The 72,089-nt window shown below is 41.6% G+C and overlaps 1 protein-coding gene across 3 annotated transcripts; it reads right to left on the bottom strand.

Annotated features, from left to right (window-relative positions):
• Positions 1 to 2,731: 2,731 nt before the first annotated feature.
• SLC38A4 (solute carrier family 38 member 4) lies at positions 2,732 to 51,921 on the bottom strand. 3 transcript variants are annotated; one of them, XM_044280386.1, is made up of 17 exons: positions 51,865 to 51,921; positions 50,105 to 50,212; positions 47,620 to 47,840; positions 44,693 to 44,783; positions 41,975 to 42,090; positions 40,889 to 40,962; positions 40,319 to 40,411; positions 33,584 to 33,665; positions 32,999 to 33,081; positions 32,329 to 32,387; positions 28,778 to 29,041; positions 25,970 to 26,049; positions 24,940 to 25,040; positions 22,603 to 22,727; positions 9,652 to 9,796; positions 6,921 to 7,018; positions 2,732 to 3,941 (listed from the first exon to the last, which is right to left on the bottom strand). In XM_044280386.1, the coding sequence occupies exons 3-17, from the start codon at positions 47,736 to 47,738 to the stop codon at positions 3,840 to 3,842; spliced, it is 1,632 nt and encodes a 543-aa protein (XP_044136321.1). In that variant the 5' UTR covers positions 47,739 to 47,840; positions 50,105 to 50,212; positions 51,865 to 51,921; the 3' UTR covers positions 2,732 to 3,839. The 3 variants fall into 3 exon arrangements, with proteins under 3 accessions (XP_044136321.1, XP_044136320.1, XP_044136322.1); XM_044280385.1 differs by lacking the exons at positions 50,105 to 50,212; positions 51,865 to 51,921 and adding an exon at positions 49,942 to 50,019; XM_044280387.1 differs by lacking the exons at positions 50,105 to 50,212; positions 51,865 to 51,921 and having other exon boundaries at positions 44,693 to 44,859; positions 47,620 to 47,750.
• Positions 51,922 to 72,089: the final 20,168 nt, after the last annotated feature.

Consider the following 72,089-nt stretch of genomic DNA (forward strand, 5'->3'; position numbering starts at 1 on the left):
TCAAAGCAAAAGGTGGCTACTTTGAAGAACCTAGAATATGACATATTTTCAGTTGTTTCACACTTTTTTGTTATGTATATAATTCCACATGTGTTAATTCATAGTTTTGATGCCTTCAGTGTGAATCTACAATTTTCATAGTCATGAAAATAAAGAAAACTATTTGAATCAGAAGGTGTGTCCGAACTTTTGGTCTGTACTGTATATCATACATCAACGCTGCAGTCAGTAAGCAAGCAGTGGTAGGAGAACGGGCAGAGCGGAGAATGGCACCAGAGAAAGAGGTAAGTTTACCATGATTTTATATTTTACAGCTTTTGGGGGCATGTTTAAGATTTTTTATTGTCAACAAATTTAAGCTAAGCTGACATCTACAGGAGGCCATGCCACACTACTCTACAGCAGTCGTTAGAAAAGTACTTAATTTGGAGTTGGGAGACAAAGCATGCTACTTCTGGTACCAAGATTGGCTCTATGGAGAATAGGTGGACATTTAATGGCTGCAACCATATATACTATTTCGGCTTGCATATAGCAACCAACCAGTACCCTAATGTAAAGAAGGAAAATATTAATTTAAATAAAGCTAAAAGCACGTACCTCCCAAAACGTGGTCAACTTGAAAGGAAATGTCCACCCTTGAACACAATCTAGGTTTTTTGTTATCTAAATAGTTGCACAATTATGTACTGATTCATTTCTTTTTTTTTTGTTATAGCAGTGGGTGCTACATCTTTCTGGTACAAAGCTTAAAGGAAATGTGCCACCAAAATTTTTATCTGCTAGTTTAAATCAGATAGTAGCACATCTTTTTTTTATCTGTTTTTATTTCCTGATGATTATGGGGGCGGCTATCTTGCCTGAGCTGTTCTTAATGGCATTTACAAAACATTACAAAAATTGCTTTAAGGCAGTCCAATGGGCTATAGACACATTGTACAGGTGGGGACCCTATTGACTTACATGGGAAAGTTTTCTAGGCATGCTCTGTGACCTGTGCAAAGGTCATTGTACAGGGAAAGAATAGATAACTTTTGACAATCACCTATTGTGAATTGTGGATCCTGTCTTATCTAAACAATTACAGGCAGGATTACAATGAGTTAACTTCAGTAAAGTGATCTGTACAAACCAAGAAGTGGCACCAATATTAAACATAGTGGCCAGTGCAAAAACTGCAGGATTTTTGGTTTTAATTTAAATATAAAAAGTGACATGGAAAACATAAAAAAGTGATTTAAATAGCAGGTCACTTTCTGATGACGCATTCCCTTTAAGAATGAATTCTGTCTGCCTGCAGCCCCCACTAGGGAAAGCAAGCTTCCTTAAGGCTATTTTCATATCTACATTTTCCTTTCTGGTTTTGGCAGAGGATCTCAAAACTGCAGGGAAACGCATCCGTTTGAATAATACAACCAGTTGCATCAGTTCAGAATGGATCCAGTTATAATATATGTAAAATGAACATGCTGGATCTGGTTCAGTTTTTTTTTGTGTCTGAAAAAAATGGATCCGGCACAACTTACATGGTTTTTTATGCCGGTATGTTCAGTTTCCCATGCTGCAGACAAAAACGTGGCTTGCAGCGGTTTTGTGTCCAGCATGGGAATTAAAAAAAATGGAGCATTCTGGTGCACTCCATTATGGTTTGTTCAGTTTAATCCCCATTGACAAAACTGAAGCGTTTTCCTTTCGTTTTGAGATCCTCTGCTGGATCTCTAAACCAGAAAGGAAAACGCAGTGTGAAAGTAGCCTAATTCATTATCTGACCCCATGATACACAGTTTGCAACCTGCTTCTAGTTACTGACTTTCCTCATGTGGATGTGTCTCTCTCATTAATGCAAGCTGATTCTGTGCGTATAGGATACTGCTGTCTTCACTAGCTGTCATGTATCAGCATAGCTTCATTCTTGATCTACTTTTCTCTTCAGCAGAACATGAGGGATCTGATCTCACTTGTGTTGACAATCACTGTTGCAACGTTTGCTGTGGTTGTTCTGCTTTTACTCTACATTTGTACACATTTGTACTACATTTTTACACAGCCTATGTGTTTGTATCCTGCAAACCCCTTGTGTGTACTTTCCTTCCCCTTTCCACACTCTGAATTGCCTCATACAACATACATCCATTCCTTGCCTCTATCTCTAAGGCCTCTTTCACACGGGCGAGATTTCCGCGCAGGTGCAATGTGTGAGCTGAACGCATTGCACCCGCACTGAATCCGGACCCATTCACTCCAATGGGGCTGTGCACATGAGCGGTGATTTTCACGCATCACTTGTGAGTTACGTGAAAATTGCAGCATGCTCTATTTTGTGCGTTTTTCACACAACGCAGGCCTCATAGAAGTGAATGGGGCTGATTGAAAATCGCAAGCAATTGATTTTCACGCATCGTTGTTAGGAGATGATCGGGATGGGGACCCGATCATTATTATTTTCCCCTATAGCATGGTTATAAGGGAAAAAAATTGCATTCTTAATACAGAATGCTTAGTAAAATAGGGCTGAAGGGGTTAAATCATCTGATGGACCATGTGATGAGCGCAGTGATGTCATCAAAGGTCCTTTACCCAGGTCCTGAAGAAAGAAGAAAGAAGAGAAGCCGGGCTGCACGAACAAGTGGATTAAGGTGAGTTAAATTATTATTATTTTTTTTTCAACCCCTCCAGCGCTATTTTACTAAGCATTCTGTATTAAGAAGGCTATTATTTTCCCTTCTCACACGCGTGCAAAATGCATTAAAATGTTTTGCACTCGCGCTGAAAAATTGCGCATTTTCCCGCGACGCACCCGCATCTTATCCGGCCCAAATCCATGACGCCCGTGGGAAAGAGGCCTAACACTGAGAGAAGGGAGGGAAAGAGCAGAGAGAGAAGTCAGAAACAGGAACAGTTACAGATTTATGCCAGATTCTGCAGGACAGTCAGCTTGGTGAAGGAAAACAGTGGAGATGTTTAATTAAGTTATTTCCAAAGCAAATTAATAAAAAAAAAATCAGTGCAAAAGTGTTTATAGCATTTAACGCTGTCTATGCAGGGCATTTAAAGTTCTGTACCCCCCGCCCCCCCTCCCTTTCATAGAAAAAAAAAAAAAAAAAAAGAGCTTTGACTGCTATAAAAATATATTATAAAATGTATCAGTGGGACCAAAAATAACATGGTGTTAAAAGGTGGGCATTCGTTTTTCAGAACCTAATGTATCAGTCAAAATACGTTGAATCATGACTAACTACCATGCTTATGGAGTATTTTCTGTTATGTCGGTATACTAGAAAAAAGATAGTTTGACATAGAAATCAGATAAAACAGGAAAGGAGTGCCTCTTAGGAATGGGGCCCGTCAAGGCTTAATACTCGTCCTGTAGTAATGTCTGTTGAAAGGTATTAGCAGTAGTATTAGAAGAATATACATTTGCAAAGTCATCTACTGTAGTAGAAATACACCATTACAGTTATTGAAAACTAAAGGTTCCATGGTTGCCACAAACCCATCACATTAGTTTCAGTAATTTTCCAGTCTCCTCTAAAAACAGTGTTAATGCAGTCATGGCACAGTCCACAGTGTCCTCCAGACATAACAGCATCTATAATACAGCAGCATTTCTGCTTTGATTTGCATAAAACCTGTGCAGAGAACAGCTACTAAGGTTTTAAGATGTCTAATAATACAAACACTTATATGTGTTAATGCATAAATAACAAGCCCTAGTATAAAAAGAGTTTTCTATTCCACATGTTGGTACCAGCAACAGTCTTTGGATTGATCTAGCATCTTGTCTTCCGGTCATCCACACTGGCTTCCAGCCAAAGGCACATGTAGGGCGATCACAAGGGTTAATGATGTTTGGAGGAGGATGAGTTGTGGATCCAGTCGAATATAATAAGTGACATACTCCCGATCATAAATATGAAACCAACCACGAGGAAAACAAAAGCCTGTGAGATCAAACACATAGATGTCACAATGAATATCTAATCACCGTTTACCACAGACATACCATTTCAGTCTATCTCTCCAATGCTTGCCCTGACTATGGAATGTACCGGCACAATATTAATAATGTAGGTAGTGCTACACTAAAACTAATAATACATAGAAGCCATTTCACCATTATGTACAAAAGAAGATATTTAATAAAATGATTGAAACAGCGCCCTCTGTTGTTGCAAATTCACTTGTAAGTTCACATGGACTCAGTCCACCTTTTCCAGTATTCCCGGTGTAATGACTAATTCCGGAAAGACTGTCTGTACATTCCTTGGGTGTGTAGCACAATATTAACAAGTTAGAACATTGTACGTTAGCTTGGCATTTGCATAGAAGTTCTGAAATCGGAAATTGTATATTTGGATAGAAAAGAGATTAATTGTAATTGCCATATCAGGAGTCAGGAAGAAATTCCCCTAATAAAGGGTGATTTGTGACAGCCTCATTGGAAGTTTTGCCTTCTTCTGCATTAAGCTTTTAATCCTCAGGATAGGTCATCAGTATCAGATCGGTAGAGGTCAGACACCCGGAACCCCCGCCGATCAGCTGTACGAGTAGATGACACACGCAGTGTGCACGTGCCGTCACCCATCTCTCTTCTCTCCTCATAGCTTTGCTGCTATGTCTATGGCAAAGCAGCAGCGAGCAGTAAGAGAGATGGTAAACAGCACAGCTGATCGGTGGGGATGCTGGGTATCGGACCCCTGCCGATCAGCTGTACGAGTAGATGACACACGCAGTGTGCACGTGCCATCGCCCGTCCCTCTTCTCTCCTCATAGCTTTGCTGCTATGTCTATGGCAAAGCAGCAGCGAGCAGTAAGAGAGATGGTAAACAGCACAGCTGATCGGTGGGGATGCTGGGTGTCGGACCCCTGCCGATCAGCTGTACGAGTAGATGACACACGCAGTGTGCACGTGCCATCGCCCGTCCCTCTTCTCTCCTCATAGCTTTGCTGCTATGTCTATGGCAAAGCAGCAGCGAGCAGTAAGAGAGATGGTAAACAGCACAGCTGATCGGTGGGGATGCTGGGTGTCGGACCCCTGCCGATCAGCTGTACGAGTAGATGACACACGCAGTGTGCACGTGCCATCGCCCGTCTCTCTTCTCTCCTCATAGCTTTGCTGCTATGTCTATGGCAAAGCAGCAGCGCAGCAGCGAGCAGTAAGAGAGATGGTAAACAGCACAGCTGATCGGTGGGGATGCTGGGTGTCGGACCCCTGCCGATCAGCTGTACGAGTAGATGACACACGCAGTGTGCACGTGCCATCGCCCGTCTCTCTTCTCTCCTCATAGCTTTGCTGCTATGTCTATGGCAAAGCAGCAGCGCAGCAGCGAGCAGTAAGAGAGATGGTAAACAGCACAGCTGATCGGTGGGGATGCTGGGTGTCGGACCCCTGCCGATTTGATATTGATGACCTATCCTGAGGACAGGTCATCAATATTAAAAGCCTGGAGAACCCCTTTAACACAGTAGGATTATACATTATACATGATTGATCTGATTCTTCTTCCTTCAGCTATGTAACTGTGTAGTTATATAGTAGCAGTCTAAAGGGCCTATTAGGCGGAGGGATTATTGTCTGAATTTTCATATAATCGATCAAATTTCAGTGACTGAGCGACAAGTAATGCATTTTTTTTTCATAGATTGAAAAAATCTACTTAACTGAAAGATTATTGTTAGGCTACTTTCGCACTGGCGTTTTGAATTCCGTTTGTGAGATCCGTTTCAGGGATCTTGCAAATGGTTCAAAATGGATCAGTTCAGCCCCAATGCATTCTGAATGGATAAGGATCTGTTCAGAATCCATCAGTTTGGCTCCGTTCCGCCTCCATTCCGCTCTGGATGTGGACAACAAAACGCTGCTTGCAGCGTTCTGGTGTCCGCCTGGCGATGCGGAGCCAAACTGATCCATCCTGACTTACAATGTAAGGCTACTTTCACACCTGCGTTAGGTATGGATCTGTCTGGTATCTGCACAGACGCATCCGCACCTATAATGCAAACGATTGTATCCGTTCAGAATGGATCCCTTTGCATTATGAAGAACAAAGTCAAAACGGATCCGTCCTGACTTACATTGAAAGTCAATGGGGGATGGATCCGTTTTGAGTTGCACCATATTGTGTCAGTAAAAACGGATCCACTCCTATTGACTTACATTGTAAGTCAGGATGGAACCGTTTGGCTCCTGCAAGCAGCGTTTTGGTGTCCGCATCCAGAGCGGAATGGAGGCGGAACAGAGCCAAACTGATGCATTCTAAATGGATCCTTATCCATTCAGAATGCATTGGGGCTGAACTGATCCGTTTTGAACCGTTTGTGAGATCCCTGAAACGGATCTCACAAACGGAATTCAAAACGCCAGTGTGAAAGTAGCCCGAGTCAATGGGAGCACGGATCTGTCCCCTATTGTCTTTTAATGTAAGTCAGGACGGATCAGTTTTGACTTTGTTCTTCATAATGCATAGGGATCTGTTCTGAACGGATACAATCGTTTGTATTATAGGTGCGGATCCGTCTGTGCAGATACCAGACAGATCCGCACCTAAAGAAGGTGTGAAAGTAGCCTTAGTCGCTGCCACATCCCCTCATCTGATGAGAAATCTGCCAGTGTAAATGCTCTAGGGGTGAACAAGCAATGATACAGTAACAACAGCTTTAAGTCATGCTTCTGGACACATCTGTATTTTATTATTTATAAAAATCCCAAAATCTGATTGTAATTCACACTAACAAAGGTATGCTCGAAAATATGGTTACTTTATTCTTCAGAAATAAATTCTCACCATTTAAGGAACAATGCTCCCTCTGCTGGTCACAAGTTTGTGTTTCAACTTGTGGTCTATGTGCATTGTAGTGACTGGGTGACATTAGTATAACAACTTTAAACTATTAAGGAATGATACATTGATTAGCCTTACCCCAATTTTCTGTGGTGAACGAAAAGGTTCTTTTTTGACTATTCGTAAATAAAAAGCAGCAGGAAGAATGAAGATCAACATGGTTGCCGCTGAAGCACCTATTGAAGAGAAGAGGTAGTTCTGCATTTAACATGGGGAGGTTTTGTTGCAATATTTATTAAACCTAAATGCAATGTTTTAATGTTTAATGTTAAATATATTACATTGCAAACACATGACTTAGTTTTAGATAATTTCTAAACACTTAAAAAACAAGATATTTCCTTATATAAAAATTATTATTGCTTATATAAAAATTATAGCTGAGTGTTACTTTGCAGGTACCCTTACCGATGGATATAAATATATAGGCTACAAAGGTAGCAGTTACACACAGGCCCTGGTGCCTGAGGGAGGCCAAAGGCCCTTCTACCACATAAACAGAAATAGTATAAATGAGACCTGATAGGTGGGGAACTTCTTATACATTTTACATTGGGGCCCAGGAGATTCAAGATATGCTTCTGACCTTACCATTTGTCTAAATGAAATGGGCTCCATTAATCTCTTTAACTACAAACAGGAAGAAAGTGTTTCTTCCTGACAATTTGCTGCTCGTTAAGTGGAGGCGAAGAGCTGCATTTGCCAATGGGACGGCAAAATGCCTTGTTTGTTTAGTGATAGTTACACAATATGCGAAAAAAAAATTGTCCGATCCAATCCGGATCCGATGGTATATTCGTTCCCATGGTGATGGGGACACTTGCCTGGGGGTTAGAATATACCATCTGGATTTTTCACGATCTTAGTGAGATCGTAAAACTCAAATCCGATGGTATATTCTAACCTCCAGGCATTCCCATGGTGACGGGGACGCTTGCCTGGGGGTTAGAATATACAGGGCCAGGCCGCTCACAGGAGTACATTTATAAACTGTAATCAGTAACTTTAACTTTAATCATCGCTGATCTCTTTACTTGAAACCTTACTCCTAGCTCTGGTTACAGCAGGCAGTGCGGGTGGGGGGATCTGTGGATTCCACTGTTTAGGGGGGAATCTGTGGATGGCACTGTTTAGGGGAGGGGGATCTGTGGATGGCACTGTTTAGGGGGGGATATGTGGAAGGCACTGTTTAGGGGAGGGGGATCTGTGGATGGCACTGTTTAGGAGGGATCTGTGGATGGTACTGTTATGGGGAGGGGGATCTCTGGATGGCACTGCTTAGGGGAGGGGGGTCTGTGGATGGCACTGTTTAGGGAGGGGGTCTGTGGATGGCACTGTTTAGGGGGGGATCTGTGGATGGCACTGTTATGGGGAGGGGGATCTCTGGATGGCACTATTTAGGGGGGGATCTGTGGATGGCACTGTTTAGGGGAGGGGGATCTCTGGATGGCACTGTTATGGGGAGGGGGATCTGTGGATGACACTGTCATGGGGTGGATCTGTGGGTGACACATATAGCATAAGATGCTATATAGTGTCATCCATAGATCCCCCCATAGCAGTGTCATTCACTGATCCCCCTCCCCATAGCAGTGTCATCCACAGATCCCCCTCCCCATAACAATGCCATCCACAGATCCCCCTCCCCATAACAATGCCATCCATAGATCACCCTCCTCATAACAGTGCTATCCACAGATCCCAGTCAGTTCCCTGGACTGGAGAAGATCGTCTTGAAGACTGGGGGGGGCGGGGGGTAGTCTTATATGGCGAGTATAGCCCAATTTTACTTTATTTTAAATGAAAAGTTGGGGGTCATCTTATACGCCCAGTCGTCTTATACGCCGGGCATCTACTCCCGAACTCCCCTGCCTTTTGCGTCCGCTTGTTGCCGTCATGATGTCACATGGAGGTGGAGTCACGGGCCGGCAACACTAGGGTGAGCCTTATCTCAGTTTGGAACGGATCGTGAGGCCAGGCCCCGGCCACCAATGCATTGATCCCTGAGCCTGCTGTCTTCAAAAACTGTAAGAATTACAGTAATTCACAAAAAATCAATTACTTAGTTGTTTTATGGGGTAAGGGGGTTGGGACCCATTGGGTGGTTAGAAGGGGGGGGAATTAGGGAGGGGTTAATAGTGTACTATATCTAGCTGCACATTGTTTTTAATTTTTTTTAAAGTAATCTGTAAAATAAATTTGTGTTAGAAGTTGTGCTTTTTTTTTATAATGATGCAGCCATTTTATTTAATGTATTTGTGCTAATTTTTGTGCTGTTGGAGTGGGCAGTATTACACAGTCTTTATATATATTTTTATACATATACAGATTGTGTAATACTGCCCCTCACCCCCCCAACCAACACAGAAATTAGCACAAATGTATTAAATAAAATGGCTGCCTGTATCATTATTCTAAAAAATGTAATAGCGCAACTTCTGACACACATTTTGTATTTTACAGATTTTTATATATTTTGTATACATCTGCAAAATACAAAATATTTGTGTCAAACTAGGAATGTGCATAGTTTATTTTTTTTAAAATAACTTTTAGATGATAGACATTTTATTTTATCTCATACATACATTTGTGATGATTCTTTTACAGAAAGGAAGATGTGAAGCTTTAACAGGAAAGGGTGGGGCCTAAAGAGGAAGGGGTGGGGTTTACAGAGGAAGGGTTTTTTCTTTGACAGGAAGGGGTGTGTCAAATTTATATTAGGGGGGTGCCCGAGTTAAGTCTCGCCTAGGGCAGCACAAAACCAAGATACACCACTGTTGTAAATAACATGCAAAGCGTAACCAACCTATGAATCCAAAGATATCCTTAATAGTGGGCACAAATATAACCAGAATGTTGTTGAAGATCAGCAGAATAAAGGCTATCATGAAATGCCGTAGAAAACTGAATGGTCTTCCAGGAAATAGCAGTGTAGTGACTGAGGTACGTATCTGGAAAACAAAATTGGAATTTATTATGTGGAAATCTCACATATAAAACATAAACTGAGCTCTAAAAAATTGGCTTGTCATGGCTCACACCATACTTGCACAAAAATGTGTGACTTTTCTTATTACTAACAAATATTGTTATCCCAGAGTAGATGTGGTATACAAGTTTAAAACTGATTTATCAAGAGGCAAGCCGGAAAATTGCTAATATTTTGGCGCATATCTACACTTGCTCATGGCAGGTGTTGATTGCATTTTCTGACTTTTTGGCTGGTGCTCACAGCCACGTGTGTTACACAACGGCGAGATTCAGAAAAGTCTTGCAGCCTAAAACATTTGTGCAACTTATCTGCAACTTGCTGTCACGCAACTATTTTAAAGCAGTGATTTGGTTGTAGAAAAGCACATTACAGAAAAGTTACAGACAAGTTGCCGACTCATTTTGGTCTATGAAAGCAAAGTTGCATGCGGCCAAACATCCAACAGTATCTCATGTCACATTGAGACTCTATTCACATAATCAGATGCGATTGCAATTCAAAACTGTAATCTTCATATTCTGTGACACATGTTGTACTGTAGCCGCAGCCTTGGACAGACTGAAATGTGTCAAATTTAGAATGGCATATGAAACACACTTAGTAAATATAGGCCTACTGTATGCCTTTTGCCACGCAGTCACATTTCGGCACATATGCTGCCTGCCAGTACAAGCTGCCGTAGAATTCAGCTGACCTTCATATACTGAGAAGTCCTGCAAGTTACTAGGATCCCTCTGACTCTATGGAAAATATTTCCTGTAGTATCATAGGGACCTTCCAATATTAGTAGGATCTCTCAATATGAGCTCATACACAATACACATCACTAAGGTTGCAGTCCTCTGTACAGCGGTTTCCTGTAGCGCAGATGCCCCCCCTGTTTTAGGGATCAGTGATGGCTAATGTTGTGGCATATCTGTTTGATGTCATTATATCAAGATATCTCTTTATATGGCTTCTCAGCACAACATAAATATAGATAAAATAACTATACACACATCTAGATGTAATGTGCATCATCAGTACAAAATAGTATATGAGCAATGGAATTAAACAATAAATTGAGAGGTCAAAGACACTTTGCAGGAGTTTATCATGAGAGTAACTTTTGAAGTCATTTTTGCTTGAGTCTTCCTTGGAGCAAATTTATCAAATGCGGCAAATAGTTTGATAAATCTTACACTTTTGTCTAGAAATGTGACTCCTGTTTTTTGCGTCGCCCCCTCAAGTTTGAGGCTTTTTTTTTCAACTTTATAAAATATTGCTGTGATAAATCTGGAGTGAAACCATGGGCACTTTTCCACCCACTTTCAAAAGTGTAGTCTAGCGACAACAAAGTCAAAAATATTTGCACTAATTTACTAATCTCTGACTTTTTACTCCCATTTTCAGCATACACTAATAATACATTCCCATTTTTGTATTTACCGCTCTGTGTAAAACATTAACAGCATTAGCTTATGCATCCGAAGCACACACAACATTCTTTTCCACATTTACCATACCAAGGGACTGAATGACTTAAAGGGAACCTGTCACCAGTTTTATGGTGTCCTAACTAAGGGCAACATAAATAAGTGACTGATTCTCTTAGCAAAATGCTGGGTCACTTTCTTTAATTGACCCAGTCAATCTGCCAACATCTTGTGTTGAAAAGGTCCAGCTGATAATGATGAGTCATAAATATTCATGAGCTCCTGACTCTCCCCGCCCACCTGCTGCTGATTAACAGTTATTTTCCATATGAACCAGCAGCAGGTGGGCAAGGGAGTGGCTATAGCTCTGAATTAAATAAACGCTGGACTCACTGACATCACGCTGGACTCAAATTAGCATGCGGCATCTTTGTGTGTATATTATGAGGTAACCATCTGTCACACCAGTAAGTGAATACATCTAAGGCACTTTTTAGTAGTTAATGATTGTATATAATTAGTTAGATTATAATCAAATATCCACATGACAGGTTCCCTTTAAGCAAGTCGTACGGCTTTCACTGCAGTTGCTGACGAGGAAGTAGGTAAAAGTTCACAAGTGGCTTGTGGTATTACTATGAACATATGTTGTGGGTGTGGAGCAGAAGATGCAGTTACCTGCACATTCTAATTCATTGCCTCTGGTGTATTTCATAAAACTACTGTATGTGTAATATGTTATATATTCATGGGACTGAAGGAACTTATTAAGGCTACTTTCACACTTGCGTTCGGGGCTCCGTACTGCCCTAATGCATTCTGAGTGGATGCGGATCCGCTCAGAATGCATCAGTCTGGCACCGTTTGTCCTCCGCTCCGCTCAGCAGGCGGACACCTGAACGCTGCTTGCAGCGTTCGGGTGTCCGCCTGGCCGTGCGGAGGCAAACGGATCCGTCCAGACTTACAATGTAAGTCAATGGGGACGGATTCGTTTGAAGTTGACACAGTATGGCTCAATTTTCAAACGGATCCGTCCCCCATTGACTTTCAATGTAAAGTCAAAACGGATCCGTTTGCACTATCATGAACAAAAATAGTTTTTTTATTCATGGTAATGCAAACGGATCCGTTCTGAACGGATCTAAGCGTTTGCATTATAGGTGCGGATCCGTCTGTGCAGATACCAGACGGATCCGCACCTAAACGCAGGTGTGAAAGTAGCCTAAGACTGTATGCCCTGTCTCCTAGGAATTGTCAGACGTGTGTCTATAGCTAGAGGGCCTCAGGTTGGGCATCCCTGAATTAAGCAATCCAATAATAAGGGTATATCAATGCATACTGGCTAAAGCCTCATGCACTCTACTGTATTTTTTTGTCTGCATCTTTTCAGCATTTTTTGTGGATCGGATGCAGACGCATTAATTTCAATAGGATCGCAAAAGTTCCGGACAGCACACTGTGTGCTGACCACATCCATATGCCCATCTCGTGGCCCCGCATAAAAATAAAATAAATGGAACATGTCATATTCTTGTCCATTTTGCAGACAAGAATAGGCATTTATAACATAGTGCAGGACTTGCAGAAGGGGAAAATGAAGGTTGCACAAGGCAGTTATCCGTGTTTTGTGGACATGCAATTTACAGACCACAAAAACTGATACGGTTGTGTACATGAGGCCTAAATGTATGAGGAAAAACAAAGGACACCCCTTTGGCATACATATAGTTAAAAGAAATACTGTATATGGGCATGCTAAATTTAGATGACAGCGGGGATGTGCGTTTTTTATATGATTTACAGTCAGGTCCATAAATATTGGGACATCAACACAATTGTAAAATTTTTGGCTCTATACACCACCGCAATGGATTTGAAATGAAACAAACAAGATGTGCTTTAACTGCAGACTGTCAGCTTTAATTTGAGGGTATTTACATCCAAATCAGGGGAACGGTGTAGGAATTACAACAGTTTGCATATGTGCCTCCCACTTGTTAAGGGACAATTGGCTTCTCAGCTGTTCCATGGCCAGGTGTGTGTTATTCCCTCATTATCACAATTACAATGAGCAGATAAAAGGTCCAGAGTTCATTTCAAGTGTGCTATTTGCATTTGGAATCTGTTGCTGTCAACTCTCAAGATGAGATCCAAAGAGCTGTCACTATCAGTGAAGCAAGCCATCATTAGGCTGAAAAAACAAAACAAACCCATCAGAGAGATAGCAAAAACATTAGGCCTGGCCAAAACAACTGTTTGGAACATTCTTAAAAAGAAGGAACACATCGGGGAGCTCAGCAACACCAAAAGACCCGGAAGACCACGGAAAACAACTGTGGTGGATGACCGAAGAATTCTTTCCCTGGTGAAGAAAACACCCTTCACAACAGTTGGCCACATCAAGAACACTCTCCAGGAGGTAGGTGTATGTGTGTCAAAGTCAACAATCAAGAGAAGACTTCACCAGAGTGAATACAGAGGGTTCACCACAAGATGTAAACCATTGGTGAGCCTCAAAAACAGGAAGGCCAGATTAGAGTTTGCCAAATGACATCTAAAAAATCCTTCACAGTTCTGGAACAACATCCTATGGACAGATGAGACCAAGATCAACTTGTACCAGAGTGATGGGAAGAGAAGAGTATGGAGAAGGAAAGGAACTGCTCATGATCCTAAGCATACCACCTCATCAGTGAAACATAGTGGTGGTAGTGCCATGGCGTGGGCATGTATGGCTGCCAATGGAACTGGTTCCCTTGTATTTATTGATGATGTGACTGATGACAAAAGCAGCAGGATGAATTCGGAAGCACATCTTGTTCGTTTCATTTCAAATCCATTGTGGTGGTGTATAGAGCAAAAAATGTTAGAATTGTGTCGATATCCCTATATTTATGGACCTGACAGTATTACAATAAAGGATTGATTTTTTTTACAACACACTGGATTCCTTCCCTACCCTCAAATCGCTTATTGCTAAGAACATGAACAAGCCTTGAATCCGTGAAGTGACCTGTTTGATGATTCCAAAATCTGGTGCTGGATTGCATTTTCTCTATACATGCTTAATTTATACCTTTGGATTTCCTGGAGTATACAAAAGTACACTGTCATATGCTGTGCATACAAGCAAAGGTTGAAAAGGACCTTTAATCTCTCCTGCCATGTATGCTTTAGTAAATACTTGTATTTCCCGTAATATAAAAATTCTGGAGCGTCTTTTTTACTGTTCCTGTGTTTTTCCTGCTAGAAATTTATAAATAAAATAAACTGAGTATCACTATTTGGGGATTTGTCCCATGCCAAAATGTGCAAAGACACTTTTACAAGGAGCCTTGCAATACCATAGACAAACATTTAATATGATATCGCGATGTGTCATTGCAATTTTCAGTTCGCACGACTCTTGTAGCCCCAGCCTAAAATAATTTTGAAGTAGGAATAATAGAGGAACTGCACAATGCAGAGTTAGGCCTCATGCACACGACCGTTGTGTGCATCCGTGTCTGTTGTTCCGTTCTCCGTGATTTTCTGCGGACCCATTGACTTTCAATGGGTCCGTTGAAAACTCAGAAAATGCACCGTTTGTCATCCATGTCCGTGATCCATGTTTCCTGTCCGTCAAAAAAAAAAGACCTGTCCTATTTTTTGGACGGACAACGGTTCGCGGACCCATTCAAGTCAATGGGTCCGTGAAAAAACACGGAGGCACACAAGATTGTCATCCGCGTCCGTGATCCGTGTCCGTTTTTTCCTCTCATTTTCAAGGCAAACTTGACTTAGATTTTTTTTTTCACTTTTCTGGCCTGGTGATCCTCCAAAAATCAAGGAAAACACACGGAAGAAAAAACTGACACGGATCACGGAACAATGGAACCCCGTTTTGCGGACCGTGAAAGAATACTGTCGTGTACATGAGGCCTTATTAGGAAAGATTCTTCAGAGTTGTTTTATAAGCCTGAGTGATGCCCGGGAAATATAAAAAAAATGTCAAGCAACCTCTTTAAATACTAAGTTTCCTCTTAAAAGACAAGTACACCTTAAAAAAAAGTTAATATGTAAAAATATGACATTTTGTGGTTGTAAATTAATTTAAAATGAAGGATTGCTACTAGAATCACTGCATATGTATAGAATGAACCTATAGAAAGTCTTGCTCTTTTTTTTTTTCTTTAGAGAGGCTCACAGCAGGTAATTCTCAGTGCCCCACACATAGAATCTTCTCTTCTTCAGCAATGCCACCACACTGCACATGGAATACTTTAAAGGTCCAGATGGGTGTTACCAGTAGGGGTTGTGTCCCTGTGCAGTCTGACACTTGCAGCACTGATTGAATATGTCAGCAGGGACACCCCCCAACTGGTCACATCCAGCTGAACCTTGATTACAAACTACTAATGGTTCGTACATAACTTCTAGAAGAAATAATCAAGGAATGTCACAACCTAGAGCCATAAGAATAGCTGTTCCAGAATTGTTATTACATGGGGAATGCAAGTAGCTGCTAAAACAGGCATGTCAGGAGATGTGACAGGTCCTCTTTAAACAAGGGGCAGAAAAGACTGTGTTGTGCTGTGATCAGCCCTGGCTCCTGCTCATATCAAGTATAACTGTTCCGGAAGTGCAGACACTGATAGATATCTGTGAGGAGGTATTGGATTCTGGGGGTTATTGGAAGTGGGTCAGACAGTACAGAAAACAATGTGGGAGCTTTATCCAAACGGATGCAATCTAATTGCTTGCTATGGGCAACTAAGCCAGTTTTCCTTTTCATCAGTTTTGATAAATCTCCCCCAGCATCCTGCGTCTCCTCCTAAACAATGAACAGGATTAAAGGGGCTGTCCGTCAGGATTGCATTTTTTGTACATTCACCAAACAACCACTGCTGCTGTTCTGATGGTCAGCCAATCACTTTAACACCATTCTCCCCCTATTTAACAAATGTAATTCTGCTGGACAGTCCCTTTTATAACATCACTAGGAGTATTTATTTACATACTTTAATTATGCTCCATTAAAAACTATAATTTGCCATTAGCTGTAGTGCTATTAACAGTAATGTGACCACTCATGTGTTGTGCTATACTGTGTTCCGGTAATAGTGCATTCAAATGTACCTGATCATAAATTGCCTTCACAAGTGATTGCTATTTCACTGTTAGAAATATGAGGCCACCTGTTTCCTGTTTGGCTGGCAGATCCTTTTCTGTTCTGAAATCGTAGTATAGTCTGATCAGTGACTATACCATAAAAGGCACAAGGAATCATCGGCTGTAGAGAACGGTTTCACTAGTATTATATCAAATAACTTTGTTCAGTATTTAGTCTATTCCCTCTTCAGTAAGCAGTGATTATATAGCAGGGGTGTAACAAGTGATCATGGGATAGATGAAAGGGGCCTTTTGATCTTGGTAGAGGGGGGGGGGGGGGATTTATAAAATCTGCTATGCTAGTTTTGTGGCATAGAAATGTTGCAGCGATCTAACATGCAATATATTGTGCAAGATTTTGTAACATTTCGTGAAATTTTGCGACATTTTGTGAGCTTTGCCTCTTTCAGAAGTGGAATAAAAGACAGATCAAGACTACAAATTAAAACACTTTTATGCCACATTTAGGCCCCTTTCACACGGGCGAGTTTTCCGTGCGGGTGCGATGCGTGCGGTGAACGTATTGCACCCGCACTAAATCCTGACCCATTCATTTCTATGGGGCTGTGCACACGAGCGGTGATTTTCACGCATCACTTGTGCGTTGAGTGAAAATCGCAGCATGCTCTATATTGTCCGATTTTCACGCGACGCAGGCCCCATAGAAGTGAATGGGAAGCGTGAAAATCGCATAGCATCCGCAAGCAAGTACGGATGCGGTGCGATTTTCACGCACGGTTGCTAGGAGACGATCGGGATGGAGACCCGATCATTATTATTTTCCCTTATAACATGGTTATAAGGGAAAATAATAGCATTCTGAATACAGAATGCATAGTAAAACCGCGCTAGAAGGGTTAAAAAAATAATAAAAAATAATTTAACTCACCTTAGTCCACTTGATTGCGAAGCCGGCATCTCCTTGTGTCTCCTCTGCGCTGAACAGGACCTGGGGTGAGCTGCTGCATTAAATACCGGTTAAGGACCTTTGAAGACGTCACTCCGGTCATCACATGGTCTTTTACCATGGGGAATCACCATGGTAAAAGATCATGTGACGTACCATGTGATGACCGGAGTGACGTCATCAAAGGTCCTTAACCGGTATTTAATGCAGCAGCTCACCCCAGGTCCTGTTCAGCAGCAGAGGAGACACAAGGAGATGCCGGCTTCGCGATCAAGTGGACTAAGGTGAGTTAAATTTTTTTTTATTTTTTTTTAACCCCTCTAGCGCTGTTTTACTATGCATTCTGTATTCAGAATGCTATTATTTTCCCTTATAACCATGTTATAAGGGAAAATAATACAATCTTCAGAACATCAATCCCAAGCCCGAACTTCTGTGAAGAAGTTCGGGTTTGGGTACCAAACATGCGCGATTTTTCTCACGCGAGTGCAACGCATGACAATGTTTTGCACTCGCGCGGAAAGATCGCGCATTTTCCCACAACGCACCCGACTCTTATCCGGGCAAAAAAACTGACACCCGTGTGAAAGAGGCCTTAGGGCTCATGCACACGACCGTATGTATTTTGCGGTCTGTAAAAAACGGATACGCAAAAAATACAGATGACGTCCGTGTGCATTTCGTATTTTGCAGAACGGAACAGCCGGCCCCTAATAGAACAGTACTATCCTTGTCCGGAATGCGGACAATAATAGGACATGTTCTATTTTTTTGCAGACCGGAAATATGGAAATGGAATGCACACGGACGTCATCTGTATTTTTTGCGGACCCATTGAAGTGAATGGTTCTGAATACAGTGCGCAAAAAAAAGAAACGTACACGGAAAGAAAATACGTTCTTGTGCATGAGCCCTTAAGAAAAGTTTAATCTCCATGCCAGGCAAGCCCCTGCCGTTTTTTCACTGACAGTGGTGAAACCATATCACACTTCAAATTTAATAAAACCAAGTGCCAGCCTTATAAATTGGGCACCGGGGCGCGAAAAGCAACTCCAGTCTATAAAATAGCCTCAAGCACACCTACAATGATATTTTTTTTTTTAGGTGTGTAAAGTACTTTACTAATGTGAGTAAACCTAGAACTTTCAGCTATTTTTTTGCACACCACTGTGCCTATCTCTCCAAGTGGCATGGCTTAGCAGGAAGGGGGCTTGGAACCCTTGCCAATCAGCTGTTTAAAGATGGTGTGGCTCTTGTGCATGTCATCTACTTTGTACTGACAGTGAAGTGGGGAGAGGAAGCTGTAATTACAAAGAAGACAGTGTGCATGAACACTGAGGCCCCTTCAAACTGCTGATCTGTGGAAGTGCCAGGGGTCAGACCCTCTCCGATCTGATATTGATGACTTGTCCTGAAGATAGGTCATCAATATCTGTAGCCCAGACAACCCCTTTAGCCTCACTTTCTCAGTCATACATTTCACTGAGACTAGAGAGGGAAGCATAAGTGGCTCAATAAGAGCATTACCCATTACACTGATAAGTACAATGCTCTTCTGTGGACATCTAGGGCTATCAAGAGCTGCCACGCTGTTATCCTAATTCTACTAATCTACTATTTTAGTAACAAATAACATATTTCCCTTACAGCAGCAGTAAAATAACAATTGGTTCCCTCTCTATATAGGAGTGTTATCTCTCTGTGCTGTCTGCTACAGAAGGACACTATTTGTTATCTAATTTTCAAAATTATAGTACTAGGGGAAAAAAAATCATTGAAATGTTTTCAATGAATATTGATTTAAAAATGCCCCTTTCTGATGGAAATGTCCTTTAAATAAATGTGGTGCAAAGTGTGAATATATATATATATATATATATATATATACAGTGCAATCTCTTATAAAGATTGTACTGTGTGTGTATATATATATATATATATATATATATATATATATATAAATATATATATATATATATATATATATATATATATACAGTACAGACCAAAAGTTTGGACACACCTTCTCATTCAAAGAGTTTTCTTTATTTTCATGACTATGGAAATTGTAGATTCACACTGAAGGCATCAAAACTATGAATTAACACTTGAGAATGCCAAGAGTGTGCAAAGCAGTAATCAAAGCAAAAGGTGGCTACTTTGAAGAACCTAGAATATAACATATTTTCAGTTGTTTCACACTTTTTTGTTATGTATATAATTCCACATGTGTTAATTCATAGTTTTGATGCCTTCAGTTGTGAATCTTCAATTTACATAGTCATGAAAATAAAGAAAACTCTTTAAATGAGAAGGTGTGTCCAAATTTTTGGTCTGTACTGTATATATATATATATATATATATATATATATATATATATATAAAGTGTAAAAATATATATATATATATATATATATATATACACACACAGTACAATCTGTTAAAATTGCACAACAAAAATGATGGGTATGTGATCCTCTGAAAGAAGAGGTCAGTCACAGAAAATTCTGGGGTTGATGGGCAACATAACAAAAACATAATTTTCTGCATTCCTAGCTATTATTTATGACCTTAGTTAGCTGTGATTGACAACCACAAGTCTTGAGCTTGAACAAAAATGTATATTTCAAGCATCAAGCAGAATAATAATAATGAACAGGTATATTTTTCAGTTTTTGCTTTTTTGCACTGTTTATAGGTACATATAAATTACTTTGTAATTTATATGCTTTTTTACATTGCAAATATAAAGCAATTTTTGATATTGCTTTTTTATTTTATTGCTTACACTGTTGATATAGTTCACACTGAATATCCTGTTAGATGAGTAGTTCAGGTTATTTAGGTCTTGCGGATAACTAATTAGTGTATTTTTTTTCTATTATGTAAAGTATGCACAATAAAATATATTTTATGAAAAGTAATTTCTTATTTCTTATGAGCTTTTCTAATTTAACATTTTTTAAATAAAAATTTTATTACATTTTTAATAATACCATTAGGATTATTAATCCCAAGGATTTACTGTCTTACAAAATTATTTTATACTTGCAATCTATTAACATACTCCTGTATGCTAATACATTATGCTTTGTGTCTCTATGGCACAGGCTGTGGTTAGTGCAACACTAGTGTGCCCTAACAGCAGGACTACAGAGCTTATATTTTTGGGGTCATTTCTACGTCCCCAGGGCTGACTGCAGAGTGTTAACCCAGCCTCTGATCATATCACTGGGACCCAATCAGAAGGGAAAATCTCCTTTGATCATGATGTTGTCACAGACTGTGACAATCAAAGGTTTAGCAGTTGGGATTAGAGCTACCTCTGATCCTAGCTGTAGAGCAAAAGGCTGCTCTAAGAACTAGAGCTGCTAGTTACAATTTGTTTATGTGGCAGGAAGGCCTACAGACGCTCTCTGCTCCATTTAAAACAGCAAAGGCAAAAGACATTAAGGGGATAAAGAAGCAAGATTGCCCATGGCTGGATTGGACAAAATTAATATTTTTATGAAATGTATGGTTTTAATTTTCCTATTTAAGGTAATTATTCATATTTTAATTTATGACTTCTAGATACAATATAATTTTAATTTATTTATGCAGATAAAATCCTATCCCCTTGGATTGTGCCTGTCTAATAACATTTTGTGAACTGCCTTTAAGCTATTTTACATTCTTTAGCATCAATGTCTAATACTTGCTGACAGCATCTGTCTAGAGTGACCGGTAAACCATGCTCTTTTACATTTATTATATTGTGGACAGTGTGTCTCTTATAATGCAAAATTCAGTATTTAATATTCAGCAATATTAAATTCTTCATGATAAGTAATAAGTGGCACAGTATGGTAATAGTTATATTTGATAAATGTATGGCACTGCTCTGAAAATAAAGACACTGCAGCAGAATCTCTGAGCAAAACATTTTTAACATTTTGTAACTAAGGTTATATTTAGAGCACATGAAAGGCAATACTGCCATAACAAGCCAACAGCTTCCTCACTGCAGAGGGTCCAGTGAAAGCTATAGCTAAGAATATTCACCTTCATTCAGAAGCTTTTACTGCAAGAAGAGTGAACTACTAATATGACAGCAGAGGGCGCTATAGATAAGGATGCTAATACTAGAAACATCTTATTTAATTGCACAGTTACATGCTCTTGCTGACATACATTGATATTTATTGTTTTAGAATGGCAGTATTAGCTTGAACGGTCAGTTAAAAAAGGTCTAGTTATTACTAATGATGTTTTACTTTGTAGTTTATGTTCAATGTATAATTTAAATTCATGCATTTCAACCTTTTTTCATCCCAGCAATGTTGGGACCTTTCCCTTAAAGGAACACTTTCATCAGAAATAAGTATATTTTGAAACTTAATATCCATAGAAAACAACTTTTTTTCAGAATATTTGGCTGTTTTTAATTTTCATTTCAGAATTACTATACTATCAAAAAACAAATCCAACATACTGTCTTCCTGTAACCATAAGCACAGAGAGATAATACTCCTAAATAGATAAGTAATCCAATGTCGGTTTACTGCTGCTGTGAGGGACAGATGTTATCTGTGAGTTTAATAGTAGGTGTAGAATTGGGATAACAGCATGACAGCTCTATTGTTCTTTTGATAGGCCTAGATAAAGATGCCCACAGAAGAGCATTGCATTTATAAGTGTAATGTGTGATGCTCTAATTGAATTACTACAGGGGGGCTCTATCTGACGACTAAAAAAAGCCAAGCGAGGTTGTTTGCTGTGCTAAAAGTCGAAACAAAAGAGGAAGTTAAAGAAAACAGGACCAGAGGTAGACTACATGGAGTGACTAGATCCAGAAAACCATTTACATGGTTTTTGTAAAGAAAATTACATACAATATTCAAATAGAGGCTGTTAATATGTGATAAATGGTAGTGTCCATTTAGATTATATTTAGGTATATTGGTATACTGTTTTACAGTATATACATTCCCAACTGAGCACATCATATGTGGCATATTTGTAAAGGGGGTAAGTAGAGGGCAGTCTGAGCAATCAGATATATAGTTACAGTACATATAACATAGCCACACAACTAGACCCATAAGACCCATTTCTGACTGTACCAAAAATGTCTGGCACTTATTGCTCTAGACTCAGACTGGTGGCATCAGTGGGCACGAGCCTGAGAAGCGCCAAAGTGTTTTTCTAAGGATTCACAAATACTAAATATATAAAGTTTGTTTTCGACCATATACAGTATATTAATATAATAGCATGCATACATTTTCCTTAAAAGACTTTGTACTTACAGGAAATAATACAATTGGCACTGTCAAGGTTACAGCCACAAGTACAGCCAGGCGAACACAGAGAAGAAGAGTGTCAAACGTGTACACTTTTGTGTAGGTGTGCAGCAATTCATCTTGAACTTCACCTGCAAAATTTTATGGAAAGATAAAAGAAAATGGTTAAGAAATAACTTTATAGTGTGTTTTCTTTTACCAATCCAGAAGAACGTAGATAAAGGAGGAAATTTATCAAAGCTGGTGTAAAGTAGAACTGGCTTAGTTGCTCATAGCAGCCAATCAGATTCCACCTTTCATTTTACAAAGGAACTCTGAAAAATGTAAGGTGGAATCTGATTGGTTGCTATGGGCAACTAAGCCAGTTTTCCTTTACACTAATTTTGATAAATCTCCCCCGAATGGCCCAGTATAAGCACCATTGTTCGCAGCATATGATGTAAACGGGGAATGTGCTGTCAATACTAAAGTGACTGTATAAGAGACGTGGGGGAATAAACGATCATATGTGAAAATAAAAATAAATGATCAGTGATCGACTTGCAATGCTGCCAGTCAGTGCTAGTTGCAGGCAGTGACATTACCTGCCTATGTAAAAGGACCTTACAGTATCTTGTGTTCATAGAAATCGACAATTCAGATGAAAAATCCATGAAAGTTTCTCAGTTATCTTATTACTACAGAAAGCAAAAAGTGTTGCATAATGCTTTTGTCTGAAAATCTGCAAATATTGGTAACTCTGTCGTTAATAAAAACTATTGTGAAATCTTAGGGTGGATCAATAGCCCTGTAGTACAATCTCAGGTAATCACTTGTTTTAATTACAGTTAGACCAGGGATTGTAGGCAGCAAACTATTGAGACCATCTGCCTGGATTACAGCAGAGGACAAAACTGTTCTGAGTTCGAGAGTACTCATTCAGGCTGGGTTCACACCTGAGCGTTTTACAGCGCATTCCTACGCGCTGTAAAATGCTCAACAAGGAGAAACCAATGTTTCCCTATGGGAATGGTTCTCACCTGGGCGTTTTACAGCGCGTACGATCGCGCTGTAAAACGCCCGACGCCCCAAGAAGTACATGAGCTTCTTTGGGGCGTCTTGTCGCGCGTTCCCGTACATAGACTTTCGGGAACGCGCGACAATGGGCGTTCTCTTGTCTCTGTATGCGCGATTGCAAACGCCGGTACAATCGCGCATACAGAGTGCTCCTTTCAGAATGCTCAGGTCTGAAGCCAGCGTCCAAGACTCTAAATGAAGGAATTTGGGGGAATATTGATGAAGCTGAAGTCGCCTATTGTACACATGCTCTGCTGAGCAATGACACATTGAGACTTCAATGTCATGAAGCCCAATGGCCAGCTGATAGCGGAGTGGAAAGTGATTCATTCCACTGTCAGGTAATGGTAAAGTCCCACTCAGGCCTCTTGCACACAAACGTTTTTTCTTTCCATTTATGTTCCGTTTTTTGCGTTCCGTATACAGACCGTATACGGACCGTAAATGGAACCATTCAATGGATCCGCAAAAGAAAACGGAAGGTACGCCGTATGCCTTCTGTTTCCATATTTCCGTTCCGTTCAAAGATAGAACATGTCCTATTATTGTCCGCATAAAGGACAAGGATAGTACTGTTCTATCAGGGGCCAGCTGTTCCGTTCCGCAAAAAACAGAATGCACACGGATATCATCTGTATTTTTTGCGGATCAGTTTTTTGCGGACTGCAAAATACTGGAAAAGCCATACGGTCGTGTGCAAGAGGCCTAACTGCGAAAGTAGGCCCTAGCTTAGACACATTCACATTGTTACATTCCAGTATAATAATTTATAGGATTGCCACCCGATAATATACTAATTGTACTAATAGGAAGAAAGAAGATTGAGCACATGCATGTGCCATTTATTCCCCAAAATTTTGGAGGGTGAGTGTGAAGGGATATTAACTATATTAGTTTCCTCAGAGATTTGTGTTTTGGGCTACATGGCAACATGCTCCATGACAGTAGAAGATTGCAACATTGTATCTCATGATTGCATGTTGCGACCTCTCACTATATTGCAACAGGTGAAACAAATCAAATCTGTCTGGATTCTGCAAATTTGCCGTCATAGGCTGCAATGCACGTTGGCCATTTTCAATCATTTCTGGAGAACATTTAAATATGTGCCAATCAATTTGTGTTATCATCGATTGGCACTCGTTATGGCCCTGCTCCGGGTCATGTTAGACCATATTGGGCAATACAGATTATTAAAGGGGTTTTTGCCACAGTTAAAATTTGATTATCACTTATCCACAGCATTGCCTTACCATATTACATTGTTCACATACGTTTTTTACCTACCATAAAATGTAAGGTAACCAAACAGCGCAGCAAAGAGATACATTGCCAACATTGCAGCTATAGACACATTAGAAACATTCTGCATTTTTCTTCGAGAACGGCTAGAAGGAGATAATTAATATGCGCGTCAGGCTATCATGAGACTTTGCTGTAATAAACTAATCAGTAAATGCAAAGAGAATCTCTCTATCGTTCACTGGAACACTGCTGCTCTTATAATGTTCTGTATACTATATCACCTGTATCTTACTATTTTGGCTTCTATGTTTCATTCTTCTATGTTTTCTTCTTTATTATATTTTTGTATACTTTTCCATGCTTGCATACTATAGGAAAAAGTGTCAGCCTATGCGCACTCTCGCAGTCCCCGCCACCAGAGAGGCTGGCTTTTTTCTATAGTGTGCAAGCACGATAACCGCTGCTGGATTGCAGGGTGGTCATAACCATGGAAACAAGCACTATATAGTGTGATGGAAACATGAATCCAGCCAGCAAAGGAGGCAATATGGACAATCACAATACATTAGTAAGTGCCTTGTATTACCTTTCTCTACATGATAAATTCCATTTGCTGAAGTGAGACAACCCCTTTAATATATACTCTACTCATTTCTAGACTAAATATAAACATCTCCTACAGTTTAAAAAATTAAGTTGGCAAAGGAATACCCAGATACTTTCCTTTTCTCTGCTGTCGGTACAATGTCAAACTCAGCTCTGAGCTGAGTAGTTGAGTAGTACTGAGGCAGACTGGTTACCACAGAAATACTGCTGAGGCATATTGTAACATGCATGCCAATGTGCCCATAGTGGGCACTAGGGTGTCCTTATTAAGTACATTTGGTTAGAATATCTCTGAACTCACTGATCAAACACTAACCAAACACAGACTGTATGAAAACACCCTAAGGGGTGTCTTTTTCATTTTCTTTCACAATTCACCCACATCATCCGCATACATTAAACTTAATTCTCATCACGTCTTAGGTTTTTCCATAGGATTTATTAAACTTTCTCAAAGTAAACATACCTTTTCAGCTCACTGTAGATAGGCAAAACTTCTGGATGGCACACAAAAGCAAAAGCCAATATAGGAATAGCATAAGCTGTCTGCAAGATAGAAGGTCAGACAGTAATTTTCCTGAATTTGTTCTAAACCAAAATCATAATGTAAATGTAATAACAGTTAAATAAATCCAAAACATTTTTTCTGAAAGTCAATATAGATTTTAAGAGGGGCTATATGATTCCCTTTGATTTAACAGAGTACTAAATGTGCTCTATGTTTGTAACCTAATCTATGACAAATATGGAACTGACCTTGGCAGCAGAATGTCTGTGTCTGTTTACAACGTCTATACCATAATAAGGCCCTTTTCACACGAGTGAGTATTCCACGCTGGTGCAATGCATGATGCGAACGCATTGAGCCCGCACGGAATCCGGACCCATTCATTTCAATGGGTCTGTGTACATGAGCGTTGGTTTTCACGCATCACACTTGTGCGTTGCTTGAAAATCGCAGCATGTTCTGTATTCTGCGATTTTCGAGCAACCCTGGCGCCATAGAAGTGAATGGGGTTGTGTGAAAATCGCATCCGCAAGCAAGTATGGATGCGATGCATTTTTCATGGGAGGTTGCTAAGAGATATTGTTTGTATACCTTCAATTTTTTATCATGCGCGTGAAAAACGCATTAAATCGCATTGCACCCGCATGATAAAAACTGAGCAACTGATTGTGATCGCATACAAAACTGAATGGCTTTGCTTGCGAAATCGCAACGCATCTGGACCTAATCCGCTCACACTCGTCTGCAAGGGGCCTAACAGTATATATATATATATATATATATATATATATATTTATATCACTGTATCCATATAAGTTGCTATATGTAGTAAAGGTTGCTAGATGTAACAAATATGAAAACAAATACAATCCCATGCACTTATAGTTTCTGAGATCAGCTCCAAATTTTAACTTGTATATTTCACAAAGCAAGTGAAAAACCTTGGCACCGAACTCAAGTTCGGTTTCAAGGTACCACTTTGTGTGACTTTGCGAAGTAATAATTTCGGCTCATCGGAATCAATACATTCTACTACTGTATGGATCGGGGACTCCGTACAGTATTACAACAACGTTTTTTGCGACTTCGGATGTACCATTCAAAGTCGATTCGTTCATCCCTAACTTCAACCAACCAGGTACTTGCCTGTATCTATATGACCAGTCTATTTAAGATGAAAGAAGATGCCTGCTGCGGATAACAATTCTGTTTTACAAATTATAATCTTAGGGCCCTTTAACATGGGACGAAAGAGGCACAGGGATTGGGAATAAGGAGATCAATGGCCACTTGTTAGCTTGATCACGCAGCAATGGTCAGGGTTGTATGATTGTTACGACCATTGTTCATCCCCATCCTTGATTGTCAGCAGCACATGCCTGTTTACAGAGGACGATGTGCTGCTGACTAGTGAGGCTTTTTTGGGGCCGCATAACAGATGCTATCACCCGACAAACAAGCTTGTTTGTCGGATGATTACAGACTTCTATACATGGGCCGATAATCAAGAAAAAGGATTAATCGAATCGTGTGTCCCTGATAATTATTCCAGTCCCCACCTCATGTTAAAATGCCCTTCAGAGAATAAACATGACAATGACCATTCCTGCGGGATAGGCCAACCATCTACTGTGAATGGGGGCCTTTCAGGTCTCCAAAATGTATCAAAGGATAAAGCAGTTGGATTTGAAATGCCCAATCCTTTTTTTCTGGGGGAGATAAGATGTCGCCAGAGGATGCATGTGTAAATGGGGCAGTCAGCAGAGAGAGATGTCTCATTCGACTGAAAGCTACCTAAAATGTATGACCAGCTCAAGATCTCATGCACATGTCATAGCCATGTGCATGTAGCCTGCATGGTGGTAGACTGAGTTCCTATGGTTCCATATTATTTGTCCTGAGTGCTGTCCTCTGGTGCTTTCCTGGTCTGCCATATTCTCAAGGATTCTCTATACTCTGTATATACTATAATCTATACTCTGTATACTTCAGTATGAAATCAGATGCATAGATTTCTACACAATCTGTAATATGGACCTGTGCAAGAGTTCTTATGACTAATGGACATGAGTAGGGTATTCTTATTATGTAGATGCAGTAGATTAACTCTTTCAATGCTGCTAAGTGAGGGTATTGTGCAATATAATTTACAAATACAACGCTGAACAAAACAGATTGCAGTGGAGTACACAATAGAGTGCTTTATTGCACACGTGTTGGGGGCTTTATATGGCCAGGTACACAAGATTAAAACTGCAGTCCTCGGACACCCATTAGCTTTCATACTTTATATTGCACTAGTGAAAGCTTACAAATCTGAAACAGCAATATGTGAGTTGGAATAAATGGTTCTGAGCTTAAATGGATATGTGACCTAAGTGATCTACCTTGTTATCTTCTGTCGCTATAGGAATGGACTGAACTGTATTGTTCATGAGCTTTCCTAAGGCAGCATTGTCTACATGGTTAGCCAACTGCCAATGGGCATGGGGAAGTAGGGATTTGTTGAAGCTGTTATACTTGATGTCTTAGCTCATAGACCCTCGCCTCTATTGTAATATACCTCTACGAAATATGATATATCAAAATATAGATAAAACTGGAGGGTCTTGGTAAGAATGTATTGCTGTGCTATATTCATCTGCTACAATTTACATACAGAACACAGATAATATCAGAAAGGGATGAGGATAAAGAAAGCATCAACAATATTTATTCACATACATACATGCATATGTAGTTATCATACGACAGTATAAAACCTACCTGTGAATTGAACACAAAATATTTGGGCTGGCATTTATCGTCAGTGTGGGCTTCAAACTCTACTCCACTTCCATGGTTATTATCTTTGTGCTCATTCAGGCCTGTCCCTTCTTGAGTGTAATCCATCATAAAGTTCACGCCAGAACTAAGGGTGTAGTTTTGCATCATAAAAGGGGGTAGATGATTAGTGCTGTTTGTGAAATTTCCAGGATGTTGATCCAACATAGGTAATGGGCAGGGTATCTGAGTCTTTTTATAGATGACCTGTAATGAACAATTATAGAGATGTTTTGTAGGTATTATTTGCTAGATTCTTTGAAGCATGCTGAAGTAGCAGAGCTAAACTGACAGCTGCAGAAGAGTTTGCCATTTGTTACAACTCCTCGTGGTATAAGTGTGTCTACCGTATATATGCTTTTGAAAAGAACTGCAGGTAAAATGAACAATCCAGGTAAACCTTATACACAGGGTTAAGGCCCCTAACATAGGCTGATAACTGACTAAATGAGCGCCCACAAAATGTTCTCTCCAAGTCCTGAGTAAATATGGCAGCAATCAGCCAACAAATGAGCAAATGCTCGTTTGTGGGTTGATCTCATCTTTTATGTGGGACTAATTATTATCATTGGCAGCGCATCTCCTTATGTCCTACAACTTGCCCCGCAAAAAAACAGCACGTCATACAGCTAGATGGAAAAATACAAACGTTCTAGCTCTTGGAAGGTGATGATGAAAAAAGGAAGAAAAGCGCTTTGTCAGTAAGGCCCAAAACAGGTGGGTCACTAAGGGGTTAAAAGAGCACTGATCAACTTGATTAGCACTCTGGGCTGAAATCAGCCCATGTGTAAAAGGATCCCTACACCTAGATAATCTCTTTTGTGTCCTTTGCATCCCTGATCAATGCTTTAGAATAGGCATACACAAATTTATAAAGCTGGGCATACACATTAGATGTTTCATGTAAAATATAAGAAATAGGGGTAGGTATACGATAAATTGCGCTGAGAAGCAATGTTAATTATGCTGAGAAGCAGTTAGATAAAAGCATAGTATTGAGGATGTGCGATCCAGTTATTTTTCTTATATTTTACACATTAGATGTTTCATTGGGTATGCGCCGAGCCAAGTGATGTTTTCGGCGCATGCCCAATGAAATAGTTGAAGCTGATGCCCTCATTTGAACTGGAAGAGAGCAGGCGCAGGCAGTGTTCGGCACTGCATCTGTAGGCTATGCTGAAGGGAAAGGGTGGGCTGGGTTATTGGCCTCTCATGATGTAGCTGGGGGCTGAGCGGAACAGAGGCATGCTTGGGCTCTGTAGGGGGTCCAACCTGGGCACTTGAAGGGGGCGTTCCTGGGCACCTTTGAATGAAAATAATGCCCCTCTGTGCACCTTAATGCCTCATTAGCATATGGATAAAAGTGGATTTTATGAAGATATAAGGCTCCTTTCACACCTGCGTTCAGGTGTCCGCTCGTGAGCTCCGTTTGAAGGGGCTCACAAGCGGCCCTGAACGCAGCCGTCTGGCCCTAATGCATTCTCAGTGGAGGCGGATCCGCTGAGAATGCATCCGTCTGCCAGCGCTCAGCCTCCGCTCCGCTCAGTGAGCGGACACCTGAACGTTCGGGTGTCCGCCTGGCCGTGCGGAGGCGAGCGGATCCGTCCAGACTTATAATGGAAGTCAATGGGGACGGATCCGCTTGAAGATGACACCATATGGCTCAATCTTCAAGCGGATCCGTCCCCCATTGACTTTTAATGTAAAGTCTGAACGGATCCGCTCAGGCTACTTTCACACTTAGAAATTTATAAGTTAGAAGTTATAATGCAGAAGTTATAATGCAGACGGATCCGTTCTGAACGGATGCAAACGTCTGCATTATAGGAGCGGATCTGTCTGATGAAACATCAGACGGACCCGCTCCGAACGCTAGTGTGAAAGTAGCCTAATACCAGCTCCCAAGAAAAAGTAAAACATATGGAAAAAATGTATGAAGTGCTGTAAGGACATGCTTTTAGTTTGGGTATTGATTCTCTAGGTGACAGATTCCCTTTAAGATTTACTTGACAGCTCTGCTTGTTCAGACTAGCTACTGTAAATAAGCACAAGGCCACCACAAGCTCATGAAGAAGCCAGTGCCATTACAGCTAGGACATAATGATTAGTAAATGCAAACAGTAAGTAGCAAATATTTATTTATCTCAGTAAGGGATGATTTAATTTCCTTGGTTAAATATAATTTTTATGTAAAACATTTTAAATAATTTTTGGTGATGTTTTTTCCAACTTCCACATCTCTATCCATATAAAAAATAAAATAAAAGTGTCTACCTCATAATCATGTTCGCTTAATAGAATAACAAATCTACAATAAAAAAATAGATTAGAGAAAAAGGGTATGTATCGGTATCTGGTTTTAACCGGCAGAAGCAAATTGTAGGGCACACAATCTCTTGAAGCTTCTTTAAAGGTAATATGTCACCAAAAATGTTATCTGCCAGTTAAAATCAGATAGAAGCACATATCCTTTTTTTCTGTTTTTATTTTTTGATTGCAGATTTATTCTAGTTCCTGAACACAATTATGGGGGCGGCCATCTTGCCTAAGCTGTTCTTAATGGCATTTACAAACAAACAAAATTGCATTATGGCAGCCCCATGGGCCATAGACACAAAGGTCAGGAGGGGAGCCTATTGACTTCTATGGGAGAGTGTTCTAGACATGCTCGGTGACCTATGCAGAGGTCATTGTACAAGAAAAGAAGAGATGAGCTCCGACAATCCCCTATTGTGAATGGTGGATCCTGTCTTATCTATACACAGAGGTGATAGCATTGAAGGCAGGATTAGAATGAGTTAACTGCAGTAAACTGATCTGATAAACCAAGAAGTAGCGCCAATTATTAGACATAGCATCCAGTGCAAAAACTGCAGGATTTTATCTTTTTTGTTAAAATATTTGGAATACATGGAAAATTAAAAAAAACATCATTACAAATTCTTTAAAAATATGTTAAACCTAAAAAAGTGATTTAAACAGCAGGTCATTTTCTGATGACTCATTCCCTTTAAAGGGGTTGTCCAGGTTCAGAGCTGAACCCAGACATACCTCAATTTTCACACAGGCAGCCCCCCTGAGTTTATGGTCCGATGCTCTCCTTTGACCTGTGCTAAATCGAGCAGGGCAAAGGCATTTTCAGGAGTTCAGGAGCCGAACCGGGCTCTCCATGGGGCTGCCAGGAAGCCCGTTCATATCACCGGCACTGATGGGCAGGCTTTAGCACTGCCCTAGACAGTAAAACGGCTATAGCCTGCCCATCAGAGCCAGCTACATCACCGAACACACTGCTGGGCGGAAGCATGAGATGCTCCGATGCTAACATCAGGAGCGCTGCCTGGGTGATAATATGAGTATGTCCAGGTTCAGCTCTGAACCCGGACAACCCCTTTAGAGAGTATACAATTGTATGTAGATTACCAAATATATTCAATATGTTTATTACAATATAAAGTGCGTCATAAACGTATGCACAATTAGATAAGATCTCTTACCGCACTGACGAAGAAGACCATGCAAGAGAGAGAAAATCCACTTGTGTACCCAAGGTATCCTGTTCATGTAATAACACAATAAATTAATTGCTCAGACGATAAATAAGGAATTGCATAAGATACTTAGGCTACTTTCACACTAGCGTTTTGGCTTTCCGTTTGTGAGATCCGTTCAGGGCTCTCACGAGCGGTCCAAAACGGATCAGTTTTGCCCTAATGCAATCTGAATGGAAAAGGATCCGCTCAGAATGCATCAGTTTGCCTCCGTTCAGTCACCATTCTGCTCTTGGGGCGGACACCAAAACACTGCCTGCAACATTTTTCTGTCCGCCTGACGAAGCGGAGCCAATGGGGACGGATCCGTTTTCTCTGACACAATCTGGCACAATAGAAAAATGGATCTGTCCCCCATTGACTTTCAATGGCGTTCAAGACGTATCCGTCATGGCTATAGAAGACATAATACAATCGGATCCATTCATGACGGATGCATGCGGTTGTATTATTGTATTATTGGAAGCAATTTTGCAGATCCATGACAGATCTGCAAAAAATGCTAGTGTGAAAGTAGCCTTACACACATGATTTGTAAATTTTCATAAGTCATCTGTTTATCTTGAATAATCTGGCATCCGTTCTATAAATCATGAGGATATACTTTTAAAATTACCTAAATTCTTCAGAAGGGACAATGGAAGAATAATTCCAACAGACACAAATATCACCAGATAGTTTCCATTCAGGTACCATTCCCTGCAATAGTGAAATATGATTTACCATTAATAAAAGAGCAATTCACAACAAAAAGGACACAGGACATAAAAACATAAAGGCACCGGTTTATCAACCGTGGGCAGACTGAGGTTTGAGCTTGCATTTGTCTGTTTTTGTAAAGGTCTGCAAATCTAATTTATGAAAGTGGCACACAACACATGATAAATTTAGCACAAGCAACTGATCACATTCTGATGCCACAACTATGGCAGATCGGCCGTGGAGTACCATTGAGACAAGTTTTTGGGACTTTTGCAAATGTACCAATGATAAATAAGGGCAAATACCAATGAACTCCACAGGAATGCCAACAAATAGCTGGATTTCTGAAATTGACTTGAGAGAGAGGTGAGAAAAATAATGTTGGCCTGTTACAGACTATTGATATATGTGTCTTACAAGAAATTTCACAGTTTGCACCAAAATAAAGACAAAACCAGTTTGATAAATCAGGGCCAAAGACTACTATAACCATACATACCCAGAACTCTCTTCCAGTCGCATAAAAGTTCTTATAACTTCAGGAAGTTCATATTTGACAATAAATAAGTAACTTGACATTGCTAAACAAAGTAAAGAAAGATTAAGTTAGCAAACTGTTAGATAATCCATAATTGTTGCATAGCTATAAAGAATACATGTCATTAGGGCATGCTTTCATTACATCAAGAAATGTACACAATAAATTATTAAGGCAGAACCGGTGCACCCATAAATGGTCCCCTATGTGCCAGTAAGTACACTGGAAGAAAAAGTTCCCTGCCTTACAGACAGAACTCTCAGGATGCTTAAAGGCACCGAGTCCTATGTTTTATGACCCCATTTTACTTCCCAGAATGGCTGTGAGGACCTCTGGGCCTCAAGCCTTGCATGCTTTGTTTCTGGAGTATATTTCATCATATCGTCACTCGTATCCATGTAGATATGTATTCATGTAAATGTATGTAATACTGTACGTATAATTAGCATGTTTGGACATCTCTCCTAGATGATGAATGAAAATCAGCAGCTGAAAAGAAGGTGAGTGAGCAGTGACTTTTGTATTCTTGGATCATTTTTTTCACTGTCTTTAATGGAGGAAAATGAGACTAGAACTGAGATTGATGGCTAAGGCTGGGTTCACATCACGTTTTTCCCAACCTTTTAGCGTTTACAAAAAGCGTATATGTTAAACAGATGCCTCAGACTGATGCCATACAGTGACATCCGTTCACTATAGAGTTCCATTGTAAAAAAGTATACTTTTTTTTACCAGACTGTGCAAGATGCAAGAACGTGGTGTGCTGTGTTTTTGTATCCTTTTTTTTGTAACATAGATGTAAGCCGTGTACCGGGGTGGACTCCCCAAGATACAGCGAAGTCACGAACAAGGAAAACCACCAGCTTTTTCCAAAACAGAATTTTACTTAAACGTGGTAATTAACACAACCACAAATTCTGGGAACATACAATAAATTTACATACATCCAGCCCGAAGGCTGAGACCCTTGCGCTGCACAGCGTGGCTCCTTCCAATGGATGCAGGAGGAAAGCGTGGTAATTTACCTACTGGTGGGCACAACTAAACTGTCACATCTTATCTGTTATTACCCAAAAAAAACAAGAATAACTGTATGGGTGTGTGATAGAGTCTAGCCTGCGGTGCAGCACATCAGCTTACAATCTTACAAAGCTCTACAGGATTACCCCTCCCATAACTGGTCTTGTAGCATGTGCCTGAGTATTCCTCCTGGCTTCCTCCTGGCTTCCTCTGTCAGCCTGGCTTGAGTTTGTGGGAAGTTGATGAGTTCTCCAGTGTGAAATGTCCCTTTAAATTATGGAGTCCTTGCAATGAACTATAGCATTTGTTCACTTTGTTCTTCTTGGCCATCGGTACTTGCCAATACCCACTGGCCAGGTCAAGAGTAGAGAAGAACTTCACCTGACTCAGGGCGGACAATGACTCCTCAATCCACGGAAGGGGGTAGGCATCCCGGACGGTCTGGGCATTTAGCTTCCGATAATCCACGCAGAACCGGAGACTCCCATCTTTCTTCCACACCAAGACTACTGGAGCAGCCCAAAGACTTTGACTCTCCTGGATCACCCGGTTTTCCAACATGCTGGTCACCATATTCTTCACTTCCTGGTAAATTTTAGGTGGTATTTGCCAGTAACGTTCCCTGATTGGTGCAACATCTCTGGTGGGGATTTTGTGTTCAATGGCGGAAGCACACCTGAAGTCCTCATCATGTCTCACACCCTTTCAGTCCAGTCCTGCAACATCATGTTTTTACAGTCAAATTTTGGCAGACAACACAACAGCGCCCCCATGAGGATGTACCCTACTGGGGAGGTTATGGTGGGGGCAAGCTGTATCAGCGGTGTTGGGGCAAGTTGGCCTTACACTGGCCCACCCTGAGCTGGGTCCTGGACCAGTGCCATTGGGGAAGGTCTCTCGCCGCGTTCCCATCCATAATGGTCACTGAATCCTGACTACGCCAAGATGTAAGCCATGTACCAGGGTGGGCTCCCAGAATACAGCGAAGTCACAAACAAGGAAAACAACTCCACCACCAGCTTTTGCCAAAACTGAATTTTACTTAAACGTGGTAATGAACACAACCACAAATACTGGGACCATACAATACATTTACATACACACAGCCCGAAGGCTGAGACCCTTGCGCTGCACAGTGTGGCGCCCTACGATGGATGCAGGAGGAAAGCGTAGTAATTTACCTACTGGTGGGCACAACTAAACTGCCACACCTTACCTGTTATTACCCTAAAAAAACAAGAATAACTGTATGGGTGTGTGGTAGGGGCTAGCCTGTGGTGCAGCACAACAGCTTACAATCTTACAAAGCTCTACAAGATTCCCCCTCCCATAACTGGTCTTGTAGCACGTGCCTGAGTAGTCCTCCTGAGCAAAACGTCTGCCTGGCTTGAGTGTGTGGGAAGTTTATCAGCTCTCCATTGTGAAATGTCCCTTTAAATAACGGAGTCCTTGCAATGAAAAATAGCAACACTTGTGGCCTGATACAAACAGAGACCCTATCTAACTACAGGCTTGGTCTCAGTCTCTAGGCGCCAACACTGTAATGAGGTGCGTGCATGATCTTACCGACCCGGGTATGCTCTGCCTCCGCTGGTGACTCTGAACAGAACAAATGCCTCTCCAACAAGCATGTGGTCCCACAGTGTATGTAGCTTTGCTCATCAGCTGTCATCAGCATTCCTGGAAGCAATCCTCGTTCCTCTTTTCAGGATCAGGGTATTGGACACAATCAGCTTCACTTAGCTGCAGCTCTGGTCACTGAGGAATGCTCTCACACCTGGATGCTATTGGATCCTCTGCTGACACAGTTCCTCAGTCTCAGCTCCCTCTAAGATGGCTGCTTCCTTTCGCCTCCTCTCCAGGCTCTGTGTAACTCCACCTCTCATGAATATGGAAATATATGCAGTCTGTAGCTGTGTTTAGGAAACAGCGGCATCTTGTGGCCAAACAGCAGAATGTCAGTCCAGATCATTTAATCTACACAGTGTTCAGACAAGGAGAGCTGTTTCCCAATCTCACATATATGTCAAACGGAGGCACAAAATGTTATGTGAACCCACCCTAACATGTATGGGGTCCTTTGTTAATGACAATGCAGGAGGTACAGTGGCTTGCCGTTTTTAAGCACTGTGATTTGCACAGTTTGACCCTGTTTTAAGGACACTGTGGCTAGCACTGTTTTAGGAGGGACTGTATGGGGACACTGTTGCTTGTATTATTATAGCAGGAAGTGCTGTACACAAGTCAGCTCTTGTAGAACCAACATCATGACTTTGAATGTTTGCAATAGATAACTTATTAACTGTATTCATGTTATCACTCCTCTAACCATCTAAAAATTACATGTACCTATTAAATTTAAGGACGGATTTTGTTTTTGACGAAGTGAGAATATGAGCAGTTGCACATGAAGTCAACTTTTACACCTAATTAGGACATTTGTCAACTTAGTAACTTAAGTGTTTGCTGGTATCTGGATCATGGATACTTTTTGGACTATTCAGTTCTGATGACTATATGAAGATATGTGCTTGACTATATTGAAGTCAGTGTGAATGGGCAGCAATCCCACACACATGCTGTGGACATGTATGACACTGATTATGGAAGGAAGCAGTCATGTTTTTCCACTCCTGGACAACCCCTTTAAAAGTATTAGAAGCCTTAGGGCAGTGTAGATGTTTATGCACTTTAAATGTTAGCAATTATCCATGAAATTTTATGACATGGGAAATGCACAGTTTTCTGTTTAGCATAAAAAAATACTAAAAAATTCTGTCTGTTGGAGCCAGTTTTCATTTATAACCAAAGGCAACAAAGAAATCACAGACAACTCATATAGTCAAATGCAAAACTGTAAAATCTATTATTGCTTTCAAATGTTTGAGACTCTTTTATAAAACTGTAAGAGACAACACAGATAAACCACAAATGTTAAGAATGGTCTGTGTCCCTGAGGTCCTAACCAAAGTGAAGTTTGATGCTACAACTGAAGAATTATGAGAAGTGTCTTAAGGAGGAAGTTAATGGATTTGATTCATGCTACGCTTTTCTTACTGTGATGTTACCGTATTCTAGACATTCATACATTTCCCATGAGGTCATATTGCTAAAAGCTTGAAATTCACCACATAAGGAGCTGTATAATGTGTTTACTTTCAAGCGGAAGCTGGAGAGTAGAAGTTTAGTGATCTGGTTAGGAACAGATTATTTAAGTTTTTGTCATCCATTACAAAAGACATGTGAATTATGCCAATATTCTAAAAATAAGATCTACCAGAGGTGTCAGTAGATGAGAAAGACTGCTGTACGTGTACGCTGCAAAAGGGTTGAAACAAAGTGGTAGCAACTGATTGTATAGATGAGTTACTGCACTGTGTAAATCACCACATAAAGCTGTCGCAGGGCCCCAGTGGTCAACAGTCTGCAAATGTGCAAACTGATAAATATTGCAAGATAAGGCTACTTTCACACTAGCGTTCGGGTTTCCGTTCGTGAGCTCCGTTTGAAGGAGCTCACGAGCGGACCCGAACGCAGCCGTCCAGCCCTGATGCAGTCTGAATGGAGGCGGATCCGCTCAGACTGCATCAGTCTGGTGGCGTTCAGCCTCCGCTCCGCTCGCCTCCGCACGGACAGGCGGACAGCTGAACGCTGCTTGCAGCGTTCGGGTGTCCGCCTGGCCGTTCGGAGGCGTGCGGATCCGTGCGGATCCGTCCAGACTTTCAATGTAAGTCAATGGGGACGGATCCGTTTGAAGATGCCACAATGTGGCTCAATCTTCAAGCGGATCCGTCCCCCATTGACTTTACATTGAAAGTCTGGACGGATCCGTACTAGGCTATTTTCACACTTAGCTTTTTTTTGCTAAAATAATGCAGACGGATCCGTACTGAACGGAGCCTCCGTCTGCATTATTATGATCGGATCCGTTCAGAACGGATCCGATCGAACGCTAGCCGAACGCTAGTGTGAAAGTAGCCTAAAATGCATATATTTCCACCAATTGTGTTATTGGCAAAATATGCCAAAGATGCCAAGTGCAGGTCCAATGTAAATAGTGTACCAGCAGTCACTTGTTGCCATGTAGTTAATGGCCTGCCCTGGTATCCATAGATGTGCTTTCTCAGTACTCTATGTGTTGTAACAAATAGACCCATATAAATGTTGCGCTGTTTGACACCTCTTACGCACTCCACCGCTCTATTTTCCAACAATCCCTTAACTCCTGCATCCCTGAGATTATGTATAAAGCCTACAGCATGCGTGCACACTAGCATCCCACTGAGAACTGTAGTGCTTCACGAGTCATCTTCAACACCAATGAGAGGCATTTATTATTGTCCATTTGGAAGGACAAATGAGAACCAGACTGCAAGATCTGCAGTGGGTGAGAGGTGCCAAACAGCGCAACATTTACATATATAGTTCATAACTTCTATTTGTTATAACATATATACAGAGTGGGCTCATCTGTGGATACCAGTGCAGGCCACTAACTGCACATCTACAGGTCAACTATAGAAACGACTGCTGGTACTCTATTTACATTGGAACTGTGTGATTGCCTGGATTTGGTGGAAATATATGAATTTTATTCTACAGTGTTTAGCAGTTTGCTTGTTTGCAGAATGTTGATCGAGAGGGCCCCACTCCAGTACAAACTTATTTTATGTGGCAATTAAGTTATTTTAAATTGTGACTAAGATTCTATTGTGTGACACTAAGCCATTGGTTAAATTAACCCCCCCCCCCCCAGCCTTTCCCTCTTCCCCCAGCCTTTCCCTCTTCCCCCAGCCTTTCCCTCTTCCCCTTTTCTCTTTTCCCTATTTACCTACCCAATAAATATATTTAAATGATTGGCAGGATTGCTTGATAGCCAATCGTATTCCTTTTCGACTATTTCTCTATAGAGCTGGGACTGTGCACTCGTTATCCTGCATCTCCCATTAACCAGCAAGTGCACTGCCCAACAGACTATAGTTTTTAGTATTTTATCAATGTCAGTGGGAACTGAGTATTCTGAGAGATCTGCCCACAAGGGACAGGGAGACGATTCTCCATAGCCAGCCATCCAGGATGACACCACTACAAAATGTGAAGAAACTGTGTGACTTGAAACTCCTTAGCCCCAACGCAAAATGCCTGCTGTGTGCTTTTTATAATACCAGTGCCTTCTTATGTGGCCCCAGGAGCTGCACTGATAGTTTTTTTCCCCCTTACACCAAGGGGTACTGCCACACGGACAGGTTTTCTGATGCAGTTTTGGACATCAGAACCAGGAGTGGAATTCAAAAAAGAGGAGAAGTCATATACGTCCAATATACTTTCTTTCCTTTTATGATCCACGCCTGATTTTGGCTTCCAAAACTGCATGCAGAAACCTAACCGTGTGGTCTGATCTCTAGGAATCTCACTGACTATATAAATGGAAAAGGTGGTGGTGTGGTGGAGGGGTCGTCCCTATTTGAAATTTGTACTAGTGTTATGTTAAAAGAAATGATCATGTTTCTTTCATTACACTACTGCTTTTATGTGACTGGAGACATATAAGTAGGAGTCCATAGAGTAACCAACAGTTTCCACTGAAGAGCCTCAGAGTCTTTTAGCTCTATAAAATTGAGGGAAAAATAGTATAATACATACTTGTACCATTGAGTATTGTGATTTAGAACTCACCCCCAATGTTCTGCATTGTGATGGAGATAAAAGCAGCAAGTTTTCCCGGCCATCCAAAGGCTTTTTCACCCAATTTTTCATAAATTAATGAACCTGTTAAAAAATATATATACCGTAATTTTTTGAGCCCATGATAATTGGAGAACCCAGAATGACACAAATGCATGGGTACACTTTAAATACTTCATTGTTCTAGGCCAGTGATGGCGAACCTTTTACAGACCGAGTGCCCAAACTGTAACCCAAAACCCACATATTTATCGCAAAGTGCCAACACCGCAATGTAACCTGAATACTACAGTCCAGTATAGTATATCTATCATTTAGCTATAATAGCCTGCCTACATTTAGTGCGCTGCTTGTGCTGTTCATAGCACGCTGTGCGCTGATATATGGCAGGAAGAGTCTAATGCATATTGATACGGTTTAGACATTTTCAAGGGTGCGGGTGCCCACAGAGAGGGCTCTGAGTGCCGCCTCTGGCACCCGTGCCATAGGTTCGCCACCACTGTTCTAGGCCATTGCGATTTGCATATGAGTCATCTAAGGTACAAATGAAAGTTGTCTTACCTCCTTCCTTTGCTGTCTTTAATAAAAGATGCACAGAATACAGTGATAAAATGGCAACTGCAAGCAGGAGAACCCTAGAGGTGACAGAACACATATTTTGTCATTATTTATGCACTGACTGCTCTGCGTTCACACACAGCAGGTTTATCCCATTCATATGAGTGGAATTTAGCAGAAATCCATGCAAATGCTGCAAAAGCTACCCATTTAAATTTACAGAAATGTGTGTTCAGCAATTCTGAATGACTGCTCAAAAATAATCAAGGTTGAACCCTAAGTAAGACCAGTCCTACGTAAAAAAGGATATAACATCTTCAAATACAGCTTCTAATTATTAATAAACTGATTAACTCATTAGCTCATTAACGATTATCAGACGGTGTGAAGGTTCCGCCGATTACCCGATGAACAAGCGAAACCCATACAATGATTCTGTATGAGGATGAGCGATGGCATTAGTGATCCCTCCTCCCCATACTGTGGAGTAGATTGCTGCATGTAAATGAGCGGTCTTCTTCACTGACAAGTAGGAGCTTGCCGGGAAGGAACACCTAATTCCCGACAATCACCTGATAAATTATTCAGTGTAAAGGAACCTTTAGGGACGTGAATTCTATCTTATCTATGTTCAAACAAGATTGTGCATAGAGAGACATCTGAAGGTTTCTCAGGAGCCTCACGTGAGAGCAGCATTGTGCAATGCTTCCTTCAGTACATCATACTGCTCATGTTCTGATACTCCTTGTAAGTGTGTGGGCTGCCAAGTGCCTGGTTATATAACCCTGAGTTCACTTGGTTTGAGACAAACTTTGAGAATAAATTATGTAATTGTTTCTGTAAGGATTACATGCCCAGAACAACATAGGAATCAAGTCAAAGCTGATACCTGATTTATAATAACTAGAAAGGGAATGGCTCAATGACATTTCTACTATAATCTTTTCTGTATTGATCATTGTGCTATAAAATTGGGTTGGAAATTGATATGTGTGGGAAATTATATGTAACATAAAGGTCTACTACGTTACGTTACTGTGTTTCATTAATGTGATTCATTAGCATAAATTGTTAGTTAGCTGTACTTACACAAACAATACGATTCCTGTATTAGCCATGGCATAGGAAAGGCCAAGAATTCCACTGCCCATGATGGCATTGCCTAGGTTGAACACTGACATTCCAAATGATGTGGTTCCAGGATGCTTTTGATAAAAAATAATGGGAATTTTATTTTTAATAGCTGAAATTGACATTTCACTGACTCATTTCCTGCCAAAAGGCCACAGATTTCTCAATCATCTGATCATTTTTATCTATGATGTGCACAGAACTGTAGTACAAGTATGAGTTAATAATTATACACAATTCAAACTTATTGACATGGTACTACATTTGCTGAGACATGCTGTGTCAAAGCAACATAGATGATAAGGTCATGGGGTTAAGGACAATGTTTCACAAGGGAAATTTGAGACTGCCAGTATACATCTAGTTTTCTGTTGGCTAAATGATATATGCAAGTAGCTAGAGGCAAAGGCTTATAGAAGAAAATAGATTTAAAGAAACACCATCAAAAAGGGGCATTTTTTAAAACTCAATGCTCATAGAAAACAAGTATTTGAGAATGTTTGACTATTTTTCATAATTAAATACTAGAAGTTGCCCTTCTGTGGAAGTCAATAGAAATTATAAGACCTCATACATAGCTAGCTAATCTATTGTCAGTTTACTGCTGCTGTGAGGGGAAGGTTACTTTAAAGGAGTATGGGCTCATGTAGACGGCCGTTGCCCATGGCCGTATTGTGGCCCGCATACAGCGTTTCAATTTACCTTGCCATCCATTTGTCTAGCTCCTGCGTGAGCCTGCAACACACTGAGAGTATCATGGTGCCTGATCTTCCCTCACAAAACTTCAAAGACTACAATCCCCACAATCCTTAGCTTTCCTGCTGTGAGCGTTGCCGTTTACCGATTGGCTGCCTGATATACAGTCGGTCACGCCCCCTCTACTCAGTAATCAGCAGCACACTGACACTCCCTTTGTTTCACAAGACATTTAGCTAGAGAACTGATAGCAACACACTGAGCATGCTCGACCTAGCAAAGGCTCAGAACTACAGGTCGATGCCATGGTAATTTATGAGGAAATACAGCAGGTAGCAGAGGAAGAAAACTACTTTTATAACTACTGAATAGTAAATATGTGAAATTTACATTATATTAGGTAATTATTGATGATGAATTAGACTAAAACATAAGTTATATTTATGGTAACTGGAATACCCCTTTAAGGGAAGTTCTTATTTTAAAAGTATGTGTGGAATTAGGTTAACAGTATGATAGCTCTATTGTTGTCTTGATAGGCCTACATACAGAAGTCCACAGAAGAGCATTTACTATACAGATTTAAAAATTTAATTAAAACAAAAAGGCACAAGTCTTTAAAGGGTAACTGTCATTTTTTTTTTATTTGCTAGTTTATTAGAGCTAGGCATGTATACCTGAGTTAGTCTGTCAATGATTGACAAAAGATCTTTAGTTATCTTATAATAACAGCTTTCATTAATACCCTCTGTCCCTTTCCACTGTTCCCTGCTCTGGCTTGTCTGTCTCTGCCTGTGAAGACAGGAAGATGAAGGGGCGGTCCTTCACACTGCATGGCTGCATTAGGCTTCAGAGTGATTGGCTGGCAGGGGAGCTCCTGGCTACAGCAAGTGTGTATGGGAAGTGAGAGAAAGCAGTTTTGGCCTCAGAGAACTGGCAGAGGAGCCATCTTGAGAAGGTCCTCATATTGTGAATGTTTAAACAGCCGTAACTAAGGGAAAAACTCAAGGAAAACAGTGTTATCTGAAGAAACTAAATATTGCTTTATGCATAATGCTGCTGCACCAGTAACATATGCTTAAATTGATTTTTTTTATGAAAACATGACAGTTACCCTTTAAATCCCAACTTAATGTTACACTTAGAGCACTGCAGTTTTGTCGTTAGGTGAGAATTGTTCACACACAGTCCATATAAATTAGAAAAACTGTGCTGATCAGCAGTGAAAAAGTACACCTTTCAGACACACAGAAAGTTCATCTGATATGGTCGAATACAACAAAGTGACTTCGACTTTCACAAGAATTGGTGCTCTTAATCCCTATAATATTAAAGAAAACGGCCCGACATAGTGAAGTCCAGTAAGTCCTTTATCTTATGGCAATCGAGTAGTGCCACTTATTTTATATGACTGATATTTTATGGAATTTGTGAGTATAATGAATGATTTTATAAGCTAAATGACTTGCGGGACTTCACTACCTCGGGGCGTTTCCTTTAACATTATAGGGATTAAGAGCATCGATTCTTGTGGGATTCGACCATATCAGATGAACTTTCTGTTTGTCTGAAAGGTGTACTTTTTCACTGCTGGAGCAGAGCGGTTTTACTACTTTACACAGAAGAGCATTGCACTGCATAGGGTAATGTATGAGGCTCTGAGTCACTAGAGGGAAACTTTCACTAGTCAGAATGAATGGGCAGACTGATTACATTTATGCGTGGCTGGTTGCTGCGATAAAAGTCTAAGTACAGAGGAAGTTAAAAAGCCAGGACAGGAAGTAGAATATATTGAGGGACTATATTCAAAAATCCTTCAACTACTTTTTTTAATTATATGCAATATTCACATATAGCCTGTTAATTATGGAAATGTCCCTTTATTAAAACTGCTGACATGTAAAAAGAATATCAACTAGAAAGTTACAGACATTCGCAAAATGTCTTTTTTTTGTGCTTCCAAACTACAGTAATACTTACATGCTCTTCTGTGTAGTCATCTAATTTCTTCTTTCCACCCATTCCATTAGTTAGAAACTTTTGACTTTCAGCATCTTCATCAGCAAATTGACTGTGGGAAAGTGTTAATATGTAACCATGGTTTCTTTATATTGACTTGCTTTGAGTACACAGTTTCCTATACAAACCTAAACACATAATTATCAGATATTATATTTATATTGTATTCATTGAAATAAGTTGGACATCTTAACAAAGTGGACAAAGAGACTCTGCGTGAAATATTTAGCTGAATCAGTCAACAGAGCTGCCAACCTTAAAAGCATAACTGATCTTTTAAAACACATTTTGATATGTCATCATGACCTATTCAATCTCTAGAAAAAGGAGAGAGAATCACTCAAAAAGCTTGCTCTCTCTCCTCTCTAAAGGAGACAGCTTAATAGAAAGTCTTGATTTATGTCTTAATTCCTGCAGCGAGGAGAGAGTGCGCTATGTGATTGCTTCACTCTCTTCATTCTTATCAGTGAGGTTCTCAGCACTCAAACTCCCACAGATTAAAACCTTTCATACGTTGCTATTTCATTAGTTCTTTAAAAGTTTAGTAACACTTTAAAGGTATGTACTTAAATGGTGAAAATTTAGGAGTTGTGACACAAAATTAGCTTATAATCATCTGATTGATAAGGGTCTAGCTGTTAGGTCCCCCACAATTCACAAGAACAGGGGTCCCATTCTACCAAATGATATGGGTGGCAGATCAAGCATGCATGCTGCTGCTGCTCCATTTATTCTCTATGGGACTGCTGGATTTAGCCACGTACACTGTTCAGGGCTGCCATACTCAATTTCTGGGCCCCATGCAGACAAAAAAAAATTATTAATAAAAATATAAAATGGGACATACTTTTTACTGTTTATACTATTTAATATTAGGTCTGTGAAGAACATAGTAATACTGTACACAAAATCCTGTCTTCACAGGTTCATCGTGTAGTGGTAAATCTGCTGCCTGCCACACAGAAGTGGGTTCAACTCTCACTAGAGACCTGTAAAATAATTAGTTTACTAAATGTCTATGTGCTGGGAGAGGGCTCCTCCCTTAACCTATATTGAAGAGAAAGGCTGCTTCATCTCTATTCACTGTCATTAGTATTCATTGCACTGAAGTAAATACTAATGAAGCTGATCATGTCAGAGACTCAAAGTGGCTGGGCTGGGGCCCCCTACTGCTCTCGCCTTTGACCGCAGTACTGCCTATACTGCCCTGATTGCTGCCCTTACAGTACTTGACTATCTCCAGCAGTCCCATACAGAATCAGTGAAACAGCAGCATACATGCTCTACCCGACTCTTCATTAGTTTGGTTCAACAGGACCAGTTTCTGTCTATGAATGTTCTGTCTTTCCATCAAGTGGCTATTTTATAGACAATAATAAATTAATAAGGAATCTATTTTAAGTACATATAGTATTTTTCAGTTTTATCTTAGTGCACTAGTTTAATAGTAATATAGTTCTGAGAAGTGGAGTGAGGTTTTGGAGAGTATACCAGCTTACTTATAGTCCTAACACAGCAATCCATTTAGTGAATTGCTACAGCTTGAAGGCACACTTCTCTAAGACCTGCCTAATCCAGTAATAACCTACTACTTGTTAAATCTTGTTACTCAGAACATGTTAAAGCAAACCTAAATGTTTTAGAAAATAGTACTACTACCATATCAGTAGTGCCTAATACTTGAAAAGCCCTTCTGACTTTGAATACACTGTAACTGAATATACAGGTGAAACTCGAAAAATTAGAATATCGTGCAAAAGTCCATTTATTTCAGTAATGCAAATTAAAAGGAATTGCATTAATGCAGCTTAAAATTAGAATTTTGTGAAAAGGTTCAATATTCTAGGCTCAAAGTGTCACACTCTAGTCAGCTAATTAATCCATACCCCCTGAGCAAAGGGGACCTCAAAATTGAGACTTTGGGGTTTCATAAGCTGTAAGCCATAATCATCCAAATTATAACAAATAAAGGCTTGAGATATCTCGCTTTGCATGTAATGAGTCTATCTCATATATTAGTTTTACCTTTTAAGTTGCATTTTTGAAATAAATGAACTTTGCACGATATTAAAATTTTTCGAGTTTCACCTGTAGTTCAGGCACATCATATTTGTAAGAGTCATTAAAAAATGATATATTAATGTAAATAATGTAGCAGTCTGTTTACTGTATGTTTACTCTACAGATAAAAGTACAGGACTATATGTTACGGCAAGTCTTGTTTCTTTACATTGTTTAAAGCGACTCTAATCAGGGGCTCAAAACTTAAATTTTAGGTCTCATTCACACAACCGTAAAAATGAGTCCACATAATTTCATTGGGGCTGCAAAAGATTCAGGCAGCACACTGTGTGCTGTCTGCATCAGTTTTTCTGTTCCGCAGCCCCGCAAAAAATATAGAGCAGGTCTTAAGAATAGGCATTTCTTCAATGGGCCGTCAGTTACGTTCCGCAAAATGCAGAATGCACACATGAGCGGCATCCGTATTTTGCAGATTTGCAATTTAGAGACCACACAACATGACATGGTAGTGTGAATGCGCCCTAAATCTACATGTACAGTTGATGCTCTACTGCTATGTGTTTTCATCAGATCTTGCTGTTTGCTTTTTAGCTAAGCTCCATTAGGGCAGGTCTGATTTCTATTACATAAAGAGAAGAATGGTTATAAAATACAAACTACCAAACTGCCAGTAAGGGAAAATGAACATCAGATAATTTCTGCACATATACTGGGGAAAATGTGCCTTAGAAAGAGATATGAGTTGGCTTGAGTAAGTAGGAGTTACACTTTGGTCCCTATTAGATAAGTAGACTGTTTGTCTACTGAAGGATGGTGCCTTCTATAAGCTATTTAGGCTTTATACTTACACAGTTCACACATCTCACCTATTTATGGTAACTTTCTCAGAATCCATATCTTTGCAATATCCATCTTCAGTGCTTTCTCCGCTGTTGCTGTCATCATCAATATCTGTGTTGACTTTTTGCAGTTCCATGCGGTCCATTGCAGTCAGCAGTTAATGAATTGACGCACACCTTTCTTCAGAGTAAACACAATGGTTCTTCTTCAGGGTCAAACAACGTGTCAGGTTTCAGAACACTTTGTACTGCAAACAAACATAAAGAAGCCATTACAAACCCCTCAGATGAGCATTGATTACTAAATGAACAAGCCTACTCCTGTTGAACATGAAAGCTTTCCAGTTCATTGACAATTTTATATCTATCTATCTATCTGAAATTATTTTATATAAAGGTTATGTAGGTAGAAGGCTTACTGTATCTTTCGAATATAAGGGAGGCTCAGTTCCTTACATATAAGGGACTGAGCTAATAAATCTCTTTGACCTCAAATAGTAGTGGATTTTTAAAGAAACATACAGTAAAGAGGGATACTATTGATAGCTATTTGAGACCAAAGGTCCTATATACTGTTCTTGCCCTGGGGATTTCTCCATGTATATGTCCACACTTGCCTTAAACGCCAAAGGCTCTGATACACATTACAGCATTATTACTCGTCCTTGCCATCAATCTAATATGTATGGAGAGTTCCAGATGAGAGAAGTATCAGGTGCATTGGATTTCAACACCCTGTCCATTTGTACTACCAGAGATAAGTCTCCATCAGAAGTGTCTGGTAATGGCTTTTTCTTCTCTCCCTATTGAAAGCACATACATTCTTGGCTAAAATAAGTATGTATGTGTATGGGGAAGTTGGGATAGATAGATGGCTGAACGAACTTTTGTCCGACAGCTATTGCAGCTATATGGCACCTTACACCATAAGTTCACATAGCTTCTATGGCACACATTGCTAGTGTATGCAAAAAATAAAAACTCCTGACACATGCATCTAACATGCCCATGAACTTCAATAGCCAAACATATGCCTAAGGAACACTCTTTAAGCAAATGTTTGGTTTTCAGTAAAATGTGCATCCAAAATGTGGAATGAACCTGCCCTTGATAAAATTATTATATGTGTTATTTTATGCACTATTATAGCGCTACTATATTCCAAAGCGCTTTGCAAACATTAGCATCCAACTGTCACCAATGGGCCTCACAATCTAAGTTCCCTATCAGTTTGTCTTTGGAGTGTGGGAGGAAACCAGAGTACGCAGAGGAAACCCACACAAACACGGGGAGAACATACAAACTCCATGCAGATCTTGTCCTTGGTCATATTCGAAACCCAGGACCCCAGAGCTGCAAGGTACCAGTGATAACCACTGAGCCACCATGCTGCTTATATATATTTTTCTTTAATTATCCAAAACTGACTTGATAATTTATAGGTTTGCAAATATCCAAGAAGATATCAAAATATAACCACCCTGTTCGCCACACACAAACATTTTAGCACTTGTATTTAGTGATTCAGATAATGTTATTCCATTAGATCAATTAGGTAATTGTGAATTTATATTACCATAAATTTCTTAATTCGTATTTACTAAATTAGAAGTGCTCTAAATTTAATTGAAATTAAAGTTGTCATAAAATTATCAAGTCAGTAGAACATTGCAGAACAATAAAAACGTAACATTTTGTAAAAATAATAATTGTTTATAATAGTTATCAATGCTTGTCAACTAAGAAAAATACATTTATTTAAATTACATTATCTATTAGCCTCATGACAGTTTTACTGTATGACACTAGTCATGGCATGAGTTTAATTTATATTTTTCTTGGAACCAAAAAAAAATAATGCAAAAAAAATATATATATTCCATATCACGGACAGATGTTCTGCCAGCTTTAAGGAATTCTTCCTGACTGTAAGCCTCCTTTTAGACATTTTTGGGCAACTGAAATTAAGGCAGGTATATAAGACAGTGGCAGAGAAATGTTTCAGAATGAGTTAAAATTCACACTGAGACAAAAAAAAATAATACATATACGGATATTTACATATTTACTTATATATACCTTCAACCATATTATACAAACTCCTAAGATATGCATTCAGTGGTATTACTGTAAATCACAATTTAAAGCAAAACAAACATTAAATTTGAATAGAACAGTTAATTGAATAGAAATTTTAATATACTTAAAAAAAAACATGATCCATTGTCAACTTTTCTATGAAATGCAATCTCTAAAATAAATCTCTACATATAATTCTAAGCATTTAAAATTATAAGAGAAAAAAAACAAAATTACCAATCAAAGCAATGTAATAAAATAAAATTGTACCTCAAGTCCAGTGTGCACGCTTTCTAGGTAACTGACTGAAAATCTTTTTTTTGGCCACTTACAATTGTGAAAGACTTTTCCTGTGTCATACAGCAGTGTAATATTTAAAGACAAGAGGGAGTGTAAGTTTTAAACCAATCAAAAGTCACATTAAGGACCAAACCTATCCAAGTTGCGTCACATTCTGTAGATAAAACCTGATTACGCCAGACACTGTGTACTCAATGAATTTGGCTGTGTACATCTTCTTAAACAAAACTGGATCTGTGTCCTGAAGCAAAGAAAGATAACCACTAGTTTGCTGTCTTGTCATCACACTGCACTCATTAACCTAATCACCTCCTGACATTCTTAATTACAGGGGTTTCATAGTGGTGCTCGGCAAATATACAAAACCTGAAGTATAGCTACCACAGCAACAAGAAACCAGTAATTAAAAACAACTTATTGTTATTATTTTAACAGGCCCTAAGATATTGTCAATTTTTTGCTATTTACCTTGTGAAGTTTTAGTCATCACTTTAAAGAGCCTTTGTCTCCATGATCAACCCTACTAAACCAGGCACACTGCCTGGTAAAGTGGACTATGGTGAGTGCAACAACACAAAATTCATAATTTCAATATTATGTTTAAAGATCAGCAAATTATTGTAATTTTTTTTTTTTATCCGCTTAGTAAAGGATTAATTGGTCACAAAGCGCATTTCTTTGTAAGTAGAGGGTGCAATGACAGGGAACAGCAATGTGGCAGAGGAGCCAGGGCCGATCCTAGGGTCACAGGCGCCTGGGTGCAGAAATATTTCTGGCGCCCCCCACATGGGCGTGGTTATCTTACTAACTCCTCCCCTTTACAATGTTTCTATGGCAACAACTTCAGCCCCCAACTTCAGCCCCACCCCCTTGCAGTCTAGGGGCGGAGCCAAACCCGGAAGCACAATTGAGGGGCAGGGCCAGCCACCAGTAAGATAGGAAGGCTTCAGCCAACACACAAGCTTTGCAACAATATAGGAAGCTACAGAAAAGTCTTATAATATCCTCAGTGGATCTCAACCTCCCAATCCTCCACACCCTGTACAGGTCAGTGCCCCCGAAATTGCACTCACAGTTCTCCAGCAACTCTGGCAAATACCACCTATTCCGTACAGGGTGGGTTTACATCTGCGTTATGCCATTCCGTTATAGGTTCCGTTTCAAACGGAATATAACGGAATGGCCAGATGGAATGCAAAACGGAAACCTTTAAGGGTCCATTCACACGTCCGTTGTTTCTTTCCTGATCTGTTCCGTTTTTTGCGGAACAGATCTGGACCAGTTCTGTACCCATTCATTTTCAATGGGTCCTGAAAAAAAATCTGAAATTGAGCTGTCCGATTTTTTTCAGGACCCATTGAAAATGAATGGGTCCAGATCTGTTCCGCAAAAAACGTAACAGATCAGGAAAGAAACAACGGACGTGTGAATGGACCCTAAGAGGCATTCCGTTTTGCTCTGTCCTAATAGAAGTTTATGAGAAAGCATAACGGATCAGTCTGGGTCCCCTTATGCAAGACGGACTTTGTTTTCAGTCTTGCATAACAGGAACCAGATGGATCAGTTTTGATTCCCATAGACTTTTAAGAGGACGGAGAGCAAACGGAAAGCCTCTTGCGGAGTCTGCACTGTACGAGAGAGAGATAGCAGTGGCTGTGAAGGGAAAAGTTCCAGAGCACAATGACAGCCCCAGAGCCTCTCTGCTGCCTGACCAACCGTATGCTGCCACAGCGCCAGCCCAGCCTGCAGGACATCAGAGAGGCCTGGGGTCCACATTACAGCACCACTACATTTACTTATTATCAAAAAGCATCATACATAACCAAGCAAAAGCCAGAATATAATAAAAGACAAAAACATTAAACTACATTTATAATAAAACAATTTACTTACAAAAGAAGCGATTCAGTCGTCTGCTGTACCGTCCTCTGCTTGCTTCCACTGATTATGTGCCCTCCTTTCTGTCTCTCCTCAGTGCGCAGGCGCACTGTTATGGGGGATCTGTGGATGACAGTATGACACACTGTTATGGGGGATCTGTGGATGACAGTATGACGCACTGTTATGGGGGATCTGTGGATGACGCACTGTTAGGGGGCATCTGTGGATGACGCACTGTTATGGGGGATCTGTGGATGACACACTGTTATGGGGGATCTGTGGATGACAGTATGACGCACTGTTATGGGGGATCTGTGGATGACACACTGTTATGGGCATCAGTGGATGACGCACTGTTATGGGGGATCTGTGTATGACGCACTGTTAGGGGGCATCTGTGGATGACGCACTGTTATGGGGGATCTGTGGATGACACACTGTTATGGGCATCAGTGGATTACACACGGTTATGGGGGCATCTGTGGATGACACTGTTATGGAACTTATGGGGACATCTGTGGGTGACACACTGTTATGGGGCATCTGTGGATGACACTGTTATAGGTGGCCGGGGGGATCTGTGGATGACACACATATATGGCAGGCAGCGCAAGCATCTTGTGCTATATAAATGTGTCATCATCCACATATCACTTCTCCTCCCCCCCCCCCCCATAACAGTGTCCCACCCTATTGTAAGACGTCCGTTCCTTTATGTAAGTGAGCTATTGAGCTTGTAAATAAACTTGTGCAAAGTATATGAGTAGTTAGTAACTACTCATATAGTTTGCAGTTTGCACAAGTTTATTTACAAGCTCAATAGCTCACTTAGGGCTCTTTCACACCTGCGTTATAGTCTTCCGGCATAGAGTTCCGTCGTCGGGGCTCTATGCCGGAAGAATACTGATCAGGATTTTCCTAATGCATTCTGAATGGACAGTCCGTCCTTCAGGATGCATCAGGATGTCTTCCGTTCCGGAACGGAACGTTTTTTGGCCGCAGCAAATAGCGCAGCATGCTGCGCTTTTTGCTCCGGCCAAAAATCCGGAACACTTGCCGCAAGGCCGGATCCGGAATGAATGCCCATTGAAAGGCATTGATCCGGATCCGGCCTTAAGCTAAACGTCGTTTTGGCGCATTGCCGGATGCGACGTTTAGCTTTTTCTCAATGGTTACCATGGCTGCTGGGACGCTAAAGTCCTGGCAGCCATGGTAAAGTGTAGTGGGGAGCGGGGAGCAGCATACTTACCGTCCGTGCGGCTCCCGGGGCGCTCCAGAGTGACGTCAGGGCGCCCCAAGCGCATGGATCACGTGATCGCATGTACACGTCATCCGTGCGCCTGGGGCGCTCTGACGTCATTCTGGAGCGCCCCGGGAGCCGCACGGATGGTAAGTATGCCGCTCCCCCGCTCCCCACTACTACTATGGCAACCAGGACTTTAATAGCGTCCTGGGTGCCATAGTAACACTGAAAGCATTTTGAAGACGGATCCGTCTTCAAATGCTTTCAGTACACTTGCGTTTTTCCGGATCCGGCGTGTAATTCCGGCAAGTGGAGTACACGCCGGATCCGGACAACGCAAGTGTGAAAGAGGCCTTACATAAGTTACTATCTTATCTAATATAATCTATCACTAATCATCACTATTCAGTATTCACTAACTTACTGCCTGGGACAGTCAGGAGTCAGGACTCAGTCAGGAGGACTCCAAATGTATTCTCATCACAACTTAGTACAAGCCAGTTGGCACTACTAGGGCGCAGGGGCGGGCACTGGCAGGCAGAAGCTGGTGGCGTGACTGGCGTGGCACTGGCAGCAGTGCTCCAGTCCCGCTCTTCAATATCCAAAATTGGCGGCCGGCGGCAGCGTAACTGTAACGTGACGTGACGTCACTCACTACGTTACGTCGCAGTGAGCGACGTTACGCTGCCGGAAGATGGGAGGCAGTGCCAGTCAGGCGGAGCACGGAGGCGGAGCACAGGAGGCAGAGCACAGGAGGCAGACTACAGGAGGCGGTCTCAGTCTCACACGTGAGTCACGTCAGTATATGTGTCGTGTGTCTGTGTCTGTTCTTTGTGTCACAGTGGGCTGGCAGGAGGCGGAGCGGAGCAGTCACAGACAGTGACAGGGGTGTGATGTGAATTGATTAGGCCATACCCGGCCGGCCGGCGGCACACCCCCGGCCCCACTCGAACCCTGAGGCTGAGGCGGCCCGGCCCACCGGGCGGTCCGGAGGTGGTTGAAAAAAAAAAAAAAAGTCAAAAAAAAAAAAATCCCGGCGGCTCGCTCGGCGCCTTTCGGGTGACAGCGCTGGGGTGCGGGGCACCCACTGCACCCCGTGTAGGATCGGCCCTGAGAGGAGCCCTTGAGCCCCTGAGGCACCAGGGTCTAGGTGTGACTAATTCCTCCTCACATCCTTTACATACCCTTGCACAGTACAGTTCTGTCGTTTTAGAAGGATTTACAGTGCAGTCTCATAACGAAGATGCAGGTCTCACCAAAATGCCGTCTTCGAACTCAAACTGATAAACCCATGAGCAATGTATTTGGAGTCTTTTTATTTTTACTTTTTTTAATGACCCCTATATTCATTCCATACAAGAATAGTAACAGCATCCCTGTTAGCGGTATAAACACATTTCAGGAGGACAAAAAATGCAATCATTTATATACTCACACTTTTAGTTCTGATACAATCATTGCACACTTATTCCTATAATTTAATTGTGTATTGGAAAAATACAAGTTTTAACCTAATGAATTGATCGGATAAAATATCAACCAAGGCTAGGCTAAAGAATAGACACCTGTGTAAGGAAATTTACCATGATGCTAGATTATGGTTTTACATAGTAAACAATTATATACGTACAGCACACTGTTGGTTTTGAATGATTGCTTTAATATTTATGAAATATCATATATTTGGTTTATAGGCCAAAGTTTTGGTAGATCTTAGAAGGCCTAACATAGAAAAATGATCAATGCAGCTGGCACAAGTCAGTCCAAAAGATTATTTTCCAATATTCCACTTGTAATTTTTTTTTAAATAGCTTCTTTTAAATCAGCAGAAGGTTGGTCATTACATTTTATGATTCATATAAAGCCTCTAAAACTGTGATTCACAGTTCTCAGTCTGTGCATCTAATTGTAACACAGTGGGTGTGGGCCCGCTGTGCCACGGAATGGATTTGACTTGGAGCTACTCTTAATAGTGTTGTCAAGGTGGTCTCCTGGTATTCACCTTTTCACTCCTGTATGGGGATCTGGACTTTGCTGAAAGAGGCTGCTACCTCTTGGAGTATTCTCAATTTAGAGGAGTCAAGAGACACCAGTGTGTGTCACCAAGGGGGCAGACAGAAGCTTAGTCAGAGGCCAAGTTAAGGCGACAAGAGGCAGAGTTTGTGCAATACATTAATCAGGCAATAAGTCAATGTAAGCAGCACAGGGTCAATATGGTGATCTAGCAGAGGCCATGACAAGCAGCACTTAGCCAATATGGTTAACATAGAGAGGTCAGGCACAAGAAGTCATAATACATGATAAGCACACCTTTGTAGGGCTAAACAAGCTAAAAACTTTTGCTCTGACACTTTCCCATAGGGTAAGGCGCCATATATATCCCAGGCAGCACTGCTATAGCCTTGGGACAGATTACTCATGTTACCTTTAAGATTTGGGAAGAGTGTGCATTCCCTGTGGGAGCATGCATCAGCCAGAACAAGAGAGAGGAAGAAGGAAAAGCTCGGAGTGGACCTGGAGCATGGTGCAGTGGGAGGAGTGAGTACACAGCCAGCCTTAAACTATTCTATCTGAGAAACATATAAAGTGTGTACAGAAGTAAAGAAATAGAAAATAAAAACAACCCCTGGTTCCAGAAACAATTTGATCAATGTTCCCATCAAGTTCACCAAAACTACCGTGTCAAGCAAGAATCTGTGACATAACTCTCTTATTTCATCACATCTGTTTGCATATAACAAATAAAAAAATGCTTCAGGTGTAACAAAAATGAATGCTATACTCTATATACTCTAAACATACAAAGAACAACCTGGTCTCCTGATGTGTCTTTTCTAGGAAATACAGATGTAGCAATCAACATCTTGATACTTAAAAAGTGAAGTAAACAATAGCAGTAAAATTTTATAGACTTTTTCAATGAATTTTGTGATGAGATAATGCACAGTGATGTTATTGATATTACACCAAAGTTTAGAACTGCTCCATCTGCATTTGCATACCACACGAAATAACATATATGGAGGATTTTTTCTTAGATCTCTGCTTTGTGTTATATCTCTGTTATATGACCTGGAAATGGCCTGTATGAATTGAAAACTAAGTGTCATCATTCCCCTTTTCGATTGGTCATGTACTTAGACGCTTTGACCTTGACAGCAATGACTGGACAAATCACAGTCCAGGCATCTGTCAGGTCACTGATACTAAAATGGGAGACATTACCATAAAAAAATTCACAGAGAGCACTACCATAACCATAAAAACATATCACATCTAAATAATAATATCATAAAAAAGAAAAGAGTCGGGAATCCGCAGTAAAAAAAGGGAAGTCATAGAACTATGTCTAGCAATGCCCTGATAAGGCCTCATTGAAACTTCAGTGTCAGTGTCACATCTGTGAAAAAAAACGTACGTGCTTCCTCCATCAAGCTGTCCGTGAAGGATCCGTGGTTGGTCTGTGTGTTCATTTTTACCATCCGTTTGTCATTAGTAATTTACTGACGTTGCTTAGCTGAAAATTTAGGCCTCTTTCACACAAACGATCTGGATTGTGTCAGGGTGCGTTCATGGAAACTTGTACCATTTTGCAAGCAAGTTCAGTCAGTTTTGTCTGCAATTGCGTTCAGTTGTTCAGTTTTTTCCGTGCGGGTGCAAAGCGTTTTGATGCATTTTTCACATGATTTTTTTAATGCATTTTTTTGCGTGATAAAAAACTGAAGGTTTACAAACAACATCTCTTGGCAACCATGTCACGCATTACACCTGCACAAAAACTCACTCATGTGAAAGGGGCCTTAGTCTTCAATGAAAAACGCATGCAATGCAACACTGACACAACACGGAAATGTGTCAGTGATTTTCACAGACCCATAGACTTCAATGGGCGTGCTTGATTTGAGGTCCAATGTGGTGATTTAGGCCTCATGCACACGACTTTTGCGCCCCCATTAAAGTGAATGGGTCCGCATCCGAGCCGCAAAAACGGCGGCCGGATGCAGACCAAAACAACGGTCGTGTGCATGAGGCCTAAATCACCACATTGGACCTCAAATCTGCATGGTGCTCTTATACTCCTAAGCCCTGTTGTATGTCCAGGCAGAAGATTAGGGCCACATGTATGGTGTTTATAAAACCAAAGAGCACAGCACAAATAGAGGGTTGACTTTTCCCATTGGCATATGCTGGGCTAAACATAATGGGCACTAAAATGGCCTATCTGTGTAAAAATTTCTATTTTCACTTTGCTGTGAATACATTTTTGCAAAACACGTGTGGGGTCAAAATGCTCACTACACCTCTTGGTAAATTCTGCGAGGAGTTTGGTTTCTAAAAAGGGGTCAATTCAGAACCCTGTGGTGTCCCCAAACAGCAATTTATTCATGAGAAAATGTGTATGAAATTTTGACATCGTTTTTCTCCTTTTACTCCCTTGTGAAAATAAAAAATGTGGGATAATTTGAGCTAAAGCAACACAGAAATTAATTTTTTAATTTTCACAGCCAAGCGCTTCTAAATTCTATGAAACGCTAGTGGGGTCAGAGCGCTTAGTACACCTCTCGATAAATTTGTTGATTATTGTTTATTTAGATTTGTTTTGCTGGTAAACCTTGCTGTATTACAGATAAAAATTGATAAAAATGCAAAATATGCAAAAAAAAAAGGGACATTTTGAAATTTTCCTTTAATTCTTGTGGAACATCTAAAAGGTAAGCAAAGCTTGTAAAAATAGCTTTGAATAGTTTGAGGGGTGTCATTTCTAAAATGTGGTAATTTCTTGGTGGTTTCTATTATGTAAACCCTTAAAAGTCACTTCATAACTGAATTGGTCCTTAAAAAAGTCGCGTTTGGAAATTTTCTTGAAAATTTAAAAAATTACTCCTAAAATTCTAATAGTGTTGAGCGAATCAAAGTCAAATTAATTGACTTTGATCAGAATTTCAGGAAAAATTTTGTTCACTGCAAAGCTGAATTTCCTTTTTTCCTGAAATGGTGGTAAAAAAAGAAAAAATACATACTCACCTCATCCATTTTCTCGCAGAGAGGCCGTACAAAATCTCTCGCTGGCCGGGTGCGGTGATGTCATCAGTGTGCCCGCTACATACAATGGAATGTGATTTGTAAAAAAGTAATTCATGACAAATCAAATTTTCTTTGTGAAATTTGGCAAAGCAGCCAAAACAAATTTGTGATAACTTTGCTCATCACTACTTTGTAACGTCCTAAAAAATAAAATGCCATTTTTACAAAATGATCTATCACTATCCGACTTAAAGACAGAGAAATTCAAATTTATGAAATAGCTAATTTTTCAAAATCTTCTTTAAGCTTTGGATTTTTTAAAATAAATAAAGGTAAAACATGCCTACTAACGTTTACTACTAACATGTAGTACAATGTGTCACAAGAAAACAATCTCAGAATGACTTAGGTAAGTAAAAGCTTTCCAAAGTTATTACCACTAGGGATGAGCGAACTGGAACTGTATAGTTCGGGTTCGTACCGAATTTTGGGGTGTCCGTGACACGGACCCGAACCCGGACATTTTCGTAAAAGTCCGGGTTCGGGTTCGGTGTTCGTCGCTTTCTTGGCGCTTTTGTGACGCTTTCTTGGCGCTTTTTGAAAGGCTGCAAAGCAGCCAATCAACAAGCGTCATACTACTTGCCCCAAGAGGCCATCACAGCCATGCCTACTATTGGCATGGCTGTGATTGGCCAGAGCACCATGTGACCCAGCCTCTATTTAAGCTGGAGTCACATAGCGCCGCCCGTCACTCTGCTCTGATTAGCGTAGGGAGAGGTTGCGGCTGCGACAGTAGGGCGAGATTAGGCAGATTAACTCCTCCAAAGGACTTGATTAACTGATCGATCTGCAGCTGTGGATCATTGAGCTGCTGATCCTCAATTGCTCACTGTTTTTAGGCTGCCCAGACCGTTTGTCAGTCACATTTTTCTGGGGTGATCGGCGGCCATTTTGTGTCTTGTGGTGCGCCAGCACAAGCTGCGACCAAGTGCATTTAACCCTCAATGGTGTGGTTGTTTTTTGGCTAAAGCCTACATCAGGGTGAAGCTGTCACACCAAGTGCATTTAACCAGCAATAGTCTGTTCATTTTTTGGCCATATACAAAATCAGGGGCAAGCTGCGCCTGTCACCAAGTGCATTTAACCCTCAATGGTGTGGTTGTTTTTTGGCTAAAGCCTACATCAGGGTGAAGCTGTCACACCAAGTGCATTTAACCAGCAATAGTCTGTTCATTTTTTGGCCATATACAAAATCAGGGGCAAGCTGCGCCTGTCACCAAGTGCATTTAACCCTCAATGGTGTGGTTGTTTTTTGGCTAAAGCCTACATCAGGGTGAAGCTGTCACACCAAGTGCATTTAACCAGCAATAGTCTGTTCATTTTTTGGCCATATACAAAATCAGGGGCAAGCTGCGCCTGTCACCAAGTGCATTTAACCCTCAATGGTGTGGTTGTTTTTTGGCTAAAGCCTACATCAGGGTGAAGCTGTCACACCAAGTGCATTTAACCAGCAATAGTCTGTTCATTTTTTGGCCATATACAAAATCAGGGGCAAGCTGCGCCTGTCACCAAGTGCATTTAACCCTCAATGGTGTGGTTGTTTTCTGGCTAAAGCCTACATCAGGGTGAAGCTGTCACACCAAGTGCATTTAACCAGCAATAGTCTGTTTATTTTTTGGCCATATACTACATCAGGGGCAAGCTGCGCCCGTCACCAAGTGCATTTAACCCTCAGTAGTGTGGTTGGTCAAGCTGTGACACCAAGTGCATTTAACCAGCAATAGTCTGTTCATTTTTTGGCCATATACTACATCAGGGGCAAGCTGCGCCCGTCACCAAGTGCATTTAACCAGCAATAGTGTGGTTATTTTTTGGCCATATCCCAGTCTAATTCTGTCACTAAATCCATACCGGTCACCCAGCGCCTAAATACTAGGCCTCAAATTTATATCCCGCTAAATCTCTCGTTACCGCTGTCCTGTTGTAGCTGGGAAAGTTATTTAGTGTCCGTCAAAGCACATTTTTTGTTCTGGGTTGAAGTACAATTCCCAATTTAGCAATTTCATAATTTAGTGGTTTCTGCTATATCAGAGCTATTTGAAATCTATCCCTAAAAGGGTATATAATATTCAAGGTGCACATTGGGTCATTCAGAATAACTTCACACACACCCGCTACTGTGTATTTTCAAGTCTAATTCTGTCACTAAACCCATACCTGTCACCCAGCGCCTAAATACTAGGCCTCAAATTTATATCCTGCTAAATCTCTCGTTACCGCTGTCCTGTTGTAGCTGGGAAAGTTATTTAGTGTCCGTCAAAGCACATTTTTTGTTCTGGGTTGAAGTACAATTCCCAATTTAGCAATTTCATAATTTAGTGGTTTCTGCTATATCAGAGCTATTTGAAATCTATCCCTAAAAGGGTATATAATATTCAAGGTGCACATTGGGTCATTCAGAATAACTTCACACACACCCGCTACTGTGTATTTCCAAGTCTAATTCTGTCACTAAACCCATACCTGTCACCCAGCGCCTAAATACTAGGCCTCAAATTTATATCCTGCTAAATCTCTCGTTACCGCTGTCCTGTTGTAGCTGGGAAAGTTATTTAGTGTCCGTCAAAGCACATTTTTTGTTCTGGGTTGAAGTACAATTCCCAATTTAGCAATTTCATAATTTAGTGGTTTCTGCTATATCAGAGCTATTTGAAATCTATCCCTAAAAGGGTATATAATATTCAAGGTGCACATTGGGTCATTCAGAATAACTTCACACACACCCGCTACTGTGTATTTCCAAGTCTAATTCTGTCACTAAACCCATACCTGTCACCCAGCGCCTAAATACTAGGCCTCAAATTTATATCCTGCTAAATCTCTCGTTACCGCTGTCCTGTTGTAGCTGGGAAAGTTATTTAGTGTCCGTCAAAGCACATTTTTTGTTCTGGGTTGAAATACAATTCCCAATTTAGCAATTTCATAATTTAGTGGTTTCTGCTATATCAGAGCTATTTGAAATCTATCCCTAAAAGGGTATATAATATTCAAGGTGCACATTGGGTCATTCAGAATAACTTCACACACACCCGCTACTGTGTATTTCCAAGTCTAATTCTGTCACTAAACCCATACCTGTCACCCAGCGCCTAAATACTAGGCCTCAAATTTATATCCTGCTAAATCTCTCGTTACCGCTGTCCTTTTGTAGCTGGGAAAGTTATTTAGTGTCCGTCAAAGCACATTTTTTGTTCTGGGTTGAAATACAATTCCCAATTTAGCAATTTCATAATTTAGTGGTTTCTGCTATATCAGAGCTATTTGAAATCTATCCCTAAAAGGGTATATAATATTCAAGGTGCACATTGGGTCATTCAGAATAACTTCACACACACCCGCTACTGTGTATTTCCAAGTCTAATTCTGTCACTAAACCCATACCTGTCACCCAGCGCCTAAATACTAGGCCTCAAATTTATATCCTGCTAAATCTCTCGTTACCGCTGTCCTGTTGTAGCTGGGAAAGTTATTTAGTGTCCGTCAAAGCACATTTTTTGTTCTGGGTTGAAATACAATTCCCAATTTAGCAATTTCATAATTTAGTGGTTTCTGCTATATCAGAGCTATTTGAAATCTATCCCTAAAAGGGTAGATCATATTGAAGGTGCACATAGGGTCATTCAGAATAACTTCACACACACCCGCTACTGTGTATTTCCAAGTCTAATTCTGTCACTAAACCCATACCTGTCACCCAGCGCCTAAATACTAGGCCTCAAATTTATATCCCGCTAAATCTCTCGTTACCGCTGTCCTGTTGTAGCTGGGAAAGTTATTTAGTGTCCGTCAAAGCACATTTTTTGTTCTGGGTTGAAGTACAATTCCCAATTTAGCAATTTCATAATTTAGTGGTTTCTGCTATATCAGAGCTATTTGAAATCTATCCCTAAAAGGGTATATAATATTCAAGGTGCACATTGGGTCATTCAGAATAACTTCACACACACCCGCTACTGTGTATTTCCAAGTCTAATTCTGTCACTAAACCCATACCTGTCACCCAGCGCCTAAATACTAGGCCTCAAATTTATATCCTGCTAAATCTCTCGTTACCGCTGTCCTGTTGTAGCTGGGAAAGTTATTTAGTGTCCGTCAAAGCACATTTTTTGTTCTGGGTTGAAGTACAATTCCCAATTTAGCAATTTCATAATTTAGTGGTTTCTGCTATATCAGAGCTATTTGAAATCTATCCCTAAAAGGGTATATAATATTCAAGGTGCACATTGGGTCATTCAGAATAACTTCACACACACCCGCTACTGTGTATTTCCAAGTCTAATTCTGTCACTAAACCCATACCTGTCACCCAGCGCCTAAATACTAGGCCTCAAATTTATATCCTGCTAAATCTCTCGTTACCGCTGTCCTGTTGTAGCTGGGAAAGTTATTTAGTGTCCGTCAAAGCACATTTTTTGTTCTGGGTTGAAATACAATTCCCAATTTAGCAATTTCATAATTTAGTGGTTTCTGCTATATCAGAGCTATTTGAAATCTATCCCTAAAAGGGTAGATCATATTGAAGGTGCACATAGGGTCATTCAGAATAACTTCACACACACCCGCTACTGTGTATTTCCAAGTCTAATTCTGTCACTAAACCCATACCTGTCACCCAGCGCCTAAATACTAGGCCTCAAATTTATATCCCGCTAAATCTCTCGTTACCGCTGTCCTGTTGTAGCTGGGAAAGTTATTTAGTGTCCGTCAAAGCACATTTTTTGTTCTGGGTTGAAGTACAATTCCCAATTTAGCAATTTCATAATTTAGTGGTTTCTGCTATATCAGAGCTATTTGAAATCTATCCCTAAAAGGGTATATAATATTCAAGGTGCACATTGGGTCATTCAGAATAACTTCACACACACCCGCTACTGTGTATTTCCAAGTCTAATTCTGTCACTAAACCCATACCTGTCACCCAGCGCCTAAATACTAGGCCTCAAATTTATATCCTGCTAAATCTCTCGTTACCGCTGTCCTGTTGTAGCTGGGAAAGTTATTTAGTGTCCGTCAAAGCACATTTTTTGTTCTGGGTTGAAGTACAATTCCCAATTTAGCAATTTCATAATTTAGTGGTTTCTGCTATATCAGAGCTATTTGAAATCTATCCCTAAAAGGGTATATAATATTCAAGGTGCACATTGGGTCATTCAGAATAACTTCACACACACCCGCTACTGTGTATTTCCAAGTCTAATTCTGTCACTAAACCCATACCTGTCACCCAGCGCCTAAATACTAGGCCTCAAATTTATATCCTGCTAAATCTCTCGTTACCGCTGTCCTGTTGTAGCTGGGAAAGTTATTTAGTGTCCGTCAAAGCACATTTTTTGTTCTGGGTTGAAGTACAATTCCCAATTTAGCAATTTCATAATTTAGTGGTTTCTGCTATATCAGAGCTATTTGAAATCTATCCCTAAAAGGGTATATAATATTCAAGGTGCACATTGGGTCATTCAGAATAACTTCACACACACCCGCTACTGTGTATTTCCAAGTCTAATTCTGTCACTAAACCCATACCTGTCACCCAGCGCCTAAATACTAGGCCTCAAATTTATATCCTGCTAAATCTCTCGTTACCGCTGTACTGTTGTTGCTTGGAAAGATATTTAGTGTCCGTCAAAGCACATTTTTTGTTCTGGGTTGAAATACAATTCCCAATTTAGCAATTTCATAATTTAGTGGTTTCTGCTATATCAGAGCTATTTGAAATCTATCCCTAAAAGGGTATATAATATTCAAGGTGCACATTGGGTCATTCAGAATAACTTCACACACACCCGCTACTGTGTATTTCCAAGTCTAATTCTGTCACTAAACCCATACCTGTCACCCAGCGCCTAAATACTAGGCCTCAAATTTATATCCTGCTAAATCTCTCGTTACCGCTGTGCTGTTGTTGCTTGGAAAGATATTTAGTGTCCGTCAAAGCACATTTTTTGTTCTGGGTTGAAATACAATTCCCAATTTAGCAATTTCATAATTTAGTGGTTCCTGCTATATCAGAGCTATTTGAAATCTATCCCAAAAAGGGTATATAATATTCAAGGTGCACATAGGGTCATTCAGAATAACTTCACACACACCCTCTACTGTGTATTTCAAAGTCTAATTCTGTCACTAAACCCATACCTGTCACCCAGCGCCTAAATACTAGGCCTCAAATTTATATCCTGCTAAATCTCTCGTTACCGCTGTACTGTTGTTGCTGGGCAAGATATTTAGTGTCCGTCAAAGCACATTTTTTGTTCTGGGTTGAAATACAATTCCCAATTTAGCAATTTCATAATTTAGTGGTTCCTGCTATATCAGAGCTATTTGAAATCTATCCCAAAAAGGGTATATAATATTCAAGGTGCACATAGGGTCATTCAGAATAACTTCACACACACGCTTCTGTGCATTTCCAAGTCTAATTCTGTCACTAAATCCATACCGGTCACCCAGCGCCTAAATACTAGGCCTCAAATTTATATCCCGCTGAATTTGAATACAATACATTGGGCCAAATAATATATTTGTTGTTGTGGTGAACCATAACAATGAGAAAAACATCTAGTAAGGGACGCGGACGTGGACATGGTCGTGGTGGTGTTAGTGGACCCTCTGGTGCTGGGAGAGGACGTGGCCGTTCTGCCACATCCACACGTCCTAGTGTACCAACTACCTCAGGTCCCAGTAGCCGCCAGAATTTACAGCGATATATGGTGGGGCCCAATGCCGTTCTAAGGATGGTAAGGCCTGAGCAGGTACAGGCATTAGTCAATTGGGTGGCCGACAGTGGATCCAGCACGTTCACATTATCTCCCACCCAGTCTTCTGCAGAAAGCGCACAGATGGCGCCTGAAAACCAACCCCATCAGTCTGTCACATCACCCCCATGCATACCAGGGAAACTGTCTCAGCCTCAAGTTATGCAGCAGTCTCTTATGCTGTTTGAAGACTCCGCTGGCAGGGTTTCCCAAGGGCATCCACCTAGCCCTTCCCCAGCGGTGAAAGACATAGAATGCACTGACGCACAACCACTTATGTTTCCTGATGATGAGGACATGGGAATACCACCTCAGCATGTCTCTGATGATGACGAAACACAGGTGCCAACTGCTGCGTCTTTCTGCAGTGTGCAGACTGAACAGGAGGTCAGGGATCAAGACTGGGTGGAAGACGATGCAGGGGACGATGAGGTCCTAGACCCCACATGGAATGAAGGTCGTGCCACTGACTTTCACAGTTCGGAGGAAGAGGCAGTGGTGAGACCGAGCCAACAGCGTAGCAAAAGAGGGAGCAGTGGGCAAAAGCAGAACACCCGCCGCCAAGAGACTCTGCCTGCTACTGACCGCCGCCATCTGGGACCGAGCACCCCAAAGGCAGCTTCAAGGAGTTCCCTGGCATGGCACTTCTTCAAACAATGTGCTGACGACAAGACCCGAGTGGTTTGCACGCTGTGCCATCAGAGCCTGAAGCGAGGCATTAACGTTCTGAACCTGAGCACAACCTGCATGACCAGGCACCTGCATGCAAAGCATGAACTGCAGTGGAGTAAACACCTTAAAACCAAGGAAGTCACTCAGGCTCCCCCTGCTACCTCTTCTGCTGCTGCCGCCTCGGCCTATTCTGCTGCTGCCGCCTCGGCCTCTTCCTCCGCCTCTGGAGGAACGTTGGCACCTGCCGCCCAGCAAACAGGGGATGTACCACCAACACCACCACCACCACCTCCGTCACCAAGCGTCTCAACCATGTCACACGCCAGCGTTCAGCTCTCCATCTCACAAACATTTGATAGAAAGCGTAAATTCCCACCTAGCCACCCTCGATCCCTGGCCCTGAATGCCAGCATTTCTAAACTACTGGCCTATGAAATGCTGTCATTTAGGCTGGTGGACACAGACAGCTTCAAACAGCTCATGTCGCTTGCTGTCCCACAGTATGTTGTTCCCAGCCGGCACTACTTCTCCAAGAGAGCCGTGCCTTCCCTGCACAACCAAGTATCGGATAAAATCAAGTGTGCACTGCGCAACGCCATCTGTAGCAAGGTCCACCTAACCACAGATACGTGGACCAGTAAGCACGGCCAGGGACGCTATATCTCCCTAACTGCACACTGGGTAAATGTAGTGGCAGCTGGGCCCCAGGCGGAGAGCTGTTTGGCGCACGTCCTTCCGCCGCCAAGGATCGCAGGGCAACATTCTTTGCCTCCTGTTGCCACCTCCTCCTTCTCGGCTTCCTCCTCCTCTTCTTCCACCTGCTCATCCAGTCAGCCACACACCTTCACCACCAACTTCAGCACAGCCCGGGGTAAACGTCAGCAGGCCATTCTGAAACTCATATGTTTGGGGGACAGGCCCCACACCGCACAGGAGTTGTGGCGGGGTATTGAACAACAGACCGACGAGTGGTTGCTGCCGGTGAGCCTCAAGCCCGGCCTGGTGGTGTGTGATAATGGGCGAAATCTCGTTGCAGCTCTGGGACTAGCCAATTTGACGCACATCCCTTGCTTGGCGCATGTGCTGAATTTGGTGGTGCAGAAGTTCATTCACAACTACCCCGACATGTCAGAGCTGCTGCATAAAGTGCGGGCCGTCTGTTCGCGCTTCCGGCGTTCACATCCTGCCGCTGCTCGCCTGTCTGCGCTACAGCGTAACTTCGGCCTTCCCGCTCACCGCCTCATATGCGACGTGCCCACCAGGTGGAACTCCACCTTGCACATGCTGGACAGACTGTGCGAGCAGCAGCAGGCCATAGTGGAGTTTCAGCTGCAGCACGCACGGGTCAGTCGCACTACAGAACAGCACCACTTCACCACCAATGACTGGGCCTCCATGCGAGACCTGTGTGCCCTGTTGCGCTGTTTCGAGTACTCCACCACCATGGCCAGTGGCGATGACACCGTTATCAGCGTTACAATACCACTTCTATGTCTCCTTGAGAAAACACTTAGGGCGATGATGGAAGAGGAGGTGGCCCAGGAGGAGGAGGAGGAGGAGGAGGAAGAGGGGTCATTTTTAGCACTTTCAGGCCAGTCTCTTCGAAGTGACTCAGAGGGAGGTTTTTGGCAACAGCAGAGGCCAGGTACAAATGTGGCCAGCCAGGGCCCACTACTGGAGGACGAGGAGGACGAGGATGAGGAGGAGGTGGAGGAGGATGAGGATGAAGCATGGTCACAGCGGGGTGGCACCCAACGCAGCTCGGGTCCATCACTGGTGCGTGGCTGGGGGGAAAGGCAGGACGATGACGATACGCCTCCCACAGAGGACAGCTTGTCCTTACCCCTGGGCAGCCTGGCACACATGAGCGACTACATGCTGCAGTGCCTGCGCAACGACAGCAGAGTTGCCCACATTTTAACCTGTGCGGACTACTGGGTTGCCACCCTGCTGGATCCACGCTACAAAGACAATGTGCCCACCTTACTTCCTGCACTGGAGCGTGATAGGAAGATGCGCGAGTACAAGCGCACGTTGGTAGACGCGCTACTGAGAGCATTCCCAAATGTCACAGGGGAACAAGTGGAAGCCCAAGGCCAAGGCAGAGGAGGAGCAAGAGGTCGCCAAGGCAGCTGTGTCACGGCCAGCTCCTCTGAGGGCAGGGTTAGCATGGCAGAGATGTGGAAAACTTTTGTCAACACGCCACAGCTAACTGCACCACCACCTGATACGCAACGTGTTAGCAGGAGGCAACATTTCACTAACATGGTGGAACAGTACGTGTGCACACCCCTCCACGTACTGACTGATGGTTCGGCCCCATTCAACTTCTGGGTCTCTAAATTGTCCACGTGGCCAGAGCTAGCCTTTTATGCCTTGGAGGTGCTGGCCTGCCCGGCAGCCAGCGTTTTGTCTGAACGTGTATTCAGCACGGCAGGGGGCGTCATTACAGACAAACGCAGCCGCCTGTCTACAGCCAATGTGGACAAGCTGACGTTCATAAAAATGAACCAGGCATGGATCCCACAGGACCTGTCCGTCCCTTGTCCAGATTAGACATTAACTACCTCCCCATAACCATATATTATTGGACTCCAGGGCACTTCCTCATTCAATCCTATTTTTATTTTCATTTTACCATTATATTGCAAGGCTACCCAAAGTTGAATGAACCTCTCCTCTGCCTGTGTGCTAGGCCTAAATATATGCCAATGGATTGTTGCAGTGGTGGCTGACGTGAAGCCTCATTCTCTGCTATGACATGCAGACTGATTCTCTGGTGACATGAAGCCAGATTGTCTGTTACGGGACCTCTCTCCTCTGCCTGGGTGCTGGGCCTGAATTTATGACAATGGACTGTTGCAGTGGTGGCTGACGTGAAGCCTGATTCTCTGCTATGACATGCAGACTGATTCTCTGCTGACATGAAGCCAGATCCTCTGTTACGGGACCTCTCTCCTCTGCCTGGGTGCTGGGCCTAAATTTATGAAAATGGACTGTTGCAGTGGTGGGTGACGTGAAGCCTCATTCTCTGCTATGACATGCAGACTGATTCTCTGCTGACATGAAGCCAGATTGTCTGTTACGGGACCTCTCTCCTCTGCCTGGGTGCTGGGCCTAAATATCTGACAATGGACTGTTGCATTGGTGGCTGACGTGAAGCCTGATTCTCTGCTATGATATGAAGACTGATTCTCTGCTGACATGAAGCCAGATTGTCTGTTACGGGACCTCTCTCCTCTGCCTGTGTGCTAGGCCTAAATATATGCCAATGGATTGTTGCAGTGGTGGCTGACGTGAAGCCTGATTCTCTGCTATGACATGCAGACTGATTCTCTGGTGACATGAAGCCAGATCCTCTGTTACGGGACCTCTCTCCTCTGCCTGGGTGCTGGGCCTAAATTTATGAAAATGGACTGTTGCAGTGGTGGGTGACGTGAAGCCTGATTCTCTGCTATGACATGCAGACTGATTCTCTGGTGACATGAAGCCAGATCCTCTGTTACGGGACCTCTCTCCTCTGCCTGGGTGCTGGGCCTAAATTTATGAAAATGGACTGTTGCAGTGGTGGGTGACGTGAAGCCTCATTCTCTGCTATGACATGCAGACTGATTCTCTGCTGACATGAAGCCAGATCGTCTGTTACGGGACCTCTCTCCTCTGCCTGGGTGCTGGGCCTAAATTTATGAAAATGGACTCTTACAGTGGTGGGTGACGTGAAGCCTGATTCTCTGCTATGACATGAAGACTGATTCTCTGCTGACATGAAGCCAGATCCTCTGTTACGGGACCTCTCTCCTCTGCCTGGGTGCTGGGCCTAAATATCTGACAATGGACTGTTGCATTGGTGGCTGACGTGAAGCCTGATTCTCTGCTATGATATGAAGACTGATTCTCTGCTGACATGAAGCCAGATTGTCTATTACGGGACCTCTCTCCTCTGCCTGTGTGCTAGGCCTAAATATATGCCAATGGATTGTTGCAGTGGTGGCTGACGTGAAGCCTGATTCTCTGCTATGACATGCAGACTGATTCTCTGGTGACATGAAGCCAGATCCTCTGTTACGGGACCTCTCTCCTCTGCCTGGGTGCTGGGCCTAAATTTATGAAAATGGACTGTTGCAGTGGTGGGTGACGTGAAGCCTGATTCTCTGCTATGACATGCAGACTGATTCTCTGGTGACATGAAGCCAGATCCTCTGTTACGGGACCTCTCTCCTCTGCCTGGGTGCTGGGCCTAAATTTATGAAAATGGACTGTTGCAGTGGTGGGTGACGTGAAGCCTCATTCTCTGCTATGACATGCAGACTGATTCTCTGCTGACATGAAGCCAGATTGTCTGTTACGGGACCTCTCTCCTCTGCCTGGGTGCTGGGCCTGAATTTATGACAATGGACTGTTGCAGTGGTGGCTGACGTGAAGCCTGATTCTCTGCTATGATATGAAGACTGATTCTCTGCTGACATGAAGCCAGATTGTCTGTTACGGGACCTCTCTCCTCTGCCTGGGTGCCGGGGCCTAAATATCTGAGAATGGACTGTTCCAGTGGTGGGTAACGGGAAGCCAGATTCTCTGCTATGATATGAAGACTGATTCTCTGCTGACATGAAGCCAGATTGTCTGTTACGGGACCTCTCTCCTCTGCCTGGGTGCTGGGCCTAAATTTATGAAAATGGACTCTTACAGTGGTGGGTGACGTGAAGCCTGATTCTCTGCTATGACATGAAGACTGATTCTCTGCTGACATGAAGCCAGATTGTCTGTTACGGGACCTCTCTCCTCTGCCTGGGTGCCGGGGCCTAAATATCTGAGAATGGACTGTTCCAGTGGTGGGTGACGGGAAGCCAGATTCTCTGCTATGGAACCTCTCTCCAATTGATTTTGGTTAATTTTTATTTATTTAATTTTTATTTTAATTAATTTCCCTATCCACATTTGTTTGCAGGGGATTTACCTACATGTTGCTGCCTTTTGCAGCCCTCTAGCCCTTTCCTGGGCTGTTTTACAGCCGTTTTAGTGCCGAAAAGTTCGGGTCCCCATTGACTTCAATGGGGTTCGGGTTCGGGACGAAGTTCGGATCGGGTTCGGATCCCGAACCCGAACATTTCCGGGATGTTCGGCCGAACTTCTCGAACCCGAACATCCAGGTGTTCGCTCAACTCTAATTACCACATAAAGTGATACATACAAAATTAGCCAGTCTCAGCAAGGAGAATAATAGTAGAATCCTGAAGCGGTTAAGTGGACTGCATGTATTTACTAAAACCTACAAGTCTGTAAAACAGCACACCTTATGTTCTCATTTTCTTTTTCATTTCTATATATATTCCAAATCAGGGGCGTAGTTAAAAGCTCATGGGCCCTGGTGCAAGAGTTCAGCTTGGCCCCCTGTCCCTCAGTGTTTGTTGGCAGGGGGCAGGGGAGCACATATCCTTTCTGCTGCCTGAGGCAAACATTGAAAGGGCACCCCCTCATGCCAAATTCTTAACCTAACTCCTTCCCTCCAACCAGAGGTGTAAATTGACTAGTGTCTTATGTGGCACAAGGGTCTTTGGGCCCCCTCAGGCTCCTGGGCCCGGTAGCGACTAATACCTCTGCACCCCCTATAGCTACACCCCTGTTCAAAATATTTTATACAGACATTCAACATATTAGACTTTGGATCTAAACTACTATTTTTAAAGACATACCCTATCTATGGTCACTTCTTTATAACATAGCCAGATTACAATAGCATACAATACAGTTCCCATATGCAGTGCCATATTTGAGATACCCATAATATGGACACTTTCAAAGTACTCTGCAGAGTGAGAGACTATTTGTTGTTCTCTACTATCTGTGTTGTTCCATGCATCAATGCCAGTACCACGAAATGTCAGTTCATTGCAATGTCCAGTCGATACTGTTGGCAGACTCAAAAATTAGTCAGCATTTTAAAAATCACTGTGTTCCTTTTGCTTCTTTGAGTTTCTATGGAAACATTAAATAGAGCATCTATCACAGAAATGTAATATTATATTAACCCCTAAAGATCTAAGTAAACTAGTTATTTTTTTCATCCCCACCTTCCAAGAGCCATGCAATGTGCGATTTTCCCCGCTCATGCCAGGTCTAAAAAAGTGTCCGTGGCATGGGTGGGGAAGGGGACAGACCGGCAGGCTGGACTCACTTACCAATTTCTATGCCTGTTTAAGGCGTAGAAAATGGTCTAAATGTAAGACAGCAGAGGAAACTGTCTTACATTTAGAAGCAGTGGTGGATCCGCCAAAGTTATGTAGAGGCCAGCACCTCTACATAACTTCGGCGGATCTGCCACCAGCGCAGGGGCTTATTAAGACCGGCATCTAAAACACTGGTCTTAATAAATGTGCCACTTAATGTTCCATAGAATGTAAAAAAAAAATTTTGGGGGTAGAATGGAAAAAAATCCATTGTTTTTGGTTTTCATTTTTACGGCATTCATTATGGTAAAAGGACAT

Source organism: Bufo gargarizans, chromosome 2 (assembly GCF_014858855.1).
Source record: "Bufo gargarizans isolate SCDJY-AF-19 chromosome 2, ASM1485885v1, whole genome shotgun sequence".
Taxonomy (NCBI): domain Eukaryota; kingdom Metazoa; phylum Chordata; class Amphibia; order Anura; family Bufonidae; genus Bufo; species Bufo gargarizans.

What these genes read in the sequence shown, in the direction of transcription:
- SLC38A4 (XM_044280386.1), bottom strand. Translation starts at nt 47,738, where the DNA reads ATGGACCGCATGGAACTGCAAAAAGTCAACACAGATATTGATGATGAC. An exon ending in ATCTACAGTGAGCTGAAAAG is followed by an intron (nt 25,041 to 25,969) that starts GTATGTTTACTT and finishes ATCTCCTTCTAG; the next exon opens with CCGTTCTCGAAGAAAAATGC. An exon ending in GTTCACCACAGAAAATTGGG is followed by an intron (nt 3,942 to 6,920) that starts GTAAGGCTAATC and finishes TTGATCTCACAG; the next exon opens with GCTTTTGTTTTCCTCGTGGT.